Source organism: Tinamus guttatus, unplaced genomic scaffold (assembly GCF_059628265.1).
Source record: "Tinamus guttatus ecotype Peru unplaced genomic scaffold, ASM5962826v1 Tinamus_guttatus_pri_ptg000060l, whole genome shotgun sequence".
NCBI classification, from domain to species: domain Eukaryota; kingdom Metazoa; phylum Chordata; class Aves; order Tinamiformes; family Tinamidae; genus Tinamus; species Tinamus guttatus.
The window spans coordinates 194-72,282 of NW_028288594.1; the positions used below are offsets into that span (position 1 = coordinate 194).

Below are 72,089 nucleotides of genomic sequence, written 5' to 3' on the forward strand. Positions count from 1 at the left end.
CTTAGGAGTGACGTATTTTAATAGCTGAATTCAAAAATCCATAGTGTAAAAGTATTACAGAGAATCTGACTGAACCTTAATGTTACTCTTTTGACTTTCCAGTAAACAAATAGTATTTTAGCTGTAAAATGCAATTGTTAATTCATGATGTTTTCAATTCAGGACACCAGGAGACATTGCTATTTAAATTTTCATAAGGACTTTCAAAAATATTTAGGAAAAAATGATGTCTTAAGCCATCTATTCTTGAAAATTTGAACATTCTGACAAGTTTGCCCACTGTCAGAATGACTCACATCACTGCTGCTCTTAGAGGCTACCCTTTCTGATCACAGAGTATTCCCCTGTCTTTACAAAAGAAATGGCATACCTGAATATTAAACAAGAAATACATGCCACTGAAACAGCAGAAACATTTGAATAGCAGGAAAACTCCAGGTAAAGTCCTGTTCTCTGTTTATTAGTAGGATTCATTTTAAATAAACATTACTTATAGCAAGCTAAGGTAAGCATGAAAGGAAGCAAGAGAAAAAAAAAAAAAAAGAGAAAGATAAACCTGACTTTCATGAAACCAAAACAACAAAGGATTATTTCTGTTCTAATGTGAAAGCCTTTAAACAATAACAGCAATTCAAGATGTGGCAGTATCTATTTCAAGGTATATTCTGGAATTTTCATGTACATGTATTTACACCTACCACAGAAGCACAGAAAATAGCAAAGAACTATCCGCATCCATTAACAAGAAATATTACAAAGGCATTTTTAGATCTAGATCTTGAACTTCACATCACTTCCCTAAGCCTCTCCCAGTTTTCCTCCTCTATGGGTATTGTTGGAAGTTAAATGGGCAACCATGGAATGGCATCCAGGACCCAGGGTAAGCGTATCTGGAGGAAAGATACCCAAAAAGAGTTTCAAAGCACTCCCAGTGCTGAGCTGCCAGGATCTGACCATCCCAGCCTTCATGTGGCAGCTCCCTGGGAATCCCAAGTAAGCATTTAATGAGTCTGAGTTTGGGAAGTCTCCCTGGATGACAGATGCCCAACACCACTCACTCCTGGAACTGAGGCCGACTTTTCAGAGAGAGCTGGAGGTGAGGAAGGGAGGCAGGGAGCCTCCTCTGCCTTTGTGGGAATCCTCCCCAGCACTAGATTCAGAGTGGAACACCTGGCTAATAAGAAACCAATCCTCAACTCTCATAACTCAGGACATTGTCCTAAAGAAATACCTCTGTCTTGCATTGACCAGTCCAGTCCCAACCATCCTCTGGTAAAATGTGCCACAACACTAAAAAAAGAATTAAAAAATCCCTGCATCAGGGAGAAGACAGCATAGTACTGACCTTCCCAAACAGACACCATCACCAAAAAGGAGCGACTTGGATATGTCAGACAAAAGCAATAGCACTGCTCCAAATATGAGGGCAGTATGAATTGCATTGCCACTTTTTCACTATGAAATGAAACAAAATCTGGACCCTATGGTTTCATGTAGATCTTGGCAGTACTAGGGAAAAGTACTAGGGTTAATCAGAATATTGAAATCTGGAAACAGAGGTCTGGAGCTACTATTTTAGGTACATACAGAAAATGAGCCTAAAAAGGTAGTCATCTCCACTTTAAGCATACCAGGATTTTGCCTCCAGACTCCTAGGAGAAAGTTGCTTTTGATCCTCATTGCTCTAATGGCTAGAAAGCAACTTTTAAATTACAGCCAAACTGCATTAGAGCCCATCTATTCCCGAGCAGCACTGCCCTTTAACTGTTTTCTTTTCCTCCTTGAATGGTCTTACATATGCAAACACAGCAGATGTAATTCCTATCAGCTTTCACATCAGCACACTGAACAAGATAGACTCTTGCAGTCCCTTGCTTTCTGTCTACCTTTCCCAGTTCCCTAGACACAGCTGACCACGACTACACATATTGTAGGCCTTGCCACAGAGTTTTAATAGAGCAAAGCAGTTGTGGCTTTAATACGCAGTTGCCATAAAATTTAAGCCTCCTACTACCTCATGTCACACTGCTACAAACTGCAGCAGCTTTGTCGGTGTTGGAATTCTGACATACACCAACTGAAATGTGTTAATACAGTTTTTTTCTGCTGCATTATTTGAGACCATGAAGTAGGAAACAACATTAATCTGCATTGACCAACGTCAAGCAAAAATATATATGCAACACTGCCAGCCAGCCATTTCCTTAATTCCCGATTATTTACTGAAACAACCTTTACAGCAAATCTTTGGTTTGATAACAAATTCTTACTGTCTTGACAAAGTTGGTTGCATAGCTATTCAGCAAGCTGCAGAATGAGCAGGCACCGTTGTCACCATTTACCACTAAAAAGCCTCATCTGTCCTTCCCAAGTCCCACCTTAAGTGTTACACACCAGCGAGGCAAATTACCTACTAATACTTCAAACATGCAAGAGGATTATATGTATTTCTACAGGACATTATGCTCCCAATTGCCTTGAGTAAAGTCAAACAAGTTATCATCCATAATTGAAACATGCAAGTAACTTTTAATTAAACATGATTTCTCTACTGAAGAAAAGAACACATTAAAAACTCACTAAAATGAAAAATTCTTAATTGGGGAAAAATTGAACAAAACAGTGCCAACAAGTAAAGATTGTTTTGCTGGGGAAAAGCATTTATTTAAAATATGCATGCTTTTAAATTTATTGCTGATTTATTCTTCATTCAAAGTACACTTCAATTACAGGCAAATAAGTATTTCCAGGTAAAATTGTAGGTTCTCAAAATCAAAGATAAGATAGCAGGGTGCTTATTTATGCAAATGAGACTTAAAATGTCAAATATTAGACTGAGACAGATAGGCAAGGAAGAAATGGGGGGTTAAGTGATGATTAAAACAATTCCTGGGGGAGACACCTAAACTAAACTATGTAAAACTACTCAGAGTCCGGCCGCAGCTGCACGGAGGGTCTGGCCAAGGGCCTCTCTCCACAGACAGTGTGGCAGGTGGTTAAGGTGACCAGGGCTAAGATACTTTATGCTACTGAAAGTTCCTTTTAAACACCTCCTTACACTAATCCTTCATTAGGCTAACTATACCATGCACACGCACGTACAAAACACACTGTTTTCCCAGCCTAAGATTATGACATTTTTCACATCTCTGCCAGCAAAACTTGATTAGACACCACACTTTAGTGACTACAAAGACCATATAATCCATGATGTTTAGGAAAAATCAGTAGTGACATTTTAACCTCAAGGATCATCAAGGAAATATTTCAAGGTTTTCTTCACAACTTCTTAAAAAAAAAAAGTGATGGTATTTGAAATACAGAGCTCCCTGAAAAAAACAGGGAGTCTAGTGACAGCCAACTGCAAAGGCCACAGTATGAGCTACATGAGCAGAAAGGATTAAGAACAAAATAGAAGACGTTGCACACACAGACTACAGCACCCCCTGAATGCTGCACAACACTGTGCTGAAAATCCCTGGAAAAAAGTTTCAACAGTAGCAAGCAGAGGCCTACACTTTACCTTTCTGAATATCACGTAGCCTCCATTTTTAGCTTAGAACAACAGTGGTCTAACCAATTTGGGCTTCTCCCTTTTCTCAGAATGGCCCTATATGTCTGCTTGCATTTTAATGGCAGTTTTATCAAATGTCCTCTTCCATTTCCTCTATCAGAGCAGACCACAAGTTGGAGACAAAATGAAATACAAGGTGACAGTTGTCTTTCTGCATGGCAACACCACTTTATAAGTGTGCTATTCTATGCTTCTCTTAAGAATCGTTGACATGCTGAATCTGTTAAATATATATTTAATAACCAGAGACACAAGCTAGCTTTAAAGGCTTCCAACCCAGCCAGAAAAAATTGCTTCCTTAATTGAGGTGCATCAGAGACCTGTTTAATGGACAGATAGGATTCTCAGGAGAGGATGTCAAACTTCTGAAAACCCATGATTAAAAGGCATTGTACATTCAACAAGCCACATTTTAGACCACATCTACACAAAATATTAGAGGAGGTCAAAAACATGAATTTTGGTGAAGGGAACTAAGAAAAATTGCTTGGGCAAGGGTAAGGAGCTACACTAGGCAAAGGAATACACCACAGCATGCACCAGAATTGAAATGGGTTTCTTACCCAGAGATCAATGCCATGAGTTGTTCATTAGATATTACATATTGAAATGGGACTATACAACATATATGTGTACATTACATATCAAAATATCATATATTCCCACATCATCATATGTTAGTGACCTGGAATAAGCTGAAGTATGCAATTTTTCCTTTTTTTAAAAAAAAATCTTCATTTTTAACAAGTCTGGATTTCATTAAGAAATTGTGATACTCACTGTATTTCTTTCACTTTCATGTGTGGAAAGAGATCTTTCCTAAATTTCTGGTTCCTATGCCTATCCTATAATTTCAATCCATAGGGTCTAGACAGAGCAGTTTCCTCAGAGAGAAGTATATTGTAAAATGTGAAGGCGATCAAACACTCGTAAAGAGCTAAGAGCCCAAAGAAGAGATAGATCTTGTAATAAAAAATAAATAATTTTTAAAAAGACTGAAAAATGAGCTAAGGCAACACCTTATGGTTGCTTAACATTATTGCAATTTGGAAATCAAAGCTATTGTGAGAACAGAAGTGAGTATTCATCAAGAAGCCCAGAACAAGCATTAGGTTTGCTGAATAGGCAAAGAAACAAGAGCTACTTGTTTCAGACATGGCACAGCAATGAGCACAACACTTATAACCAAGCTTCTGACAAACATATTCCCCTTTAGGAGCTGAAAATATTTTCACCTGAATAGAGGAGAGAAATGCTGCAAAGGAGGAGGCAGAATTCAAAATAAACTTTTGTGACTATTCTGTGAGTATTCTTATAAATAATTTCTACTAGTCACTGAAATCAAGTTTGTGTGCTCTGAATATTGCAGCTTCTCAAAGGTATACCATATATTTCTGCTATGTTTTCCTGATCTTGAATAGCTCTCTATCTGCAGTAGCCAAACACTAAAGCAGAGAACAAAACCTGTCATGAAACAAAGTGGGAAATGAGTTTCATTCCTTCCTCTTAGTCCTTTCTTGCAACATGGGCAAAAGTAGGTATTCCATGATCACCAGAACACACCCGCAACACGAGGAGGTAAATACTTTATCATGTTAGAAGGAAACTAATGATATTGACTATGGCAAGAAGTTGCTCAGTATTTATGCTTTATTTCATGTTGTATCCATTGATAGGGGACAAATTTAGCAAAGAAATAATCACTGCATAAGACATGCATGGCAGTGCCAATAAAAAGCTTAATTCACTTTCATGTGAAAATTAGCAGATGTGCCAAAAACAAAGCTGAATAGAAGCTGCACCAATTTACACTGAAGTGAATTTTCTCCTGGGACAGATACCAACAACTCAGGAGAGAAACCAAAGTCTCTGTGGGGGGCAGGGAAAAGGCAATGAAAAGTGAAAAAGAATTATTATTAGACATTCTTATCAATGGCTTCGTTCTAATACTTTTTCCTTCTTTCAGCTGAGAGTGAACTTCACCAATGATTACGGATACTCTTAGCATGCCAGAACAGTGCTGAGTTCCTTTATTTTTCATCCAAGTCACACGCATTGGACAATTTACAGTAGCACTAATGCCACTAGCTACTTCAGTTCAAAAAAGGCTGCATCTGGCCCCAGGTACTAAGCAACCTTACAATTCATATAAAAACAATATACTTGGAAAGTACTTCTCACGAATGAGTCAGTACTTACTGTACACTTGGATCAGAGTCCTTTTTGTTTGCTTGTTTTCTTTAAGTACTAAGTTAATTAAAAAAAGAAATGCAATAGTTTGTAGCATACTTGAATATTAGGATATTTAACAGCATCACGATAACTCATCTAAAAATAGCCAAGAATGACTTGGGAATAAGCACTGTCAAGTAAATTAAAAATTGGCTAAATGACTGCAAGCAAAAGGCAATAAAATGCGGTGATGCATAGAAAGAGCTACCTGAAGATGTACCAAGGCACTAGAAACTCTGTGTTGCCTTCTGTAAAGGCAGATTTGCTTAAAGATAATTACAAATGAAGTGAGCGACAGTAATAAAAATTGATTGAAAGTTTGGGAAACTTTTTATGAAAATGAAGAAAAACTTTTAAGTGATGACAAAACAGACATGACAACTGTGTGAAAGTATATCATAAATCTGAAAACTGACGACAGAGGAAAGTGTCTGAGGAGAATGAAAGCAGTCCAGACAAGTACTAAAGAATGAAGCCTGAAACCAAAGTTTGGATGAAAATATCAAAATAAATTTGTAAGCAGCACATGATGCACTTGGTGCAGACTGTTTCTCTTCATGCAGCGCCCATCCATAAACCATTCAGATAAGATATCTGCCTTGACTAGACAAACTATTAGAAGGTAATCACTTTAAAATAACCTCTCTGGAAGGGAGGTTGAGGGTGCACAGAATGACAGAAATTCCTTTCACCACTGCAAGAAAATGAGTGGAACTAGATAGGTTTGGGGTAAGAACAGGATGTTTTTCTACATACTGTCATCAACAAGCGCAAATGCAACTTGATGGGACTCCACCATCTTGGGAGACTCCAAGTATATAATCTATACTGCTGCTCTCTTACCATGCACAGCAAGTGACAATATCTGCCCCACTTCTCCTGTGGGGCAGCTTGTGATTAGCGCCTAGGGTGAAAAGATGAATGCAGCACTGATGCATTTACACTGATGCAGCAGTAAATCTGCAAAGAAATAGGTCCTACTACAGGAATTCAAAATGCAACATGGTAATAAATGTTAATGCAGCAGATGCTCTGCTAGCAACTTGGAAATTAATCTAGTAACACAGAAAGATTTGCTTCTCTATAGTACCAAAAGAATATTATATAAAAATACACATCAAAATATATTTGATAGTATAGTAGTGAAAGCCAATATGTCGATATGTATTTTCATCATACTGAACAGTCTATTTTGGGAAGTGTCACATGCTTGGCCTTTCTTACAGCAAATTCTGCTTCCACAAAGAAAGCCATTGAAGAGTGTTCACTTAAAAAGAACATATCTACTATAAAGATAGAATTCATTACTATTTTAACAGTTTTAAAAAATAAAAAGCGGTTGCTCTTTCCCTATGCAAAAACATTTCTAGAGCGTTAATAATTTTCACTTGTGCATGTGCTACAGCATTATCGGATAATAAGGTATACATATTTAGACTTAAGTGAAGCAGTTTTAGCAACAAAGATATATTTTCAAGAAAAAAAAATAATGAAAGTGTTAAGCAGCAAGGACAGAAGAACTGTAAGCTAAAATTTCATATTAGCTGGAAATGGGGATCAGTAGTCAAACATCGTTAACCATTTGTTTCACTCCAGACATTTGATACTACTTGTGCATACACATCATATCATAAAGCATGAGCTTTAGGCAGTTACATGTACCTCTTCATCGGTTGTTTTTGTTTTGTGTGTTTTCTTATGTATTAAAACACAGTGGCAGACTAGTAGTATTACAAATTATTTTGTTAAAGAATGAGAGAAAGTAACTCATGGTCTGCTTTTGGATATCGCCACCATGTATTACATTTCTTTCCAGATTGATTAAATGAGCCATCTGAAGACATCATCCAGTTAAAGGATACCAAGAAGGGTAATTCACCTAACATTCTGCAATGATACTTGGACTAGCAGTATGGAGACATGTGTACGCCAACTCCTTGCAGAAGTATCATAAAAAAAAAAAAAAAAAAGCTGTATTTCTGTCCTTGCTAGGGTTGGAAGCATTTCCAGAATTTTCTGCGCGTCCCAGCTATCAAATCACACTTCATTCTTCAGAGTACAGAGTTAGCAATTCAGGCAAAGTACCACTACTCATGGGCTGACCAGCTGCATGCACCATTTTCTGAAGTCACACCAAATCGTCCTTCAGAAAGGTTAATAGGCTGAAAAACCCTTGTTCTCATTTCTCTTGTTAGAGCACTCAAGTCTGTCCCTTAAAAAATAAGACTGAAAACATTTTGTATGGGGGATCAAATGGAATTAACAACCTATATAAAACAATTCCATGTAGGAAAAATACGCAAATACATCAGACAGGAAAACTCTGCAAAGACCAGAGTTTCAATGAAAACTTCCCCTGCCATCTCAAAGTATTTACTATACAAGACATAGCACAGCAACAGGGTAGACAAATACTCCAGCTATAACATGGCCAGATTGAAGCACAGCTCATCTTTGAAAAGGTATCATATAAAACAGTACCAATGGTCCCTTCTGAATAATCAGATATACTCCCTCAGTGTATTCATATCTGCTTAATTGCCTGCCCTTTTATCTTACTTTACTTTTATTAACTCTTCAGAGCCACTGTACTAAGAAATACTAAACGATAATACAAATCTTCTCTACTTCAAAGGTGCAAGAGCTGTGTCATAGCTGTCTGAAAGCCCCTGGTTACCCAACAGACTCTAAACACCACAAATTAAACCTGGGGAAAATTGCCTAAAAAACTCAGAACCAAAGATCAACAAAACTGGCATTAAATGTTAGCAGGATCAAAAGCAAAAAGCACAGAAACAGAAACCACATTTATAAGTCTGTGGAAGAGCAGTATGCTAGAAAATGTCACAAAAGTGATGGCAGAGAGAAAAAGGGCCTTTGAAAAGTGTTTCATGCTTTTAAAGAGGATACAGGATGGAAGGGTATTGGCAGAAAGAAAGAAGAGAGAAAATAAGCCTGTACTGAGCTTTTAATCTTCCCTTAATTGTACTGAGAGTCTCGAGCATTATCCCCAGAGAGAATTAAGCATAAAAGCCTAAGCAACTCAAACAAGTTCACTTATAATTCTGCTCTTTCACAACAGGGCCTTCTTCAGGACTCAACTTCCAAAAGGAGGTCACACCAGAAAAGAAACAAAATAAATAAAAATCACATGGAATGGCATGCTTTTATGAAGATAAAACAAAATGACGATCCTACCTAAATGTTTCCACTAACTTGTACTCAGGAAGATGTAAATAAGGTTTAGGAGAAATGAGCAGAAAATGGAAAACGAAGTGGTTAATACTCCAAGGAAGTTTAGCTTGGTAGCCAGAAAAGGTATTTTTCCAAGGTCAAAAGAGAAGTAGAATGCAAAATTAAACAGAAACTGCTGAGGAAATGGTCAGAGGTTAAGACTTAAGCGAGGTGAATTTATACCAGTAAGTATTAGACACAGGATTGCATTGGTTTAAATTTGAATGCTGATTACATATCACCCTCAAGCAAATGTTACATGAGCTTGGCTTAGAGTTAAGTACTGCATATCAAAGGACCACAGAATTTTATCACTGCAATTTCAAGTGAACAAAGGTAAAGTTACATTAGATATTTAGCATGCAGACTCTAATCACAGATAAGATGAAGGATAAAAAAATGAGACTTCAGCATCACCATTAAAACCCTGCCTTGGGCAACTGTCTGAGAGAGAAATATTAGGTATGTATGTGAACTCAGTGAACATCCACTCATCACAGTATATACGTACAGGGAGTACACGCCTTAGGAGGACATCCTCATATGTCCTGTTCCTGAATATGTGGCATAAACAACCTTTCATCACAGTTTAAAAAAAAAAAAAAGGGAAAGAAAAAAAAACACCACACACCCCCCACCCCAGGAACAGGTTGTTCCATAAAACTCCATGAGATCATGCAAAACGGTCTGCTGTCTCCTCGAGGCAATTCCAGGCTCGTACTTTCACATTCCCCATGAATAGATTTCTAGGAATTTGGTAGCTCACAGAGCTAATGGGATTACAGCAACATCCATTAACCCCCGAGAACTGTCGCAGTTCCACCGCTCAGCCAAACAAGGCTGACGCAAGAACAGACACTAGATTTTTTATTTTTTAAAATCTTGCCCTCCTTGACATCTGGGACTGGCCATAATCAACAGAGATGACAAGCTGGGCCCTCTCACTCTCATCATTCTCTGCCACTGAGGAGCCAGGCCATGTTCACCTCAGCCTCTCCTATCTTCGGGCAGTCAGTGCACCATGGGAGCCCGTAAGGCTTTAATACCATTTACCTGAGCACCACCACTGGGTTGACCAATTTGTTCTGCACTCCTGAATAATCATGTGAGTGATCCCAGCCTCATGCTCTCATGTCACACCAGCTCTCTAAGTAGATAAAAACTGTCACAGAAGGGTAAGGGGGTCAAGAGGATTTAAACTCAGTGCCAACAGCCTATGCTGCTGTTGTATTATATAGGGAAAAGGAAGCAATTAGTAACCACCTGCGCTGAAATCCCATAACATTCATTGACTTCAGTGAGGCACCGTTTCACCATGGATGAAAAGAGGGGAGGCACCAGCCGAAGGTAAAGGGCAAATGTTGGACCTTGCAGATCTATGCCCAGGAAAAGAAAAAGCACCTATCAGAACTGTTCTGAGGCAAGCAAAGGGCATCATCTCTTTGAGCTTATTTATTAGTCCATAGTGCTAAGAATTTGATTTTGTCTGCTTTTTAGTTACTTGGCAATTTGAGTGCTCCTTCCTTAAGGAAGGAGAAATTCTCATGGTGCTAAGTAGGTTCTATAGGTTAAATTGTTCTTTCTAGATGAAAGTGAACACTTTAACAATATTTTTACAACTTTTTTAAATAAATCAGACAGTCAAAAAAGGTATTATCTAATGCAATCGCCTTGCTTTCTGTGTTTGTTAACATGCAAGATCTTCCATTGCCTCAGATATCGTCAAAGATCTAATTTTTTTTTTTTAATGCCAGCAGGTTTAAACTAATGGATTTTTAAGATGTCAGTGTTAAAATATATCTATTGATCCAATAAATGGATCACATTATTTGCCTTACACTTTCTGTAGTATAAACAGAAAGCCTCTTTTCCAGTGTAGCAGGCAAGCATTTTGGAGAAATGCCTTGGAGGAATCCACAGCTATACCTGCCACCAAAGCAACAAGAACAAACTCAGGCTAAATAAAAGCTTCTAAGAGATGACTATTTTTTTCAAGAAACTGAATAGTCTCAGGACACAGAGTTGTCATCTCTTCTGTGAGAAATAAGACAAGGATGTACGGGTGGTTTTGGAGAGGAAGAGGGAAGGAGTGAAAAAAACCCACCACCCCCTCCAGAGAGGGACAGTAACACTGACCAATCCCCCTAAAAAACTATGTGGTGAGGTTGGAGGAAGAAATAGGCAATCTGGGTCAAAACCAGAAGCATAAACAATGCCATATGCACTTGATTTGCTGCCCACTAAGACAAAAAGCTACAAATGTTAAAACCATTTTTTTCTGACATTTTTACCTAACAAAAAGGAACCAATGAAAGCCCAGAACTGTCCATCCTGAAATACAATTTTTAGGCTTCCAGCTGTGCTTAGGATTTTTTTTTTCTCCTCGCCACCATTTAGCATATCATAGAGATACCACAACTAGTAATACCATCTGTGGAGGATGAAAAGTACTTTCTTGGCTAATAAAAATGCCAGTTATAGAAAAGACAACTTTGGCAGCACGGCTTCCAAGAAAAACAGCAGCCCTAAAAAAACATCTGCAGAACTTAAAGGTGTACATTTGTCAGATGTTATTTTGTAATTAAGATATTTCAGGAATTAATCAAAATAATTTCCTTTCTTGAAAATCAGGAAATAAAAATCATACTTTACCTCTAAAGTATGAGAAAGCCAATAAAGGCATTCTCTTAATGGGGAAATCAATGTGCTTCCTGGATGTTTCTATTTGCTTTCATCCAAGAATGAGTCTCAAAGAAGTCAAGCTTTCTACAATATAATTTAAGACTCTTTGATATGCTAATAAACATGAAAACACTTACAAGGGCTGTAAATAGAAGTAATAACGTGTGTTCGCTCAGTTTGACGGGCATCGCTGCTAGAGTGACACAGAACCGCATCCAAGAGAAACGTTATGCTAGTTCATGCTAAAAATCAGTTTCTGTAATTTCTATAAAGCCTTGGTCTCCACATGGTGAGATGTGACAGATGTGAAATGTTGCTGTTGAAACAGATACCAGATCACATCATGCCTGTGGGTTGCAAACTGACTGTAGGGCTGACATGCAGGAACAATGACCAAGCTTTGCCAATCCTTCAGAAGAGGTGCCTCAAAAGCCTGTATCTGTCACCTTCAACCAAGGATAACTCTAGTTCTGCAGTATTTTTATGGAGTTGAAAGTGGATCTCTCTTTTGCATTAATCCTGCCTGCCTGACAATATTCAATATCACACATGACACAGCAAATCATCCAAAACAAAGTAGATAGTCATTGATTCTGAGATTATCAATCCTGATGCTTTTATAGAACCTTGCTATGATGAGTTCTTTTCTAAAGAATGGCAATTGTACAATTCCATCAGTATGGATCACCCTAAGAAATAAAATGGGTTAGTAAAGTGAAAAAATGTAGACAAATTCTTACATTTCTCCATTACCAAGGACCAACAAGGCTGCTTTTGGTAATACATTGCCATAAAAACACTTATGAAATCTACAGACACTTCTTTAAAAGTATGAAGTGATTGCTACACCTAAATAAAAGTAGTAGGTGCTGTGATGGCATGCTGACAAATACAGCTTTTTGATGCAGGTTCTCAGTCCACCTCCTGAGACTGGACTGCCATCCCCTCTTCATTTAGAACTGCTCTACAAGACAGAGCATCACTTCTTACATGTTTTTGACAAAAAAGAAAAAAGATTAGAAGTATATCAAAGATGAGCATGACCAATATAACAGCAGCACTAAAGGCCATGCCCTTCTGTCAGTTACCCCTGTGTATATTAAGGCACTTGCACCATATTCAGTTTGCACCAGCAGAACTGGGAGAGCAATCGGGCAACGACTTCAGAATCTCTCCCTGCTACTTGCTTGCTTTAACGGTATTAACACAGAAGGCAGTGGGTGGGGTGGGATGCTAGTTACTTGCAAAGCTTCCCTCACATCTTACCAAATCAGTGTTTACTGTCTTATTCTAAAGCACGAGGGTGGAAAGGGGAAAGAGGCTAAGTTTCTCCTCCTTCCATGCGTTAGTTGGAGGTGTGCGTGTGTGGGAATCTCCTGCTTGCCAGTCATCATTTTTCAGTCTCTCATACTCTGTTTCTTGGCATACAAATTCAAATTTGTCATCAGCTGCAGATTTCTAACAGCAAAAGGCAGCAGATTTTAGACACCTGGACCCTTTCACATATTCCTTCTATGCTCCATTTTAGATCTTACAATATGGAATATTTCTTCCTTATTCTAATAATTTATATATTTGACAGGTTAGCAAACAGAGTATCCTAGCTAGGTTCCAAAGGCAGGCTACGATAATTTGATCAACTTCACATTTATCAAGTAAAATCCCATTAAAGAGATGAATTGTCAAGAAAGAGGTGGAGTAGTCATGGAGAGCGTGACGTTAAGCAAGCACAGACAGCTTCCATGTTCCATGACCACAGTTTTATATTTTTGGGGGACTCCAAGCACTTCACTAATTTAAAGTCACAGGATCATCCATGCTATAAAGCTAAATATTCTTCACACTGTTAACTGCAGTTTTATACCTCTACCAGGCTCAGCTACAAGAAATCAGTAAATTACAGCAAAGTCTTCTGCAACTGATTACTGGCAGAGTTATATACCATAAATCAACCTTATTTAGGTGGCCTGATCTGACTTGGATTCATTGTTTAATTTCATTTCAGATCAAATTTGCTCTTACTTAAATGAACTGAACAGAGTTTCTGGTATGCAGTGCTCATTGGTGAAAGGATGCATGAGAAATTGCTGACATTCCAGATATCCTCAGTACCCATTACACACATTACACGTGAAAATGCTTTCCAATATCAGTATGCAACATTTTTCAGTAGTTTGAAGAGAGGAAAATGCTGCCTACTGTTACATTCCAAAACATCTATAGGTAATTTAGTGATATACTTCTGCTTTAATAAATAAGCTATGTACAGCATGGTCAAGTAGGCAAAATAAAAGAAAAACCTAATATGCAAATTTTCATTCCTTTATTTCTGAAGTACTTTTGTAATTCCTAATGCCATAATCATAGCATATATGCTGAGATAAGGCATAAGATTCAGAAAAACCTTAAAAGAGCAAACTGATATGTGCACATGCCCCAGAATCTGTGGCCTCAACTCTGATGGACAAAAGCCTTAACCAAAAGTCTTGCAGAACCCTACTACAACATTTAAGTCAGTGTAGCATTTTATATGTGTATTTCCCAAATAACATTCCATTGAAACATAAGATTTCTATACTGACAATTTGCTTAAACTAGCTCAAAAGCTAGCATTTGTGTTGTTCAGAAAATAAAGACAGTAAGAAAAAGCGCTTTTCCCAAAGCTAAAATTTTCAAGCAATGAAGTCTGTTTAAAGCTAGGGAATATCAGAGAGGCATAAGCAGGAAGCAAGTTTGCTATTGTTTGCCAGGCTACCACATGTGTAACTGCTGCTGAATGTGAATAGAAAGAAATAAAATATTCATTCTGACCTTATGGGGTCCAAGTCTTGCTCTCTCCAAAGTTACTGCATACCAAACTAATAGCTGTTCTTCACTTAGTCAAGATCAAGTGTTTCTCGAGACATGTTCAGAAACTTCTAACAATCTTACTCCACACAAAAGGAAATTGGTTATTTGTATGTTATCCAAGGAAGGCTGAGTAATTCACTGTGGTAGGAAAACACTCTAAAAATAAGTCACCTCTCAGCAGATTCACTCCCTTCCTGTCTGGGTTGTAATCAGTTTGCAACTGCAATGAAAGGACAAAGCCTGAGGATGAACTACTGAGAACTTCTGTAGGGACAACACTGCTCGGTTACACTCATTTCACTCCTACATTGCTTTAAAGAATCCAACTACCTGGCAAGCAGAGCAAGACAATAACCCAATAGGAACGGTGGACCAGAGCTCCTGATGTTTAGTCTCTGCTTTCATGTTTATTTTTGTATGTATTTCCTTCTGTTCTTTGAAACAGTTTTTCAAGGACAGTAGCTAGCACTGCATTAACTTAGTGATGCTAAAGGAAAGCAAGTTCATATGAGCATAAAGAATATCTTTTTCTAGCTGTTCATAAAGCAGCATGGAAGACCACAGTATCACAGGAGTGATGAGTAACGTTTCCTGCACAGCTGTTGGCATCCCCAGCGCTGCCCCGAGAGGCAGCCAGGGCCCAGAGCAGGACACTGCGATGCCCAGAGCCCCTTCCAGCTTCTTCAGCACGGAACAGCGTTCAGCCACGTGTGGACCTGGTCAGACTTCATCTTCCCCAAAGCCCACAAGATCAGAGTTTCCAGACTTGCCTTCATTTCTACTATCACCGTATGTCAAAAATCTGAAGTTGGCTAAATGATTGGTTTTTGTTTGTTCTTTCTCCACTCAAAATTAAACTTTGTGGAACAAAAAGTATGCTTAATCAAATATTTAATGCACTTTCCTGAATTCTTAATCATAAAGATCACACTTGCATAAAAGCAGTAACCACTTTAAGATTCCCAAGTCTATAGTTACATTTATGATGTCCTTAAACTGAAGCAGTACATCATTTTCAAGCTACTCAACATTTCTCTTATGGAGAGACTACTTTTACAGAATTAAATTCCCGTTATCTGGAAGGTTAAAAATTGTATACACTACATTTGGTATTAGTTTCCACTGTATCTGGCCTATAACGCCGCCAACTTCGCTGCCTTCTCTTCTTTTTCCCCACAGTACCACCGACAAACCCCTGTGCTCTTTTCTTGAGTCTGAATTTTTATTCAAAATAAAGTTAAAAACAGATCAGTACTTCACTATATCAATATGCATTTGCCTGAAAGGTCTTTGTGAAAGCAATAATAAATGAATAAAGAGGAGACAGATTGAATGCAGATCTTGTAACATAGAAAAAACTCCATAAAAGATGTATTTGTTTATGAAGTAATAAATATATACTACAGTACTACTAATATATTTCTAAGAATTGTCATAAATAAGATTCCATCTTTGAGAACTTTATCATATCTTAGTTGCACTTTGTTGGCTTTGAAATAAGATTGCAACAAGACAAATATTGGCTTGAAAAGAAATAAAAACTTCATTCCAGCTATGACAACCCAGCAAAAACACGTAAGGTGCTAAATCGAGCATTCCTCCTAAAAGCATAAGCATTGCCTCTCTGAAAGAAATCACAATAAAATTAACAATAAACCACCGAATGTGAAACAGTACAAAAAGCAAATAGATACCACAAAGCTCAGTGGAGGTCTCTGCCTGACACCTGCAGCAGCTCCAGTATTATCTACTATAAAATGTCATCGTTTGAAGCACACAAGATGTGCACTGAAGCTCTCCATGACAGCTCCCAGTACATAACAGCAGAGTCTTTCTTAACAGCATGTAACAAAAAACTCAAACAATATTATAAACATTATTATAGCCATTAGAAAGGGCTTCAACACTGTTTTAAAACAACTTTTATATATATTTAAAAAAAATAATCTTATGGAAGGGCATTTACATCCCTTTTCTCTAGATACTCCTCACAGGATAAACAGACAGCAATTTAGCAGTTATAATATGAGATGACCCAGATCTTAACAATTAAAAGGGTATTTAAAAGGCAAAGACTTTTAATTGAGAAATCCTGGACTAATTCTCCTACAATGAGCTTGTAAATCATCCTCTCCTTTACAAGCTTCTGGCAAACCTAGCATACCTTAAAAACACACCAGAGCACTAGAATGTTTAATCTGGGAATGTCAGGAAGAAAAACTATAACGCAGCATCTAGAGAGAAAAAACAAGTATGACTGCAGAAAAAAATGTATTATGAATTGCTTCACACTTGCTACAAGGCTTTATTAGCTAAAGACATCAAGATGTGGTACAAATTCTAGCTTTGTCAGAATAATATATGATACATAATATGAGATACATATATATATACATATACACAAATGTATGTGATAATACATGATAGAGCGTTCAGTCTTTTATCTTGATCATCCTATAAGACTAACTATGCTCAGGGCACCATATTTGCAGAGAAGTGGTAGGAGTGGATTCCAGTCAGCATAACTAGCTGCAGGTTTGATTTTCCTTCTGGAAAGCCAAGCCTTGCTTTACTAGTGCTTTGGGACCATTATCCAGGTACAACACTGCTTTTTCTCAGAAAGCTGAAAATAAGAACTTCCCTGGCTATGCTTGGGAAAAGCAAAATCCAAATGTTACTTTTTTTTTTTTTTTAAAGTATAGTTAGTGTCACCAGACACTTGCATATGACACCTAAATTTGTAGTCTCCATTTAGACCAACCTGCCAGTAGAAGTTGACACTGGTGCAGCCCAGGCCTTCCAGTTCCCAGGAGGCTTTTTACACTGTGTGACACTTACAAAAACACTTGCTGCTTAAAGACCAAGAGCATAGCACAGTAAGATGTTAATGAAGCCTTTTCAGCATGGACACCGAAGTGCACTCAGATGTTGATCAAGAAACTCAGCAGTATTTTCTCCACAAAGAAGGGTTACATCAGACAACTTTTTGTTTGTTTGTTTTTAAATGGATCTTGATCCATCTTCCAATTCTATAATTTCTGCAGCTGGGGATGATAGGAGTGAAGAAGAGTAATTTAGAAGACCAGAGCGTTGTAGGGATAGACTCTCCTTGTAATTACAGGCAACAGAAGCAACTTTGAGGCAGATAAAGCAATGTCTGCAAGTATACAAATAAATTCCATCATAAAAAAGCTTCACTTATTTAATTTTAGCAAGTGAGTAGAAAGCAAGCAGTTTCCAAAAAAACCAAGCACATGAAGGTCTGTCCATTTTGTTTTACTATAGAATATTTGTATGTTGAATTAAGTTGGGAAAATTAAAATCAGCAATGCCTGCAAGAAAGAAATATAGGAGTATGTAATCATAGAAAGAAATCTCAATTTACCTCCCAAAGTGCTTTAAAATCCTTCTGCTCAATTCGAAGGAGCTCACTATATTCTCTAGTAACGATGGTAGCATGGCGAGGAGTGTTATCCAGAATGGACTCTCCAAAAGCAGTTCCTATTCCCAAAGTGCATATTGTCACAGCATCCTTTGAATTAAAAGTAAAAGGACAAATTAAATATTTCAGGGGACTGGGATCTGAGATTCATGGAGTTAAGAGTGTTCATATCACAGTTGTTCACAGCATTGCCTTCAGTTTCTTCAGCCATTCTCTAAATTAAAGAAAACAAAATTAAAGACAAAATGATCTAACCACTGGGATGATATAGGTCAGAAGTCTCACAAACGATAAGAGAACTAGCAACAGAAAGGCAATCCTGGAATATTAATTTCTGCCCTATACATGCTGCCCTCATCAGAGAGGGAATTTGACTGCTGTTTCTTTGGCAAACACTTTTCATATGCAATATCCTCTTGTATTTGTAACATATTTGTCTATGGTACAAGGCCTGAACACAGTGCACACACAAATACTGACTCATGGCCTTTCTGTTGAAAGTGCCAGTAAACTTTTCAATTGTTAATGAAGGCCTGCCCATTAAGTACCAGATTAAAAATACATATGTATACACACACACACACACACATCATTTCATATAAGTTTTATATTATAAACTAAAGTCCAGAACAACCTGGAATAGATTCAGACTGATCAGAATGGTTCTAAATCTGTAGTAAATTCCACCCCAAAAGTGTGGGTGAAGGTGACAGAACGATATCCAATTCAACCCCCCTTGGCAAACAACTCTCCTGGAATAGTTCTGAAACCAATTCAAGCTAGTGCTGAGACAGAAAAAAAAAAGGAGGGGGAGGAGTACTAATAACTAAGTAACTTGCTGCAGTAAGATCTTTACATACATGCTTAAATCTAGGTTTGGCCTAAACTGTCTTTTGAGTAATTAAAAAAAAATAGCAACAGCAGTAAAGATTTAAATAGATACAAACTGTGGTTTACTAAGAAATTGATAGATGGGTAGAGTATGCCCATATATGCACAAAGACACTATCCATTTTTACCTGCACATTAAAAAAATGGAGTTGAATTTAACTCTAGCATGTAAGACTCCTGAAATGGCTACAAAAACATACGTAGAAAATTATCATCCCATCCATTCCCTGCTCATGGCTAATAAACAAGGAGATGCATGAGCATAGTTCAGCATCATTTTCTCTGCTTAAAATTGCATTGTTTTCCTTTCATGCATCTAATAAGCAGTAATAGGCAAATGTTATTAAGATCAAGTTAGTAGCTCTATAACTGCATTACAAAGACAAATGTCCATAATAGTTAAATTCCTTGAACCATAGCAAATTGCTTTTGCATGGATATTACCATATAAAATCATCTGTTCAGGAAAATAAAATCAATTACATCTTAGAAAAGATCTAGAAGAATTTACCAGTTGTCAGAAATAAATTTTCAAGGAACACTGAATGAATGGGCACTATCTGAAAGAAAAAAATTGCAAATGAGCACCAAAGAAACAGATGTCTCTACAAACAGGCTACTATCCTGGCTATGCACTAAGGCTTCCACCAAAACAAGCATAGCTTCTGGAGTTGAAATACTATGTGTGTCACTATTCACAACCGCACTCAGAGGCGCTACAAAGGAAATAGGTCTATTGCTCATTCAAGTTGTGATCACCAAACCTCCAATATTTTATCCTCGATTTTGATACATTCAGATAAGAGTCCTCTATGTGGGGCTGAACAAACAAATTCACAGCCTGGCATAAAAAGAAGTGTTCCCATTAAGTGAAACACAAGCTATATTTACATCTTTATATTTCTTTCCCACTTCCTTTCACCATCACCTTATTTGATCTCTTGCAACTCCTCAAAAGCATATTTTTAAAAACATAATAGAGAAGAGAAAGGTGTTAGCTAAGGAACCACTTTCTAAGAGAGCTTTTGATGGGGCGGCTGTTCAACCTCAGAAATAAATTAACCTTGTGGGATGTCAGGTTGCACGTTCATTAAAGACAAGTCCAGGCTTCTATTGAGGGAAGGCTCTTTCAGTTTTCCCCTCAGCCATCATTTCTTTACACAGAGATGTGGCTTCCTCACAGCCAGCCAGGGAGCAACCCATCCGGCTTCCTCAAGACTTCAGAGACCCCTTTTCTGCCTGCCCCCTGTTTATACATCGCGGGTCGCCTGGGAATCAGGTGTGTGTTTCTATCAGGCCCGTTAACCTTCCCCTGCGGGGCCTCCCGCTGCTCGGCGCCAGCAGGACTGCTGCCGGCTCCCGGCTCCCCTCGGCAATCCCAGCAGCAGCAGGGGGTTCTAGCTGCTGCTAACCAGCTAGAAGGGGCAGTGCTATTTGAAAAGCTGCATTAAAGACTTTTAAAAATAATAATAAAAGGACGCGATTATTTTCATTGCTATCAGTCCTCTGAGCACACTGTTAAATGGTAGGCAGTGTTCAAATCACAGGCTGTTTGCGGATTTGGCTTCACCGGCTGGTGAGCCACGTGCAGTGAGAGCTGCTGAACGCCCGTCCCTCTGCAGCACCCCTGGGTTTGCGAGAGCGCCAGGGGAGGGAGGCGAAGCAAACGCCAGGCTCTGCCCTGGGCCCTCCCCCGCCATCTTGGGACAGTCACGGACGCTCCTCCGCGGACACTTCCCGTTTTCCAGCATGGCGTACAGGGTTTGCACACTGTGGGTGAACCGCGGGCACAGGGACACACGCTCTTAACCGGAGAGGAGGTGAAAAAAGGAGATATTTTTCCCTTGTCCAATTTCTGCCAGCCTTATTAGCATAAGGAATACCTTCTCCTGTGAGAAACTTCATTAAGCAAAAACAAGAAACAAATGCAATGGGGATAAGTTGGGGGAAGACCATGGTGTCTATGAGGAAAGCAAAGAAAATAGGAAATGGGAACTGGTCTGAGGAGGAAAGTACTTGGACATTTCTTTGAAACTCACGTGTATTCCATATTTTGAATTTATAAGGAAGTTGATGCTTTTTGTTTCATCATTTTTGCAGTTTTTGTACCTTTATCTCACCTGTGGTCCTCCCCAACACAAGAGCCCCAAACAATCCCAGTCTTTAGCTGGAGATGTGCAAAAGACAGGATTCTTAAGAGTAGATTGTGTAGCTTGTTACTACGTTGACAATACTTAGTTCATCCTCAACCAAAATTTCCTTTTATCACAGAAACAAAGATAAACGAATGCTAGTCATCCGCACTGAGGTGACTTCCCCATTCCAGCACTGCCACTGGAGCATGTTCCGGCCATTCAGAAATACAATCCTTACCAGACTGCTGTAAAAGGCAATATGGCAATGGTTTTCCACACTGGAACTGCACTTTCCTAGCAACTGACCCTATAAAAGGGCAATATCTTGATTTTTTTCTCAGCTTATCTGGTAGACCGAAGTGAAGCGATTTTTCTACACGTGAAAAAGCTAACTTCAAAATCAGAACCCCTGTTCCTCTGCAGGGCTCCTGCTTCTCAGCTGAGCACATTAGTCCCCGCTAGTCTCCGTTACAGCCGAAAGACCAGTTCAGGTTCAAACAAGCTCATTTAAAGCCAGCTTCAGTATATTTACGCTACACCACAAAGCCTATCCTTTGGTTTCATACAGATTATCCCAGAAATACATGATGGCAATTGCACATTTGCATGCAGAAAACAGTATTGCAGTGATTGGCCTCCTTAAACCCCTTCCCTTACACCATTTCATCTTATCACATACCTCTTTTGGCCTCAGTTTCAGAAAGCCATGACACATCTCAAACATCCAAATCTCTCTGCATGGCCATTCTCATCAGGACCATTAACTAGTTTGGCTACTGGGTCACAGCCCTCTGCATGACACTGCAATACCACTAAGCAACCCTCTTTCTTATCCTCCTTCCTTCCCATTGCATCAGACGACCATATCAACCAGTGGGGGTAAAAGGCACAAATACAGTGAAACAATGCTGCAGAATCTGGCCAAAGGGCATCTCGTGGCTTGAATCTACAGGTTCTTTGGACTATTAAAAAAAACATAGCAGTGACTATGCCACACAAACTTTTGCCAGTTGGATTTATCTCCAACTTTATATTAGGGATTTTTCACAATCGACCCTTGAGAATTTGTTCATTTTCCAGGCAGAGCTAAAAACTTAAAATAAAACAAGGCAGTTGACAATATTTTGAAGTCATTACCACTCTAAGCTATCTTAGAAAGGAACTTATACTACTACACACAATTATAACAATGAGTAGATAACAGTGCCAAATAAAAAGTAAACTTGAGTCTGTTTATAAGTAAGAATAAGGACATTCTCCTAGTACATTCAAAACAGGCTGCAGTTCCTGTTTATTTTGAAAGGTACTTTCTAAATCTGTGTGCAACTTAAGTACAATAGTTATCAGGGTATTCATTACAAATAAGTTGAGGCAAGATCAAAAAACTTCAAACTTATCCCCACAGTTTCTAGTATGACATTTTTACCATTAAAATAAGCCTTTTTCTGTCTTCTTGATTGCTGAGCAGCCAGCCAACTTTACAGAGATGCTCAGGAGAGGTTATCTTATCACATCTCTATGGAAATTGCATTGTCCCATTTAGATGCCAAGTTTAATTACTGGCACAGTCAGGAGCAGCAAGCATATTTCACTGCCTCGGTGCAACAGAACTAACAAAAATAGAGAGGCCTGCTCTAGTCAAGCTCTTCAAAGCAACTATATTATATAGCTCCCTTTGAAACCAACCACTTTAGTACCAAACACGGCAAGCAATAAGATTGTTCTGTATTCTAACACTGCCCTCTTGTGATACACACTACAGCTTCCTACACTTCAGCTATCAGATCCCAAACAGGATCCTCCTTAAGGGAGCATTTAATCAGTACACGGAATATTTCCTCTTATTAAAATAGATAAAAATGTAAATATTAATTATTATTTGCTGTCACCTTCCTCAGCTTGCTCCTGATTGATGATACTAACACTTTCTGTGAGAAATCACAGCCCAGGTGTCCACATAAGGAAGCTGAAGCACAGCAACCATCGCATGAACTCACTACACGCTAGATGCGTGGACTTAAGTCCAGGTCCTTCAGCACATTTGGATCAGGTTTCTAGGCCACCTGCCTGCGCAGAGGTCCTGGAAGCTCTTTGTAAGATGGAATGAAAGATCCTTACTCCTCTTCCCAGGGGAGACAGCCACCCAACTCTAGGAGTGACTACAGAAAGAATGAGCACATACTAACTGCTATACAATAGGCATATTTCCAGGCTCACTGAAGTTTAGCTTCCTAGGCAGGCAGATAAAAGCCTAATAAAAGGGAGGTTCATATTATATTTTTAATCAACATAGTTATAGCAATATTGATATCAATACCATACTCATGATAAAATCATTTGAGTGGGAACAAATCTCAAACAGTCATTTGCTGCAACCTCCTGCTCATCTTAATATTAAAAGATTATTAGTTTATTAGTTGTTTCTAAACAGTTTTTAGCCAGTAGGAATCCAAGTACAATAGTAAGCTTATCTCTTCCTGAAGATACGGCATAGTTTGTATTTTTTTCCATGAGATTGTAAACTTACAAACTTATAAACTTTTGCATCTGACATATTTAGAGCAGAAAACCAAAGTAAGGTGGGTCCAGGAAGCTGAAGATGATGCAAGGGAAATTTAGTAGCAAACAACCAAGGTAGAGGGAAGGCAGAAGATGAAGTAAGAGATATATTAGAATTAGAACAGGAAGGCTGGAACAACGATGGCTTGGGGAACATGGCCAAACAGAGAAAAACACCTGATTTGTGGAACTTCAGCAAAGGCTTATTTCCTGGCAAAAGTGCTGTTAAATGGAAGGTGTCAGCTTCCCAAGAAAGGGGCAAAAATGGAGCTTGATTTTTTTCCAGGCTCAGGAAGACAACATTTCCCCGTATTGGGGAAACAACAACAACAAAGCTTTTAAGTCCCAGGGATTTCTGGAACATGGGTTATCAAGACTGTAATCCCTGAAGCAGCAAGATTGGAAGGATTTTCTGCTGAAAGGACGAGGCTGATTTCTTGGCTTCCGACAGTATGATGCTGCTCTTGGTTCTGTACGTAAGGGTATTCTTAGAGGGCCTCCCTTCCCTCTGTTTGTTGGTCACTGTGATGAACAGACATAACAAATGAACAGCTGTTGTTGAAACACTGGTAACAGTCTCCAGCTTTAATGAAAGATCATGACCAGCCTGGTGAAACAATTATGGAAATTAAACAGATTAAGTTTATTTAAAAAAGTGTGATTTTGTGCAGAGAGCTACTTGTTCTCTAGCATAATGGGAAAGCAAGATGCCTGAACCAGTCCAAAGCAGAGTGCTTCTTAGCAGCTCTGGACTCCCCTTGGAATACGGTGTTATCTTCAAGACAAGGTAACTTGGGACCCAACCCATAAGCAGGATAGAGATCTTATTTCTTGATTAAGCACCATCCATAAAACAACTATGGCTCTGATTAAGGAGCTGATATTGCTTACTACTCATGAATGAGATGAAATATGATTTCTTGTAATGATAGACATTTGGAGTTGGCCAGTCTCTAGTAGACAGCAACTAGAATATGGTTCCTGGTAATGGAGTTGATTCTTGTTTCTGCCTTAGCTTCCCAAAGCTGTTGCAAGTTGGTAGTTTTATAGTTTAGTAAACTGCTTGTTTCCTGATCACACAAAAAGGCAAAGTGCCTTCTTCAGCACAAGCAGTTAATGCTCAACACCATCCTTCTTTTAAGGGGACAATATTGTCAGGTTAAAGGATTACAGGTTAAAGGAACAAGAATGAGTAATGATGCTGTTAGCAGATGAATTCCCATCAAATATTTGAAACTCAAGAAAACATTCATGTAAGCGCAGAAATATATTCATTATATACTGGGCATACTGCAACCATGCAGGAGTCCACCTTATCACTCAGATTCTGCCAAAAATGCCAGCACTGGGGACTCTATTCAGTTACATAACTAGAAAAAAAAAAAAATCAGGCCACTTATATCCATCCCATCTCCAATTCTTAAGCATAGCATCCAGAAACCACACTTTTGGGTATCCCCCAGTCCTACCTCAAGTGTCCTTCAAAGTTTTGCAGATAGGACCTTCATAGCATGGAATACATGACAGGCTATAAGTTAATAATTAGCCTTACTTTAGTGCTATTCATCATATAATAAATTAACTGCAGATCAGTTAATCATTACCATGGCTTGGCAGGAGGAAAAAAAAAAAAAAAAAAAAAAAAAAAACAAACACACTTTGGCTCCCAGAAGCTGTTGATGGGAAACATGCCCCAGGGGAGGTTACCAGCATTGCATGTGGAGCATTGGTCATCTGTTCTTAGCTGGAGCACAGCACTCACCACTGCCAGGGCTGCCTGCCTGGGGGGCCACACTATTCTCTCCCATTACCCAGGCTTGCAAGGAATGCTGAAGTACTGCGCCCACCAGAGCAAGTATTTCAAGCTCAAGAAGGATGAACATTGTGCTAAGAAGAAAGCTCAGGCAAGACTGGAACTAGGCTAAAGGAAGGACAAGGAACAAGAAATCAAGGAAGGATACTGTACAAACACCAAAATGGAGCAAAAAATAGAAAATACCAGGCTCAAACACTATTTACGAGTTCCCACCCACCGTCTGCAACACTAGTGCAGTAAATGCAGAAACTGTTCTTCTTCCATCAGTGAAGTTGTATCTTAGGCAATGGTAAGACTTCAGGTTGTTGTTCTTGTGAGAAGGAAACTGATTTAGAAATCATGCAGCAGGATGGACTGCGTGAATCAGTAGAGCCACCTGCCTCTTGCAACAACTCCAAACAAGCAGGAAAAAAAAGTATGTATATACACATACAAGATTTTTTAAACACCTGAACCCTTCTATCCTCCATATAATGAATCAACACTTCAAATAGTGTGGTCATTTAGCCTCACCATCCTGAAATCTTATGTGGATATATTCAGCAGAGGCTTTTCTCAGCAAAGGTGTAGTGCCATCTTTTGGCAAATAGCAGAAAAGATACCCAGTTTCTTTAAGCCTGGACAAAAAAGGACTCTCAAGAGTACTGTTCTAAATCATGACAATACTACTGGCAGTCAGACCATTCTGAGAATTGCTCAGATTAGACCAATTATACTCTCTACCAGTCTCTACTTTAGTGAAGAGGTTGCTTAAAATGACATGAAAGAAGTTCCTTTTATATCCTCTCATTTTATTGTAAAAATTAGAAAGACCCATCACACACACACTGCACTGACTTGCACTCTGACTCAGTTTCACTGGAGATTGTGGCATTGTGGCAGAAACTATGGATTTTTTTTTTTTTTACAAGCAAGTAAAAAAAAACCCACACTTGCCTGAGCAGCTGAACTTTAGGTAAAGAATTAAGACTTACCACTGCACATATACATGTTATATTCAAAGAAGGGGGGTGTTGAAAAGCACTAATATGCTTCAAGTTCTAGCCTGACAGCCCAAGATCTCGGATGAGGGAGTGGGTACAGAACATGGTACAAAGGATTGCCTAACCAGGAGGCACAGCTGCCCTGCTTACACAGCAGGGAGCCTGCCACTTACATTAAGGAAACATCACCTAGAAATAAAGTGGGTGGGGTCTAAAGTCTTCTTGTTACACTGGCAATTCCTCAACTGCTTCCAATAGATTTGTGAGCAAAAGCGGCATAAGCAAAGTTTTGTGCCACAACACCTTGTAAGTCTCAAAGTAGACCTATGTAAGTCAGGAAAGCTACTCTTAGCTTGCAGAAGTGTTTCCCGAGGCTTCTGAGCCCCTGCTGAGCTCTGAAGTCACTAGGAGTCAGTTTGGTGCCAGTGCTGGCCAAGAGCTCAGCAAACACCTGAGAGACTATGGGGAAAAGCAACGGTCCCTAGACCAGCCTGATCCATGGTGCTTACGAAAGCACCAGAGCTCCTGAAAGCACTCCTAGCACTTCCCTAGTTCTCAAAAACACTACTGATACCACCTCATTCAAGCCTAAAAAGCACTGAGGTGGCTTGTCAGGCTATTTAGAAGTAATCATGTGCTCACTCTTATTCTGCAACTACACAGATGAAACCTTCTCCAAGCAAAACAGGGCTAAACCCCATAAGTAACTTTTCACAACACATTAAGGAATAGACTAATACAGTTCAATTGTTTAATTGATGATCAATTGATTACAAGGATGATTAGGGGCCTGAAACATCTGCCCTATGAGGAGAGGCTGAGGGAGCTGGGCCTGTTCAGCCTGGAGAAGAGAAGGCTGAGAGGGGACCTGATCAGTGTCTATAAGTACCTCAAGGGAGGCAGTGAGGAGGATGGTGCTGGCCTCCTTTCAGTGGTGGCCACCAACAGAACTAGAAGAAACGTCCGGAAACTGAAGCATCAAAGGTTCCACAGGAACTTAAGGAAAAATTTCTTAACAGTGAGGGTGACAGAGCCCTGGAACAGGCTGCCCAGAGAGGTTGTGGAGTCTCCTTCTCTGGAGATCTTCAAAATCCATTTGGACGCAGTCCTGTGCCACGTGCTCTAGGTGACCCTGCGTGTGCAGGGAGGTTGGACTAGATGATCTCTAGACATGCCCTCCAACCTTAAGCATTCTATGATTCTATGAATTATTCTCCAGGAGAATAATCTGTTTAGTTTTTCCTGAACAGTGACTTTTTTTTTTTTTTTTTAAAGTGCCAAATACTGAGAAATAACTTGTAAGTTTAGGGACTTTTTCTTGTTTTTCAATATATTTGGGATAATACTTCTAGTTTTGTAGTGTAACATAACAGCCATTTGTCTTTTTGCAGTGGGGACTGTAGTCTGCTGCTAGACTGCACTGTGGGTTTAATTTTTTAGAACAGTGACTAATATTTCCAGAGAAATAATTTAAAAACTCAGATATTTAGCTGCACTTCAGAAAAATCTATGAGCAAAGACTATGATGAATCCTATTTTATATTCAGATGTAGACTCCTTTTCATTGCATTACATTTCAGTTTCCTTAAAAATCAGTGGCATGGTTTGTCTCTGTGGACAAAGGACAAGCTAGTCTGAAGGAAAGTTGGAGAAAAACATGCTTGTCATAAGAAAATATTGGTACAATATATGCCATTATTATCTACCCAGATATAAGCTACAACCTTTGTTTGTACTACAAAACTGATTTTTTTTTTAAAAGCTGTATTTTACCTGATGGTTGCTTGTATCAGAAACTTTAACATCCAGCGATCCTGTCAGGACAGCATACCAGCTTGTTCCAATATCACCCTGACGAAACACTGGAAAGACAAATACTGTAAATAAAAATTTGACTCAAATTTATCAACTTTAACAAACATGTTAAATTCAGATTATTGTATTTCTGTAACCACTGCTGGCCTTACAAAGCTTGCCACATCAGATTTAGTTGTTTGATAACATTGGCAATGCACTGCAAAGCACCCAGTATAGTATATTGATCCAGAGACCAGCAGTGGTGTGGGAAAGCACACAGCATTGCTTCACCCATCTCCCCCGTTTGCTCCTTCATCCCTACTTTTGCTAATAAATACTTTCTGAACATTTTTGCTTTGATATTCTGACTCTTCCAATGCTCATACAGATCCCATTGATTTTAGTAAGAGCTCTGGCTGAGAAACTGCTGCAGGACTTAGATACTGAGACATTTCAGCTGTGTGATTACTAACCATCAGAACTCCTACTGCTCAAAACAGGCTTCAATCCTGGGTGCCTAAAGCATGCCAAATTTATCAGGAAAAGTTCAGAGACTTTATCAAACAAAACACTTACATCAGGTCTCCATCAGCTATTCCCCTGGTACAGCACTGAGAACTCAGATTCCCATTCCCACTTCTTCCCAAATGTGTTGTGAAGAACCACAGCTGTGCAGCTTCACCTGGCACAGGGGCTGTTAGGGCAGGCACAGAGCTGTTATACCCCACAAGAGGATGCAGCTCCGTAGGTTGTATCCAGAGTGACTGCAAGCCATGTATTACCAGGGATCTACCCAGGCAACAGATTTCACTTTTGCCCTGACATCACAGGGCACCCAAAACAAACGAGAAAAAGGAGATAACACATTTATAGGGGAAGAATGAAGCTTAAGTGCAGTGTCTGGCTTCTAATCTTTCAGTAAAAGAGTGGCAGAGTCCTATATCCAGTAACATATGCCTTGTTGCCATAGAGTCACCACAGACTGTAGAGCAAGGAGCACTTTAGGCCTGCCTTCGCCCATGACTAAGACTGTAAACATTTTTATGAGTGTTCCACTAGCTCGGCTCTCTCATCAATCTCCTAGAGACAATCCCAACTCCAACTTCATCTATGCAAAACAGATCTTCACATGAAGCTCTCTTACATGTGATTCCCTTTTCCAGATTTTCATAATATCCACAGAGACATATCTGCTGGAGAAGGTTTGGATGAAACTTCTCAAAGGCTTTCACATCCTTCAGCCGAGTGAATATTATATCCACATCTTCACTGGACCGCTCCAAAGGCCTGCAAGAAGACAAAGGAGAGTTCTCAAGGGCTTTACCAGAAGTATCTCCCTACCTGCATTCACCAATCCCACAAGTGCTGGCATATCCCCCCCAGCAGTAATGCACAAACCAGTTAAAATGCATTTTGTAAGTACACAATGAAACAAAACATCACGCTATCTGTTGTCAGGATAAGCAAAGTTGTTATCATTTTAGTACAGGCAGCATTCAGAAATCCCCTTCAGCACCAAAGCCCTCCTGTAGCAATAACTATGCAAGTAGATATGATGTTGCAGGCCCCATTCTAAGGGCTTAGAATTATAAACATGAAGTTATACATTAATATGTGTATAAAGTTTTGCCTTCAGACAGCATACGAAAAGCCTGCAGAACTACTGCTCAAAATAGGAGCTTTCTATGTGCCTAAAAGAAAAGCTTCCACCCCCTTCTAACCACCTCTTTGAGATGTTACTGGGCACAAACTTGAGTGCTCAGTTCTCTTTTCTCACTCCGAACAAGAATGACGGTATTAATGAGCACATTCTCTTTCAGCCTCTTACACGCTCTCTTAACATTGGAAAAGTTATGTATACAAACAAGACAAGAGTCTTAAAAACTGTTCATCAGCAAGGGTAAAGAATCTTAACCCACCTTCTAAAAACTGACAACAGACAGATGAATCCTGAAAACAAGTGGAGATAGGAGAACATATCTATGTCAAGGTGCAGTTAAAAAATATTAGGAGAGTTGATGCACTACCATGAATGAAATAAAAGCCTACAGAACTCAATCAGCAAGTAGTATATGTAAAGTTTGTAACCTATTTTCCTTCTTTTAGAGAAAAAAAGGCATTCCTAGATAAAAAATAAAGCAAAACATTTAAAATTTAAAAAGGAATTACATTATTGCTTTCAGCAACAATAACAAAAAATGAAGTTTTAGAATTTCTTCCAATAAGGTAGCACATAGACCAGGAGTTCATAAAATTATAGTATATTTACAAAACTAATGCAAATTAGTTTAGTAAAATATATTTTAAATATGATTATCAAACATTGTGAATCAGCACATAAATAACCATTAACTGACACTATTAAAAACTTTCATAATACACCAAACACCAACTATCAGCTAAAGAAACAGCTTTCTTAAGAGATTATGTTGGAATTTCAGGTGCAAGAGTCACCAAATGACAAACAAGTGATCCTATCATCCAATAAAGCACTAGTAGCTTACATGACAGAAACATTTATTCAGGGGATAAGGCCTTAAAACATATATGTATAACTAACAAACAGCAATGGTTAAGGCAACATATACTTATCATTAATATCCTTAACATTGTTGTTAATATAAAAGCTTCTAACAGGATTTAAAAAAAAAAAAAAAAAAAAAAAAAAAAAAAAAAAAAAACACTAATTCTGCCTCAGACTCAAAGACTTTAGCTACTTAAGCCTTTATCCCTAAGGAAAGGCCGCAGGTCCCACTTATATTGCATCTCTGACTCTCAATTTTCTTACTAAATGAAGTCCAGGTGGGATTAAATCTCTATTCTTGCTTATAAGCCAATTCTCCCCCTATTAACTACAGCTGGTGATTCTTTGGTGTTTATGGTTGTTTCTAGATCCCAGGGATACCCTTTTACCACTTCAAATCACAATCAACTACAATAGCTCTCTTTTGAAATCCTTCAAGTAAGATTTTTCACCTATATTTTTTTTTTTGCTATGCTCTAATATGCTCTAACTGACAGATACTAATAAGCATTAATGCTCTTGTCAAACTCTTTTAAGAAGATTAGGAGATTCCTACCCAAACTACACCACCACTTATAATACTAACTCCTTCAATTTATGAACTCTCAAAATTAACAGCATAACTTGACAAGTAAAGAAAAGGGTAGGGTAGTAATTCTCAGTATATCCCATTTTCCTGGAAAAGTTCCGGCTCTGAGACTGCTTCATTCACGCAGCTCCCTATGCCAAATACTGTAGAAGTCCATCAGTTCATTTGCATGGCATCTACTGCAGGATTTGAGTGCTTCTGATTTTAAACTGTTTGATGCAGGGGAACAGGGAAAAAGCAGGCAGGATTAGCAAATTATACACCACATATTTTGCAAATTTCATCAACATTCTGTTCTCTCAGTGTGTTTCCTGAAATGTAAGTACAGAAATCTCTCTTCCTTCAGGTTCAGCTAAAGGACACGCTTAAGTATTTGGCAGGGACTTTGGTGATATAAGGTATAGGTACGTACTTTTTTTTTTTTTTTTTAATAAGAGCTGCTGAAGGCTACAAAGAGGGAATTTCCATGTCGTTCATGACAAGGTAAGAGCAGGGCCTCATTCCATTTGATGTGGGGACACCTCGTGGGGCAGATTAATTGCAGTGAAAGCTCCTCTGACAAAACTGCCTTGCAACCCCAGGAAAGAGTCATCATGGAAAGAGAGGCTTCCCTATGGGAGGCTGAGCCATCGATCAGAAACCCAAATCCATATTTATTGGTAAAGATCAATCAAAGTGATGTTTTCCTCACGTTGGCGAGCAGTAGTAGGAGTGGGTGAAGAGGCCCTGAAAAGGGGGATGTGCAGCAACAAGCTCTGTGCAAAAAGAGGAATCCAAGCTTGGATCACAGTAGCTACCTATAAAATGATTTATTACAATATTCAATAATTAATTATTGCAAGCCAATCGTTTCAGTAGCCTTTTCTCAAAATACACCAGGTTTTGCATTAATATGTGTATCTATTGTTTCACAAATATTTTTATTAGAAAGACATATATTTTGACCTAGAGTATTTGGAAACTGGCCTAGAACATGGAAGTGGCTTTCAATGAACGATTTAACTTTTAAACTATCTTAGAAAAGGTGTGTCCTCCTCTAGATGTGTTTCCCCCAAAAAGCAGCTGCCAGCTGCAACTCATCAGCACTAGCTGTCTCAGCCAGGTGGCCCTTTACTTGGATCTCGAATTTTGCATCTGCATAAGAGTAATAGCAGTAGTACTCAAATTCATTTCTATTAGGTGTTTCTAATCTGCAGCAATCACAGTTTTCAAAATAATAGTTTTACTTAGCGAGAAAATGTAATGAGAATAATGAAGCACCACGGTGTCACTTAATTGTTTTTCCCCATGTCTTTGGGGAGACACCTTTTAATGAAATTATCAACATTATAGCTGTTGTCATCATCACTAAATCACTAAACTTTAACAAATCTGTTTATGATGCCTGTTTTGGGTTCCCACCTAAGTATAAGCTGCCTGGCAAGGAACAACATCAGTACAGGATAATATAAATTAACTTTCTTCCTATTGCAACTATCTTACTGTCTTGTTGAAACTTGACTTTTGGTAAACCCGGGTTGGGGGTAATATTTAAGCAAATAATAAAGGAAAACACTCTTTAGAACATTAATAATTGAACATATAACTAGAGAAGAACAACTACTGTCCAACAGTGACTTCCTCAGGATTCACTGTCACTGCAGTCGCCCGGTGGGTGCCGTGGCATTAATGCAGCCGGGAGCTCCTCTCCAGCCGGGAGCCTGGTGCAGAGGTGCCCCCAGAGAGGAGCGTCTCCCCGCGCGGCCCTCGGGAAGGCTTTGCTGCCGGATCAGAGCCCCCGAGGTCCCTCCTCCGTGATCAGCGCTCCTGCTCACTACAGAGGACGCCCACGGGGACTGGCCCCCCTGCTCACTGTCTCCTTCTCTTCTCTTCCGCGGCGCTGCTGCTGCTGCACTACTGAAGTGTCCCCCCACTGCTGGTGCCGCAGAGTTAGAACTTGATAACTACGGGCATCAGAAGTTCAAAAATCCATTTCAGAGAGGTTTCAAATACGTTATTTAAAGAAATCCACTGGGATCTCTACTGAAGCTTCCATCCTTTCCTAAATGTACTCTATTCTTGAAAGCCTCAGCTTCATTTATGGAATATGACCACAGTTGAATCTGAAAGTGTGGATAACTCTCTTTAAAATCAGTTAAAATCCTTCAGCTCTCACCAATTTAGGAGAGAGTTCGGCTAGAACAGAAGCAGGTTAAGGCAAGACCATCCTTCTGGCAGAAAAATCTGACTCCATTCAGTGAAGCTCCCACCTTCTCTCTAAGCTGCCCCCAGGCTCACTCGAATGTATTTAAATAAATTTTTAAGTAAAACAAACTGTGAAGTTTTACATCTGTCTTCACCTTGCTTGTCAAAAATAGCTTTAATTCATTTTCCCAAATATACAGCATCTTTGCGGGGCAGCTGCCCCTCTACCCTGCCTTCTCCCAAGCCTGCAGGGTGCAAGACCAGGAGGAGACTCAGCAGCCGCTGGGAACCGGCCACCACCAGCAGGCCCAGCCACTACCACTGGGCAAAGGTCACATCTCGGTCGTGGCAATTGCAAGGACAAAAAAACACATGGGAGGTATGGCACTGATTTAGGAACAAGGGGTTCACTCTTAGTATCTCTTACCCTTAAGGACACTACACACACGGGTGACTCCCACAATCTTGGGTTTAAAGCGTTCTCCTCTACACTGATTTCCTGGCCAGGCGCTGCGCTACCGCTGCCACACGAGGTAAGCATTTCCCGTGTTACAAGGCAGGAATGCAAACTGATCATGAAATGAGAAAATACAAAGCAGGAGCATTGCATTCCTTTTCACTAGCCTGCAACCCTTTCTGTTTTGTTTGACCACTGAATGTTTTATCCAGGTCGTTATTTATATCACCGGCTTGCCTCTTCAGAGCACTGCACAATATTTGGCATTAACGTTTTCACAAACGACACATCATTTATTATCTGTCTCCTTCTTTGCAGCCTATATACAGGAATACAACATCACTGCTACGCATGTGGGTGACAGCATCAATACTTGTTAAACATCTGTGTTCAGTAAGTCTGCTTTAAAAGATATTTTACCCCTGATTTATCTGTTTGTCAAGAATTCTGGCATGTACTTCTATAGAGAAGAAAGAATTCTTCGACAATGTTTCCGCCTGACTATTTGCAACTGGAGATTATTAACAAGAATATCTTCAGAAAGCCACTGCATGTTTTTAAGTGCAAACTATTCAAGTCCAAATTTCAGAACACATAAGGAGGAGAACTGAAGTTATTCTTCACCTGTACAGAATCTAGGCAAGCATTACTCTTCATATGTAGCTTCATAAAAAGCTTCATAATAGTCTCATAAAAGAAGGTATTTTGGTGGTGTTAAGATTAAATATTTGAATGCTTGTAAGTGCCGTGAAAGACAGAAATCACAAGAACCACGGCCAGCACCAGTTTATAATCAGTTAAACTTGTTAACTTGTTAGGAGAAAGGAGTTGGGGATTTTTGTTTCTCTTTTACTGAGGTTTATCAGATATTTTTGAATTTGTTTAAAAATTTTGTTTTAATTTTTAAATTTTTAATTTTTAAAAAAACCTGTTTTGAAATTTTCTAAATTTTCTTAAAATTTTAATTTAACCTTTTCTAGAATTCTTATATATACAAATCAGTTACAGCTTGAAGAAAAGTTGTTATACAAACAGCAAAACTGGTGATGCACAAGTTAAAAACACATTATTTGAACATCAGGAATAAAACATACAGATTTTTTTTTTCACTATATGCTTTTTAAAGGACAAAACACTCCAAGGGAAAAGAATCAAATTACAAGGATTTTTTTTCCTTTTATTTATGAAAATTTGTGTGTATGGCACATGCTTTGTAACCAAAATCTGACTAAAGCTTATTGAATAAAATACCCTCCAACCTCCACAACCATGAGCTGGGGCTCAGCCAGTTAACATTCCCTCTGGTAGAAGTAGATCTGGATAAAATTACATTATCCAGCACTGCAACTTCATAATAGACATTAAAAGCACTTTAATATGAAGACAAACTCTAAGATACATTGCAAATGAAATTCGTAATTGAACAATATGCACAAGTGCTGATACACTTAGACTTAAACTCTGGCCGCTGCCATCCGCAAATCTACTATGCTAAATGCACTTTTACCATTTAGGATCCTCATTTTTTTACAGCATATAATGAATTTTTACAGCAACCATGAAACAACATCTGCAGTTTAACACCGGTCATTGGCATGTATAAATTTTGACAGCTGCTGAAATCGAAGATGGAGTGCAAAGTCACCTCAGGAAACATTCCTTGAAGACTTTGATTAAGCAGCAGGATAGTGAGAGTTGCAATCATGCCAAATACAGTGCAGAAAATAACAACAGGAAAAAAAAAAAAAGTGTATGTAAGTACCTCAAGGGAGGGAGTGAGGAGGATGGTGCTGGCCGACAGAACTAGAGGAAACGGCCAGAAGCTGAAGCACCAAAAGTTCCACAGGAACTTAAGGAAAAATTTCTTAACAGTGAGGGTGACAGAGCCCTGGAACAGGCTGCCCAGAGAGGTTGTGGAGTCTCCTTCTCTGGAGATCTTCAAAACCCGCTTGGACGCAGTTCTGTGCCACGTGCTCTAGGTGACCCTGCGTGTGCAGGGGGGTTGGACTAGATGACCTCTAGAGGTCCCTTCCAACCTTAAGCATTCTATGATTCTATGATAAGAATGATGAGCTAGTTAAATGCAGCAAAATAATAACATGCAGGCGGAAAATAGATGTCACACTGGATAATGAAAACAAAAAAAAAATGTATTTGATACACATCCAATGACAACCTGACTTTCAATTTATGATTTTCAATTAGTTGGTTTGTTGAGGCTTTTTATTCTCTCTGCTACAATATAGGATTCTTTTAAACAGAATTTTAATTTGCAAAAATAATTCTTTATGAGGCTCTGAGTAATGATAGTTTCAAAGTCATAAATCTCTTTCCCTGCTACGAGTACAGGAATCTTCACACAACTGTATGCTTTTTCCATTCACATCACACCCCACCTTTACATTAGTCTGGCAATGCAAATGTGAGTAGCAGGACAGCATGAGGAGCCTTAATGGTGGTCCACAAGAATTAGGCCCTAGTCAAAAGGACAGAAGGAAAACGGAGGGCAATACTATAAAACATGCAACATTATTGACTACTATGCAAAACTCTGCCCAGAATACAGAATTCTGGGGATTAAATTCTAACTGCATTCCAGAAGCAACTCAGACAAGGACATTTTAGATAAATTTGCAGCTTTGTCTCTGGTAAAAGGGAAACTCTCTCGCTACAAGACTGCACGCTGATTGTCCAGCCACTTCACAAGGCTTCCACGTAAGCTCGAGGACGCTACGTCCTAACGCGCCCTGCGCTCACAGTCTGCGCTGCGGGACCATGGTGATATTCATAGACATCAGGTACAGGGAAATCACTTTGTCTTCCTCAATACATTTCTATAAAACTTATGACGTACTATAAAATCAAATGTAACAAATGGAAACTGAAGCTACAAAAAAGTCTAAACTTATGATGACATAGAATAAAACATTTTGAATTTGCTCAAAATATAACTGCTGATCTTGCTATGAGTTATTTTGCATTCATATATGCAATAAAATGCAGAGAGTTACAAACTTATGGCAGGCTGTATTAATAAGCATTTTGGTCTCTCTAAGGAGAGGGAGAAAGAAAAAGGGCTCTTTTTTATTATTCATCAAAGACTGCACCCTTGCACTGGACTAGAAAAGGAGTTGCATGATGCGGAAAGAAAAATTCATTATTATTCCTCACTCTCAGAAAACTGCACCTCTGCACGAGTGCTAGAAAGTACCCAGACTACCTCTATACTGCTCTGTCTCTGAGTTTTCACATCCTGGTGCCTGCTGCAAATACATCCCCACGCAGACTCAACCTAAGCACACACCAGCTGGCCATGGATTGCCGGGAGGAAGCCCCAGGCACGCGGGCCGACAGGAGCTGCAGCGTGTTTCCAAGATTTTGTTCAGATCCCACCTACACAAAAAATGATTAAGTTATTTATATATATTTGTTATAAATAAAAAGCAAGTCTAGATATTTAAAAATATAGAGAGATGACTGTACCCTTTTCAATTTCTTAAAAATATTTTAGAAGTAAATAAAACAATACAACAAAGCGATTATAAAAGATAAATATTAATAAAATCATTATCCCCGTATCCTTGAGATAATTACACATTGGAGAGGAGGACAACCTAAGCAAAATATTCTTCTTTATTTCTGTCACCAAAAATTCTCCATTTAGAAAAACAGTTGTTCTTCTAGCCTATCTTTATAATCACAACAGTCATGTTGACTACTATGCATGTAAGAATAACTTACTTCTCATATGTTACAATGAACTAAAAGACAAATCCTTATTCAAGTATGCTATTGTTATCTAGTTTTAGTTTGAACTCATATGCAAATCTACGGGAGCTTTTTTTGTGGAACAGATCTGAGATATTATCCAGTAGGTATTAGTTTGGTTTTGCTAGATGTAAATAATGCAGGTCTAAAGTCTACCAGAATGACAAGGATATAAAAGCTCACTATGTGCAATATGTCCTCAAAACACCCTTTCATACTTAAATAATTTATAAACAGCTTAGCAAAGATCAGAACACACTTAGCACAACAGGCTAGCAAAAGCTACACGCTTTGCTGTGATCTGCTCCTGCAGTCAGCTAAGGCATTGAGGACTATACTTAACACAAAAGAAAACACTGGATACCAAAAGCAGATATAAAATTCTAGGATCACCTGATCATTGTGAACACTATACATCATTTAAAAGTTTGCATTTGAAATAATTAAAACCCTTCTTTGAATTGGAAACCGTGATCAGGTTTGGAGAAATCACAGTCATGTATAAAATACTCAGTCTACCATGCAGTAATTATGTCTCCATGGAAGTCTATGTGGAAATCTCCTTGTTAAATAGTTAATGATATAAAATAAACCATGAGAGGAGGGAAGGTGTCATTCCTAGGCAGAGTGTACACATGCGCATAAATCAGCAACCTCCTCCTAGTTGTGCCTGGAGAGGGCATACAGAAAAATGCTTCTGTTCTTTAGGAAAGACAAATACAAGTATTTATTTCAAAGACAGAAGGATTGGTTTCCTTAACAGATAAATGATTTACATCTCCCTGCACAACTAGAATATACATTTGCTAACTGCTGATCATCCCTCTTTTCTGTAAAAATAAAATATTCTTGACAGAGCATAGTTTGCTGACCTTTTCTGTTCCGGTCTTTTGCTACCTTTGCACTTATGACTTTACATATAAATCCTGTCCTGTGTATTTGATTTTTAAGTGCTGATCTTTGGCTTTGGTTAGTAACCACATCCAGAGGTTGCACGGTTGAAGCATCAGTAGCCCTGGCCCACAGTACCCTACACAATAATAACATTTCTCATAAAACATTTTGATAGTTCGTTATTTGCTATACTTGTGTTTGCGTTTTTTGATGTTAGTAGCTGTAGTCTGGCACTGATTTGGGGAGAAACACGAGCTTAACATCATTACCATATATGATGTCCTATTTCTATGTAAAAATTCCACTTTTTTAAGGTAAATTAATATTTAATTTTAAAAATGTGGTTTCTACAGTGAGTCGACTCACTGAATAGTCCTAATATTATCCACACCTCATTTAGAAAGTGCTTTAAGATAAAGCCAAACACTTAAAATGTGCAGAAATCACATGATAACTCAAATGAGTTAAGCAAGTTGATTCAAAAAAAAAAAGAATTACATTCTAGCAATACAAGCAGATAAATTATTCAAAAATACTTTACCTAGTACTACTTAGATTCTTACAGTAGTTTTCCAACATGGCTTTAAGTGTAATTTCTTTAAATGGAAAAACACAAGAACACAACATGTAAATGTATTTCCTAAGGTGACAAAGTAAATGGCAGAGACAAGAGAAAAAGTATGATTTCTCGCATGCTGAGTTTGTCCCACATCCCAGTTGTCTTCTGGAAAGCGTGCTGCTTAAAAGATCCTTCAGGGCAACTGTCACTGATACTTTCCACTCAACAAACAGGTGCTACTAGCTTATTCTAGGTGAGAAAAAAGGAAAAAAAGTTTCATCTTAACAGCTCTAACAAAATTCTTATTGTAAAAATGGCCTCTATATTAGTAACAGTAGATAGATAAATAGATAGACAGAAAATGGCAGAGAAACTTCTATATTAAATGCTTTGATGTGTTTCCTAAAAATAGCATTCACAACCCACAACTTTTTTCTCATTAATCATGAAACCTCGAATTTTGCTTCACGATTTAAATGTCATAATCTGTTATGTTTAAATACCCTGAGAAATGACAGGCTCACCTATTCAGAAGTACTAGGGTTCATTCCCTGCTTCTTTGCACTCATCCATGTCAGTCTACAGAGTGACAAATCAGGCCTTCGGCTTCATTTTCACTTCTTTCTGTATGACTAGATTGCCATCATCTATATTTATGTCTAGAATACCTTCAACATTTATACACATTATGTAAGTTCTAAAAGTTTATTTTCTATCCTTTCAAAATTGCAAAAAGAGATGAGGGAGGCCAACTGACGTTCTTAGTGATAGGTGTCTCCACCAGTGATGCTTGGATCACTGTGGAAAGCACATTCAGAGCTGCAGTCCTACCCATGGTTACCTGAAAATGGTAGAAATGATGAGTGCAGGCAATTTTTTACATGTAAGCAAAGGCTTCTCTTCATAACGTAGCCCCAAATGATGTCACCTGTCAAAACCTGGCTAATGATGCTCAGTAAATAACTGTACGTCAAGATAAGTGATATGTGCTGTCTTTGCTTAAACTGTGCAGTGTGTACCATTAATCATGGTCTGTTTTTTAAAATATTTTCCTAGACTACAAGAGATACAGTGAGCATTCAGAACAGAATAATACCACTTTTGAATGCAGTTAGTGCTAAGGTAATGATATAGCAGGAAATGTACAAGCCATCCACTATGGTTTCACTAGGCACTGCTGATTCATTTTTCTCACTCACTCTCCCCACTTTCCCTGGGGAAATCAGTCCAAATAATTTTATATATATATATATACACATATATATATATATATAATATCTGTGTTTCCGTAAGAGAGCATCTCACCTCTGAACATAACCGCAACAACCAACGCGTCACGCTCACCACCAGTCCCACCACACGAGGTGCACGGCCCCGGGGGGCTGTGGATGCTGGAAGGGGGCTGTGAGCTGCCCACTGCGATGCCACACCAAGCTCAGCGACTGTCCCCAGGCCCAAGGCCTGTTCACAGACCCAGGGACCTTCACCTGCCTGCATGATGGCGAGAGATGATGGTCCTTCCTTTCCTGTGGCACCAGTGAGGGTGGGCAAGATGAGGCAAGGTGAGCTGAGGTGTGGCGGGCCACCACGTGCTGTTGAGGTGAGATGCAGCGTCCTGGGGTGTGCTGCAGTACGGTGAGGGGGGACGCAGCAAGGCGCAATGCAGAGAGTTGTGATACAGTGAGGTGGGATGCAGGGAGGTGGGGTGCAGCGAGGTGCACGTGGGGAGGTGCGGTGCAGTGAGGTGCAGTGCCACGAGGCGAGGGGCGATGGACAGCAGAGAGGGGCAGTGCGGCGAGGCGAGGTGCGATGGCGCAAGGTGCGCTGAGGTGAGGTGCCATGAGGCGCTGCGCGCGGCGCTGTGAGGTGCAGCGCGCCGCGGGGCTGAGGCGCTGTACGTGCACGGCGCGCTGAGGCGCGGCAAGGAGAGGCGGGTGCGCAGAGGAGCGCCGAGGCGGCGAGCGCAGCGCCGAGGCGCGGGGCCGCCAGGCGAGGTGCGCCGAGCCGAGCCGAGCCGAGCCGCGCCGCGCGAGGGGGCGGGAGGCGGCGGTGCCGCCATGGCGGTGCCCGCCCGCAGCGCCGGCCGCCGCCGCAGCCCCGCGGCCGCCGCCTCCCGCCCGGCGCCGCCGCCCGCCACGTGCGGAGCCGCCGCAGCCGGCAGCGCTCTCCCCCCGCCGCCCCCCGCGCTGGCTCCTGCGGGCGCCTCGCCCCCCGCCTGCCCGCTCCGGGTGCAGCGCGGGCGCCGCGGGAAGATGCCGGTACCTTTTATCGAGGCAAGCGATCCACTCGCCGGAGGACGCGGAGTGCGAGGCGTGCGCAGCCACCATGTTGCGCAGCGAGCGGAGCGCGGCCGGGCTGGCGGCGGCGGCTCCCCCGCCCGCTCGCTCCGTCCTCCCTCGCTCCCGCCTCCCGCCCGCCCTCCCCGCGCGGCGCGATGGGCTCGCCCGGGCCCCGCCGCCCGCCCCGCCGCACGCAGCGTGTCCCTCCGCGCGTGGCCGCGGGGCTGCGCGAGGCCCCGCCGCCCGCCCCGCGCTCCCGGCGGGGAGCGGTGTCTGCCGCCCCACGCCGAGCCCTTGTCCCGCCGCGGGGGCCCAGGGCCCGGCGCGCACCTGAAAGCACCTCAGCTGCAGGAAGGGTCTTGGGGTGTGTGAGGAGCTCTGCAGAGCCCAGTGCACCCATGCCCTTGTCCTGCCACACTAGGGGATGGCAGGATCCACCCTGTCACTTGCAGGACCATGGGACCAACCTCCATGACACCTCTGGTGTGTTGCAGGTGTGGACGGAGCCAAGGCTCTGCGATGGACTGGACAGAGCAGTCAGAAGGAGCTGGATGTGCGGCGAGAGAGGGGTGAGTCCGGGGTGCCACAACCTGCATCCCCAGGGCCCTGCGGTGTGAGCCCAGCCTGCAGGGCACAGCTGCCTTCAGGGTGCCCCTGACCACAGGAGTGCGGAGGGGTGAGCAGAGGAGCCGCAGGGCTCCCCAAGGGCCAGGCCTTGCAAAGCTCAGTGTGAAACATTTTCTACATCATATCTGAGGAGATGGATTGCATCTTCTCAAGTAATTTGTGTATAATCGTAAGTTTTAGAGTCAACACAACCTGCCTTCAATAGTCTGGGAGAAGGGTAGGGAGCTACACAAAACGCAGCAGGATGCTTGAACTTGCATGCAGATGACGGAACAGCAAAACTCACAGCGTTGCTTCCTTCAGGCTTCTTTAATTCAGACGGTGATAATCTTTCATCCAGTGTGGACATAAACAATTCAGATGGTGATAATCTGCTATCAACACAATTCTCTGTGAGCTGTCTTCATTGTTCTTTCTGCTAACCTCTTTTGCTACACCAAGTGTCTTCACTGCTCTCTCTTCTAATCTCTTTTGCTGCACCGAGTATCACTTTCTTACATAGATGCACTACTTCACATTTCACATCTACCTTCAATGGCTTCATTTCTGCCACAGTTCCTTCAATATTTTAACAGCAATAAATGTTAACATTAAGGTTCTGATCCACAGGATCAAAAATCTAAGGAAATGTATCTGAAATCACTTGTGCTAAAAGGACATGGCTAAGAAATGAGCAGACGAGGGATAGCAGAGGCGAATGGCACAAAAGCCAATTCTTCTACTTTGCCTTAAAAAAATTAAAGTACATGCTGATGGAATGGAGGAGGCTGCCAGTCACTGAGATCAAAGCTGCAGCTCTTCCTTTGCTAAAGTCCCTGGCGAGAAAAATGAGAAATTCTTGCATCTAAGCAATCAATCTCCTTGAGAAAAATCAATGCATTTAATTCTTCAATATATGAGAGTTTCGGAGCAAACGACAGAGCAAGAGGTTCAATTGTGAAAAACAAAAAAAAACCCACCACCAACGACAAAAACAAAAAAGAAAAATACTCCAAAAACCCAAACTCTAAATTATCTTATTAATTATTTATAATATGGTATGTCCATTACAGGTGAATCAATGGTGTTCACTAATTTTGTACTTTCATTATAAAAGATTAATCACATTATTCTGCATAATTACAGTTTTCCTTCTGGAACAATCAGACAAGGCAGCCGTTACTGCCCTTGCTCTCCAGAACCCACTCAAGGCCGCAGTAGATGCTCTTCTAACTGGCATCAAGCTTGTGAAGCAGCCCAGAAGTCCCTCCCAGCAAAAGCCTTTACGTTTTCTTACAAACTATTTCACCACACAAGCAGCATCTCACATACCAGTAGCAATGATCTTGCGCACAGCATCGTAGATCAGTCAGCAAAACCATGGTGCTGCAAGTGCTCAGTGTTTGCTGGACTGCCACGTCTTTTCACATCTGTATAATGTTCAGTGACCCAACCACTAGAGGACAGAGTAGGCCTCCATAAGCAGCAGTAAGCAGGAGCATTTCCTTGGTAAGCAGAGAACTAGGCGAAAGTAGTATCAGCTTGAAAAGGCAAAGCCTTTAGCGTGCTCTCCTGCCATGCAATTGGTGGTAAAACTTGTGTCCATACTTATGATCTTACCCCTGACCAAGCAGACCCCTGCAATTCCCAGGACTTTCGGTCCCAACACAGTGCCTGTAGATGAGAGGGGATATTCCTCAATTGCCTGCCTGTAGGCAAACGCTGCTCAGAGATGTACCTTTTTGTGGAGAGATTGCTCTGTAACATATTGTGAATTATGCAAGCTAAACAGGACCGGATTAGGCAAGCAATAATGGCATCAGTAACCTGGGGTATGCTCGCCTCACAAGTGTCTTATACAACCTTTAAAATAGGAGAGCCAAAATATACCTATAGCAGTTTGATTATGAATAGTTGTGTAGATCTCTGCTTAGTAAGTGAAATTCCTCAGAGAAATGCAGTTATGAAGTAGGGAATAAAGCCTTTGATGATATTCACCTATGCTGACAAGAACCTCCAAATTGCACAGAAATGTGTTCCTGACTACTGAAATCAGACCCAGCTCAGAATGTGTTCTCCTGAGATAAAAGCTACTAAATAAGCAGTATATATTGCACACCACGGATAAACTGAGTCAGAGAGAATGCAGAATATCCTGGGACTCTTGAGCATTCAGGCCATAACAAGACTATGAAACGTTATTTAAGAGCAGTGGCCTTATGTTAATGGAGTCAAGTGCCCACTCACCTACTAGTAAGAACATATGCTGGAAGCAAAATACTGAAGGGCACTTCATTGGTATCAGGGCCCTATCTCCTCTTGGTGTCTCGTAGTGCCTTGTAGTTTACTTTTCTAAGGTACACACTCATTTGAAAGTGAGGTGACCCAAAGGATGTTTGAGACTCAGTTTTGTTAGTAGCCAAAAACACACTAGGGCCCAATCTCACTCATATATATGCATGCCTTCTACTACACCTTTTGTGAAGTTTTGCCTGAGAAAACATGAAGGATTAGGCATCATTAAAATGACTGGCAATGAAAATATGCTTCTCAGAAAAGGATACTTCTTTCTTGGCATCTGTGGAACTCCAAAATGATGTTGCAAATTTAATTCCTTTCTCTAGAACAGAAAGCAAGTGGGACATCTTGCAGTCTGGTTTAATGAGACTTTCCAAAGCAGAGAACTGCTGGAGAATGGAAACATGCCATTAAGGTATCTATTAAGATAAGCCGGCGTTTTAGTTTTCCATAGTTTGCAAAGGACATGCAGAAGCCCTTAAGACAGAGAAAAACAGAAATCAACCAGCATCTAAGTTCTCCTGTCACTGTAAGATGACTGATGTCAGAAAGTCCAGGGTCCAGACTTGTTTGCGTTGTGGGGCATAAAGCAGATGAGGCAAACCTTAATTATTTATTTACTTTTTGTTCCCCAATACTTTTAGGTATTTACTTATTGCTCTACTTTTTTTCACTCAAATGCGGCCAAAGATGCACACAATAGTAGGGCACAAAAGAGGTCTACTGTGAAAGCATCTTCACACCCTTAATTATATCATGAGCTTTCAAACAAAATGCGAATGTGTAAAACAGTGTGATAATACTGTTAAAACAAAGAACAGTAAGGCTTGCCATGTTTTTACAGCACACTTCTCTGTACTATTGAATTTGCCATTATGATATAGGGAGGAATTAATGGGTGCAGAGTCTGTAATCCGTCCATTGGCGTCACAATGGTCAGCTCACTAAAGCAAATTTATTTTAGAGCAAACTCACTCCAAACCCCAAAAGCTTTGTCCTCAGTTTTGGCCATCTGTGTTCAAGAGAGAACCTAGGCACAGCTGGCTTGCGGCCACCAACATACTCCCCTGATTCCTATGTCTGCTGAAGTACTGCCTAGCCTCGACCGTTCTAATTCAGACTAACTGAACTGAATCTAATTCACAGAACAAGACACTGGCTACAATCCTTTGTCCCTAAAACGCAATTTAGAGGCAGGGTAAGATAAGGCCAGCTTCACAAGCTTTAAAGCATTACATTCTCATGAGGAATCTAGAGCTGGTCATTTAAGGTACTTTTAAGCATGTTTTTTGTTGCTATACTAAAATCAAGTAAATTAGCATAAGCCCAGAGTAAGCACACAGATTCTAGTTCAAACAATAGTTTAAGCTGATGTATCACTTGAGGGGTTGTAGGAACTGTATTACCAGTTGTACAGCTCCCCTTGACTTCAAAGGAGTAATCAGGATATAGCAAGATAAAGACAGAGAAAACGGTGTATGAATTCTTTAGGGATTTGTAAGCTGCAAGGGCAGCAGCAGATTTGGCACTGTGTCATGTATGAAACCAAAACTGATACATATATGAATAACACTGAGCTGTAGAGCCTACAAGAAATATTGTTCTGTCCTCCATCACAGTTCCTTCAGCCCACCATGCAATGACATAGTAATGACTATTTTAGCACAAACTAGGACCTCACAGTTCCTGGACCACTGTTATTCCTCTCTCTTCTCTTGTCCTCCCGGCTGGATCGGGAACCCTCCATAATTTGCTTCACGGCACCTTCTTCCATGAATGCCATCGCGCTATAAGCCTTGCCCCCTCAGCAAGTGACCCCAATCCCACCCATCGGTCAGGAAACCCTTCCACCAGGCCTCACAGCAGCTCAACTGTGATGTGCCAGAAAAGGAGTCAGTATTGCCAGAGCAAAATGGGTATAAGTCCAATACAGATACACTGGTTAGATATATTGGGAAGAAAACATACAGTGTCCTGTGTAGTAGGCATAGCAAGAATGCAGATGCAAGATGGAAGAAAAATAGTACAGCTGAGGCAGTTTGTGGCACAATAGAATTCATATTCTGGGTTCTTTCAAATTATTTGGCAGTTTTTTGTTGTCTTGAGCTAGGCCAGAACTGTTTCCCAAGTTCCTGAAACTGAGAGAGGCAACTGGACTTAAAATATAGGTACAATTATATATGCCATACCTGCATATGCACATTTTCTGAACAGTAAGGGATTGCTTACCCAAGCATCATGTATGGTGCTGTATTTTGCATTGTTTTACTTACCCTAATTTAACACTAACCTTCTTAATGCATGTGAAATAAAAGCATCATTTCTATCACAGCTGGGGCCGGCACAGGGAGCATTGTATTAGTTTTATATTCCTTGAAATTTGAGAAATAAATTTTCTCAAATTCATAGCATTAATTACAATAAATTTGTGATAACATTTCACACTAACAAAAATCATGCAGCAATCATATTACAACTTGGCACATGTTTAGCAGCATATTGCACTGAAATGCTATGATTTTCTTTTCTGTTTGATGACCAGTATCAAAGCCTTTCTGTGGAGCAGCATTTTGAACAGATGGTCACTTGATTTGCACACCTGAAATCTGAGCCCATATCCTGAGATGAACTCCAAAAAGACTCAGAGAAACCACACAACATGAAATAAGCTTCTGATCTGATTCTTAGTGTTGACAACATTATGGAAAATATTTCGTATTTTCACTTAAACTATTTTCTTTTTAATAGGTGTTTTCTCCACAGAATTTTTGTTACATTCTTCCAGATTTATGAAACTAGATATCTGGACTAGGGAGAGATATGGATGGGGCTATTCACCTTAATCTGCTTCCTCAGTTAATTCAAGGCCAAAATTGCTGGGCTGGATATTTAAAAAACAAAGGCCTTTGATTCAATGTTAGGATTCAGTTTTATCTATATTTCTGCCTGTTTTTATAGAAGTAGGGGAGATGGTTGAACTTTTGTTTTTTTAGAGAGAGGTGAATGGTCTTAACTGTCCCACAGATCCCTTGTTTATCAAATTGACATATATAAAGAATTGTTCTCATCATGAAGTAAACACTTATAGCTAGCCTTGTCAGTGAATCTCAATTCAGTTGTATAATGCAAGACCTTATATGCAGTAATGACTTCTGGTCTCCAGGTTAATAGCATAATAAAGAAATAAGGCTTCTAATTACTTTCAGCAAAATCTATTTTTTTAATCAAGAATATAGACAAGTATAGGTCCAACTCCGTAAAGTGGAGTCCTGGCGTAGCCACCCGGACTAACCCTGCAAGTGACTGAGTGTGAGCAATAGTTTCATAAATTCTTTCAGTGAAGGTCCGAGACATTCAACAGACTAATCAGGTAGCCATTGCCTGAGCCTTTCTGTTTGCATAGGTGTGCTTCACTTCTCTGGAAAGGACAGGGTGCTAGTTAACATTATGAGTTCTCCAGTGAAAACATACAGAGCTTTCTATTTATTTATATAGGGCAGTATGGCCTTGTTGTAGCTGAAGAATAAATCCACTTCAAATGTCAGAACACATTTATATAACCCTTCATTATGCAGCTTCATATATATTCAATGAGCTATTCCGTGCATTTCTATACAGTAAACAAATTCTTTCTGCAAAGGTTGGTTCACATTTAGAGGTGAGAGATTGAGTTTTTCCGAGAACCTGCTGAGGGCACCAACACACACCCTTAAAAACAAACACTTACACGAGGCAAATAAGACAAATTCAATCATCTATGTGGTAAAATAATTTCATACTTCAATTTTCATAGGCTTCTTTTCAGTTGCAAGCTTATACATGCAAACAGTCCAGACCAGCTGGACTGGCTGGCGAGTGAGTGGAGTACAGCATAGGCTGCCCTAATGACTTATTCTGGCTGAGAAATAAATGTGAACCAATCGGTAAGAGGGAGAAAAATCTGCCATGGTTGTGGCTGGGGCAGACAGGTGGCGTTTATTGCTTACAAACCAGCCTGCTTAACAGGAACCCCAGCTCCAGCAGCCCTGCAGTCTCATGGAAATCCTGGGGTGTGTAAAAGCAAGAGGAGGAGACCTAGCTGGAATAAAAACAGGTCAGCGTCAAGACAGTAACATAAAAGCAAGCAGTAAATATTCATTTTGAAGTACAGGGTTCTCCACAAGGAAGTTCCGCAGGTTTGAAAGCTCAGGTGCCCTGTGCAATGCAGGACCAACCTTCCAGAGCTCTTCAGTTGCCTTCAGTGTCCTCTGATTTTCCTGGAGGAATAAAGACTGTCCATTTCAGAGTCTCCCTTGTCCCCTGAAGTTACCAAGGTTCATGCTTGACAGCAGCTTTTTAAATTATCCCGAAATTCCCCTTTTTACTAAATGCTTCTTTCATAGTGGAAAGGAGGAGAATGGAGGAAAGATGGGAAGGGCAAACAAACAAAAGTGAAGAGAGAAGGCAAATGAGAGGCTGACACAAAAGAGGGTAAGAGGTGAGCACCAGACTGGAAAGAAAAGAGCTTTCTGGGTCAGAAGTTCACTGACTCCCTATTTGTACAGGATCTGAATTTCTCAAAGACAAGAGAGAAACGCTCATTTAGAAAATTCAATGCAGATAAATAAAAAATTTAATTACCATTGAGGAAGTAACATGAAACAAACACGTCTCGCACACTAAACAGATGCAGAAATCAGGCTGCCAGGCGTAGCCAAGAAATGCAGGGAGGAAGCGCGTCCTCGTCGCTGTGATGGCTCATCAGCTATATGGTAGTTGAAGTATAACTGAAAAGTGGCAACAGATTTACTGACAGCCTGTAGTATCCTCCAATAGCTCCACTTACTGCTGTCTGGGCAAGGATTAATTCCAAGTTAACATTTTCTATCACTTTGATTGTATGTTCTTCTTACATATCAATAGATATGTAAGGCCCACACCTTGTTCTCCCTGGGGAGCAGGGCTCTCGGAGAAGTTCCTAGATATACCAGTGTTTGCTGTCCTTTGTAATTTCAGTCCACGAAGTATCAGTAGTTCGTTAGGGAAGCTTTGCGAAAGCAATGTTCTGAACAATGTAATTGAAGGCTTTCCTGGGTTTTGTTGTGTTTGTGCCATGTACGCAACGTAATAAATTTTCTGGGGCAAGATCAGTGTGCATAGGGATACAGATACATTTCTTTCTGTTGTGGCACAATCCCAGGGTACTACTAAAGCAAACTAAAAAGCAAACTACCCCTTTGCTGGTATTACTGTTCTTTTGCAAGGTTTCTTAAGGTTTTTGAGGGTTGAGAGATGTACGCGTTACGAGCGCACATTGCCTCCAACTCCCCCATCACCTTTCACGTTGCCAGATGAACTGATTTTTGCTAGGCTCTCTCTTCTCTGGAAGAGCATCCACAAAAAAAGGGCTTTGGTTGATATTTGCTAGCAGACAGATCAGGGAAAATGTACAAATTGTACAGCTTTCACTTTTAAAGGCATTTTGGGCTTTGCTCTCAATAAGCCAAGAAATATTATGTCATCTTATTAAAATGTTGTAAAAGATTTAAATATTTGAAACTAAAGTAGGACTGAAGCCTCTGGGAAAGAAGGCCGTGAGGACAGTATGGCACTGTCCTATTGCAGCAATGTATGCATTGATTCTAAGTGAAAATATTTAAACAGATGTTACAAAATCATAAAAGACTTCATTTCTGTTGAACAGCAGAAGCACATCTGCTATACTTTAAATACTTCTTATCCATGCCAAAGGAGTACTGTGAAGAGAATATGCATTTTTATGTGCTTTTCTTTTGAGTTTACCCTATGAGAATATGCAAAGAGTCTTTTCAGTAGGAAGAAAGGCACTGATTGTGAGCACTTGACATTTTGTGTTTGCTCCACAGCTGCCAGTTGTAAGTAGTATGGAAATCAAGTCTAGGCTTCAGATTCCCGGCCTAATCTTCTCAAATCCCTGAATATCTCTAGAATGTTTTGGGGCAAGAAGCAGAGGGTACACAGCAAGGTGCGAATCAGATCCATGTAAAAATGTTGCAGCGCTCTACTCATTTCCCACCAATAAATTTTCAGGCATTGTCTTATTGGTATTGTTCTGTAAACAGAAAATACTTCATATCACAGTCCTTTGTGAAGGGATGCACCACCACCGCTTGTTCTGGGGACATGTGAGGGTCCTAGTGATAATGCTCCGAGCACGTGAGACTTCCAGAGACTCACGCAGCAGCAGGGTGGTAGCTCTGGAGCAGTGTCAGGTTTGCTCATCGTGAGGCTACAATACTTAACACAGTTAAACCTGGCAGAGATACTAAGGGAGAAATGTCCACCTTTGACATTCACTTTATTTATGCAATGGACTAAGTATTTAAAAAGCACTCCAGGAGCCTTCTTTCCAAGAGTTACTGGTTTACACAAGTCCCAGTCTCTTATTTTGACACATTAATTTATGCATAAGATATTATTTGGAAATAATCATTGGACAATGCACAGGAGAAAACAAGTCTTGAGAGCTTTTGTTTTACACAGATTCTTCTGGGAAGCAAGTGTGCAGGGGTCTGCATCAAGCCAGCTGCACTGCTTCAGCACGGTGCCATGAGCAAAGCTCTCCCCAAGGCCCCGCAGGTTCTGCTGTTTGACTGAGCGAGGCCGGGGCGCCAGGGCCATGCACGAGGAGGAAGGGCTTCCTGCCGCCCCGGCGCGGCTGGCCACGGTGCTCCTCAGGCTTTGCTGGGGCTTTGGAGAAAGGAGGCTGTAATCCTTCACCCCAAGGCTGCTAGGTACAAGATACACCAACACATTCACATTGTGGGTACAAAAATTGCCAGCATTTCTGTGGTGTCAGCCAGCACTCCGGGAGGATTATTGTGCTTGGTATAAATTGCACAGTTGCATGAAGCTTTTGCACTTGCAATTGCTAAAACAGATTAACTAATATTATGCTCTAACGTACTCTACATTTTCAGTTATTTCAGAAGCATAGTTTATTAAAATGATGCTTATTTTCTGGCAGGGGAATGTTTTATGCCATTGCAAACATCTCAGTTAGAAGACACGGTACAAGAGGGATTTGAAAGCAATGTTTTTGTGCTTCATTTGTCTTCATTTGTAGTGCAGGGAGCTAATGAGATTTGTATCTCCTCATAATACTTTCCTTCTGCTTTATTTAAATCTCTGCTATGATTCAGTTCATACACTTAATCTATGGCCTTTTGTTTTAGGCATTTTTATTGTTCTAATTTTAGTTTTAAGGAAAACTGCCCATCTCCTTGAGGTTCACGAAAAAGGAATTTGTATGCCATCTTAAAAAAATGTAATTTTTCATAAATCAAAAAGGAACTGAATACGAATTAGTTCAGAAGTGTAACCTTATATCCCAAGTGCTGCTTTGTAGAAGCATGGTTATTAGTTCTCTCGAGGTTTTTGCTATTTAAAATTCCAATGCAAGGAAGAGAACTGTTCTCCTTGTCCCTACCACTGCACAGTATCTGCTCCTTCTCCAACATATTATCATAAAAACAATTTGCCAAGTGAATTGAATACACCAATATGCATGGTCCATGCGCATTCTTCACTCTACAAATGTAATTAAATTTAGTTTTCCAGACACTAGACAGAGGAATAAATACTTTTAAATGAATGTCACAGCTATGTGTCAAACCAGAAATGAAAAGACCATCTGACTGAGAAATGTGTTGAAAAGCTTGTGTTGAGAATTCCAGAAACCTCTTCAAAACAAAGTATCTGAAAATAACTTTCTTCATTTATGAAACAGAGCTCTTTCAATTTCCAATAAAAATAGCAAATCTTCTTAAACTGGAAAAGTTAGATAAAAGTAAAAACAGGCTGGAAGATTAGTAATACTATTCGGCTACCATCAGAAATGTTAGGATGCATTATTGCTGGAGGAAAACCCAACCTTTCCACACACGCACCTCTGAAAAGCAGGAATAGGAAATCTTTCAATTTGAGACTATGCTTTTGCAAATGACATGGAAACAAGAAAAAAAATGTGGAAAAGTTTGTATCTGGGAAAGAATTGTTGAGTTTAAATATAGGGGGCAATGAAAGCATATTCCTGTATAGATTATTTTAAGCCAAATAATACAGTTACTTGTCAGTCTAGGCACTGTCAAGGAGTCTATATTATTCTACAAGTCATTTTTAAAAAGACAGAAAGCAATTAACATGTTTACACACTCATAGTATTACAGTGCTTGAGAAGTCCTTGGATTTCAGTGGAATAGGGAGTCAAGTATGCATATGCTGAAGTCTTTGTGTGATCAGGGATTTCATTCCTATTCTTTTTGTAATTTCAGGTTTTTACTGTAATATCACTATCAAGCTGATGGTTTAAAAATAGCAGTGAGAGGTCACTATCCATTTTACTAAGGCCAGAGCTAAAAGATCCTTCACACAATAAACTTACTTTTGGTCAGTGACTGTAAGCATATTTGTAGAAATTAGTTACTTAATTTCCTAAATAGATCATAGAATCATAGAATCATAGGATGCTTAGGGTTGGAAGGGACCTCTAGAGGTCATCTAGTCCAACCCCCCTGCATACGCAGGGTCACCTAGAGCACGTGGCACAGGACTGCATCCAAGTGGTTTTGAAGATCTCCAGATCTCAGTCATACATTCCTCAAGTATATTTATTTAAGCAGTTCTCACTTTTTCTGTTTGCCCGTAAAAAGTGTAATCATATGATCCTTTCAACATGGACCATCATTGATTTAAATCATTATGATCAGTTCCTTTGTACTTTTCAAGCTGAACACTCATAGAATTCTGCCATGTTGATTGCAGCTCTCTGAGGTGTGACTTGGTCACTGAGAAGTGTTAAAATTCCAGAGATATTTTCATCCTGACAGCCTGAGCTGCCTGCTGCCTCATTCCACCGCTCACGGTAACGCAACTTTTCTGCCAGCGTGTTGTAAATGAATCCATTTGCTCCATTTATGTCTCATGTTCTGACAACTACGCTGAATTCGGAAGTTCCTTCAGCTGACAATATAACCAAGTCTCTTATCTGCCAGTTATCTTATGATTCCCAACTGAATGTAAATCTGACACATCATGTGTACTTCAGAACTTAGGTTTATCTTGGTCTCTTTAAGAGTAATCCTTGCAAGTAAAAGAATTATATATTTTTTTCAATGATTATCATAAATGTTTTGCATCTTAAGATCAACAAGACTGAAACCTTTACCCCTGAGTACTCTACCTCCAAACATGTCCTCAGTGAAAGTGTGGGGGCGTTCTTACCATTTCAAGCTCAAATGTGGATGGAATTTGGCTATTTTGAGTAGGGGTCACAAGGTTTCATATTTCCCTCAATTTGAGCCTCGTAACAGTTTGTTAGCATGAGTCATGTACTCCTCTTCTGCATGTTGCCCTTATCAGTGTGGCTGGAAGGAAAAGTAGCCAAAGCTTTAGGTAAATCGGGGAGCTGAGCAGAGATTTAAAATTGGCACAGATGGAGCGGCAGCCTCCTGAGGCCCTTAGTGCCGCCTGGCTTCTGCCAAGCAGACTAGCAAATTGTTCATGTCTGCTCTTGAACTTTGTTTGCGTGTGGCAGACAGAGCCCTAACAGCTGAAGGAAAGGGCCAAGCAGCAGAAAGCTCTCTTAATTAACTGCACACAACTGGCTGGCTCGCTGCTGACCCTGCGGCTTGGCAGTGCTCCCCTTTGCTTGCATTTGCAGAGGTATCTTGGGCACGCTCTCAGCAGTATTTGAGTTTATAAAATTACGTGTGAATACACGTTCATAGCTGTCAGGAACAGAAGCTGAAATATTTTCAGTGGTCTCCATTGCCGGCTAAACAGAAACGGTAACTAAGCGACACAAAAACACCACTTCGGTTATTCATGACTCGGAAACACGATTTGCCCAGTGTCTGCCTCCTCCCCCCACCTAAAATGCCTAGGTTTGCGTGGCCTGCTCTATCTCACTGATCTGCAGTGTGTTATATATCAAAGTCAAAGGAGACGATATGAAACTGGATAATCCGTAACACAAAAATTAAGAGAACTGTTTGATAAAGCTGAGTCTGAACATTAGTTTTTCATCAACTTTAAACAGTTTAAAGAATTTTTTTTTAATTACATATCTTCTTTATAAAACTGAAAGCAATTGTTTATTTAAAAGGTTAGAAAAACAGCAATGCAGGCAACTGCGGTGCTACTGTCTCAGTCACAGGTTTATATCTGTGCCTGACTCAGTAATCAATCACTTGAATCAGGTCAAAAATATTCTTCTCATAGATATGTTAATACCAGCAGGGTGAACCTCCCTGAGCATGTGCTTTGACTTTCAGGTAGCATGTTAATGCAAAATGCTATTTCTCCTTCCCTACTAACCTTATTTCTTCTTCCCTCTTGGTCTTAGTGGATGAAGGAAAGTAGCAGACCTTCAGCTCACACGTGAGCTTGCAATTCTTATAGAGCATTTAACATTATACATTAAGCAAACTTTTTTTGAACACAGGATGGTTTATGAGCGGGCTCATAAAACTAAGATGTATAGGAATTTATCAAGAAGTTATTTTTTCTTTAACTCTCCAATATAAAGAGATCTATTTGATCAATAACGCCTGTTCTGTAAGAATGACCTACTAATTATGCTCTGAGTCCTTCCATATAAAGTTCGGCATTTTTACAATTTGCATCAGCAATTCAACCGGTGCCTTTAGACAAATAATAATGTACTGTGAAACATACTTTTCAAACTATTTGTAATTAGTAGGTTTACATGGGGTATTACAAGTCCACAGCTACACTGAAAAAAAATGAGGCTGCAACTGAAAATGAATTACAAGTTCAAAAATCTAAGCAGAAATAGAGTCACTAATGCTGTGAATTGCTGCCTTGGTAGATGTGTGAAGTCCAAGCTTCATAATGCTAATGCAATGGAAATTCTGCAGGGTTGCACCATTTAGGGAGTTTGTGTGATAGCACCATACATCCAAAAAGAGCAAAAGGTCATTAAAAGCACAGCTGCGCTGTGTGGCTTTTCCCTGGTTCCATATCGAATGAGCTCTAATATGGAAAAAGGTCTTTCAATCTTCATATTGAGAATGTGCAATATGCAGCTCCTGCTTAATTATTAAGGGGATAGGTAGATACTTTTCATCTTTTTTCAAGTGGAAACATAAGATTTTCAACTGAAAAAGTATGCCTGTGCATATGACTATATTTCACAATCTTTCAAAAGAATGTAGAACGGTTTGAAAACCAAGACATGAAGAATACTGTGTCTCTTTTCCCAGATTATCACAGGTACAGAATGAGTATTCAGAAAATACTCGAGTGAATCTCTTGTTTCTTCTCATGTTTCTTCTTGAACAAGTTGTGGAGTTCATTTTTTCTACCAACTTTTATCAGTTTCAGAGTTCAAAGGAAAAAGGTCCATTGTGGCCATCTAATAACTCGTTTTATGTTTTCAAATGCGACATAACTATTAAAATATAGCATTCTGAGTTTTAGTCAAAAGAAAGGAAATACATTTTAAATCTCTTCTTAACCAATGCTAGTAACTACTAAGTATTTAAAATAGCTCTTTAGGAAACTGGACAGCAGAATGAGCTAGTTTAGATCCTGGAAGCAATCTCACAACGTTAATGCTGACCTATATGTATCTTGATGAGCTCACTGAGAACCCCAGTGGTGTCCTTTGTCTTTTGGAATAATGCATGTTCTTGAGCATAACAATTCTTGGGCATGAATGAGCACTGCAAAACAGGTCATTCAAAGTAAAGCTTGAATCTTAACGAACACACAAGGGTGCCATGATGTAGAGAGAGAAAATGCCGTTCCACATCCAAACAAATGTTAATCTTGACAAGGATTCAAAACAAAACAAAATGAAAATGTGTCTTCAGATAATAACTTAACCTTACTTAGGGCCTCCCATTATTATTTATAAATAAACACTTGATATCACTCTGAGATTTCCTGATTATGGATTTTTTTACATTTAAGAGTGGGCACTTCCTTTCCTTTTATCCACCCCATTGTCACTCCGTATGACAGGTATATAACCTGACTGCTACTAAAGGGTTCAAATCTACCCTTATGTGTTATTGTCCCCCTCACATGTATAGGCAGAGAGTGCTTCAACAAAAGCAGATAGGAAATAGGCTGCCTCTTGGCTGAGCTCGGACAGGGACCAGTGCAAATAAACGGGGCAAATAAAACGATTGCAAGTCTAGGGTTCTCCTCAAGCTGTCATTCCTCTCCTGGCTGCAGTCCAGCTGCTTTTCAGAGACTTGTTTTCAGGCCAGTAAAAGTTCTCTTCCTCCTACTTTAACCAAGAGCTGTATTTGGGTAGAAATAATCGCATCAGCCAGAATATGCCCTGTGCCCCTGCAGCCTGTACCTGTGCCGTGGGCTTGAGAAGAACAGGTGAGAGCTGGCAGCTTTCCTGAACTGCCCAGAATGTCGATACTTGATGTCCTGAGCCCACTCAGGACAGAGAGTCCTGAGCAAGGGAAGTAAGATTTTTTTTTTTCAACTTGTCTATCAGACCAATCAATAACAAGTTTCAGAAGTTGCCATTTCTTTTCAAAATCTAAGGCTTAAAGCCAAATGTCTTAAAAGTCTTATGTACCAAAGAGGTTTTGTTTGTTTGTTTTTCTTTTGTTTTGTTTTTCCAGAGCTCTTATCTTACCATGTTGAGATGCAATTCCATCCCCTAAATGGTTTCTGAAAGCATACTTACAGCCTGTGGCAGCTATATACTGCAACATTTCCCATTGCCTCAATCCCCATCATCCAGATTTGAGAACTGGTTGGAACGCTTAGTGCAACTTTCTGGCCCACATGTGAGAGACTTTCTGCTCATGAAAGTTCAGTTGTTATGGAGAAAAGGCCCTACTTGGGTCTCACCATCAACCTGACAGGAGGATGTAGCTACAGAGCACACCTTGAGAATTCATCTGAGACCGCAGCAGTGGCACACACTGATTGCCATGCAAATCTGGGTGCAAATCTGAATGGACTTTTGCCCATTTGTACGATAGGAGCTTGTCATAAAACCTATCCTGTGTTCTTGAAGGATCTTTATAAAATAGAGTTCCTTTGCAAATATGTTTTTATTTTCTGCAGAATTTGTTTTAGAAATGCCCTAATATTGTACATACCTATTTAAACACATTTATGCTTCCTTGCAAGTGTGACATATGGGAGGCCTCTTTGGCTTACAGCACCAGAGCAAAGCCAGCTACATTTTTAATGGCTCCCCAAAGATACAGAGAACTCCTTTGATTCCATTCTAGTTATAAAAACTGTATTTATCTCATGTGGAGTTTCCTTCCTTCAGAGTATTTGCCATACCCCTGGCACCATCGCTTGATCCTTATTGTCCGGTATTTCCAGTGGCTGTGTTGCAGGCTCGAGCACAAAACTGCCCTTTTGCCCATTTTCTCTCCTTCAGGCAGTTGGGGCACCTGCATTCGTAGGAGCGTGGCTGAACTCTTAGACCCTTTAGGACTTTGTGACCTTGCAACACCGGCTGAATGTCCTGAAATGGCTCTGCCTGTTCCATTTACCTCCCAGCACAGCTCTAACATCCTGCAAATCAGAAGGTATCGGCTGTCAGAACAGTATTCAGTCCTGAGTGCACTCACAGGTGACTGTGTGAAGGATGCTGTTAAACATTTTTAGGGTTTTTTCTTGCATTACTGTTCTTTGAAATACCCTCAGAGAAGCAGGATATTGCTTCTGTGTCAGAAGCACTTTGCTTTTCATCTCGGTCTACTGCCCCAAAAGAGATGAGTCACTGTGTTATAAGTCTCCTCTCCTGTTGCTTTGGTTAGGTTTGCGCCGACGTCCTCCTGACTGGAAGAAAAGCTGAATCACACCAACGTGCTGGTGCCCAGATGACACAACGAGAAGGCCGGGCAGTGCTGTGAGTCGCTGTGTCCCGCTGCCTGCGGTGCTGTGGGTGAGGACTGGGTCCCTGGGACCCCTTGCCCGAAAGCAGGGAGGCCTGGCGGGACGCGACGGCGCCGAACTGCGCAGGGCGCCCTGGGTCGCACCGGCAGCCTGGCGAAGGCGAGCGCGCCCTCGCCGAGGAGCTAACGCCGCCTGGGAAAGCACGCTGGAAACTTAGTCATTCACTGAGCCCCGGGAGCTGGGAAGAGTCAGTATCCGCAGAAAGACTCGAAATCTTGTGTCCTTCCCTCGCGTTCAGCCTTTTAGTATAAGAGAACAGTATGATGCGAAGTGTGTTCTGCATTATTTTCCAGAAAAAAAAAAAAAAAAGTAGAATTGCAACAGGGCCCTTTCAGTTCTTTTGGGCAGGGAATCAAGATGAGAAGCAAAAGATTCCAGGAGCTTCGTGCCAACATCCTGCTTCCATAAGAATATTTCAAAATTATGACAGCTACTCTCTAGTAAGCATCTATCTGCCTTATCATCCTCTTTGAATAAATGTATGAGCCAGACACTGTCGAAAAAGGCCATCTTTGATGCACAGTTTATCATTGCTGTACAGTACAATGTGGAATCCAACTATTTTTCTTTTCAGTTGGTCTATAAAAGCAAAACATATGTCCCTTTTTATTCTATGGCTCTGCTTACACTGCACAGCAATGCAGTTGGAAGGCTGTGATCCAGGGAGTGGCTGTCAGTAACTCTTCCTACATAGATGGTGTTTTCTGTATCAAAATGCTACTTCTTACAGCACTTACAAAGTCTCCAGCAAAGCCGTTAACCAGTCAGAGCCGTTGGGCCCCCGAGCAGCCCCGGTGCCTCCATCCCCTCCGGCTGGCCTTGCCACCGCCGCCTCGAGCGCTCCCCTCCTGCTGCGGCCTGCGCGGCAAAGCAGCAGCTGTGGGAACAGCGCGTGCAGATGCCAGACTGAAATTCATGGTTCAGGAATGTCTCCTAGGGGGGTTGAGCAATTCAGCCAGATTCGTAGTTAAAAGCCTTTCGCTGTAACACAATTACCCTGCAGTGGAGAAGAGGAATGGCCGGCACTTGTTTGCTTCAAATGTGCCACTATTACGAAATCCTTCCTCGGGTGAAAATCCCAGGGACAATGGGATACACCTGTGCGTGAATTACAGGCTCCAGGACTGCGGATATAAGGAAGAAAGAAGAGCAATTGGCAACGCTTTACATGAGTTTCAACCTCCTTTTGCTCAAAAGTATTCCTTTTGTTGACATCTGAGAAGTACTAACTAACTAGCACCATCCAGAAAGTCTCCAACTATGCCAGGAAGTTAAGCTTCTCTCATTATCACACAAACCACAGAAAGCCATTGCAAAGAATCTGTTATCCACCTGCGGCAGGTGTGGGCGTTCTCACCGATGAAGACAGCAGACTTTGCTGGCCCTTCACCATCCACTTCGTAATTTCCATCCCACATCCTGCTGCTATGGCTCAGACCGAATCCTGGCCTGAGACGAGAGAGCGAACTGCCGCTGTCTGGCCAAACTGTGCTGGGCTGTGAGCTCTGCGACCCTGTGCTTCCCACAGGCCAGCCCTCGCCTCCCAGCCCAGCACGGAGCAATGGCTGCAAACAGCCCAAACTTGGCCCTCCTTACAGCGCCTTCCTGCCTCCCACAGTAGTTGGATGTTTATAGACTATTATTTAATAATAGAGCCCCACAAAGTGACAGTAATTAAAGCTTAGAAGAAGGCTTGGTGAGGAGATAAGGGCAGACCACAGCCAGAGTTACTTAAGGCTTTTGTTTCTCACTCAGCTGAGATGTAAGCCAGGGGGAAGAGAGAAGGAGAAGAGGGGGAAGAGGTTAGTGGTGGTCTAAGGAGAGAACCGGGAGGGGAAAACTATGATAGGGGCTGTGGGATGTGTGTGGTCAGAGCTGGCTGCTAGCAGGGGAAGGCTGCCTGGAGGTTGTCTCTGGCGGGTGTCTCTCAAGACTTCCAGATGTTCACTCCAATGACCTACCCAGCACACACAAAATGGTTCCTTATCTAGAGCTATCACACAAAGCTGACATTTTACCACCTCTTGCATGTACTTGTCAGCAAGCAGGGTGAAAGTGAAACAGCTCGCTCAATGCACAGGTCATCTGGTTGATTCTGCCAGGCATTGTGGCACTAAATATAAAGGGGAGAGTTGACCAGGCAGTTCTGCACCATTTTACTGCTCTTTCAGGGGTTAATATCTGATTTTTGACCTAACATGAACTCCCCGGTCACTTAAATGTTACTTAAATGATGTGAAATACAAAGATCCATAACCCATCCAGAGGGTGGCATGCACCAGGTTGTCTGAAGAATTAGTCTCATGGCAGCATAGTTTATACACCATTACTTTCTTTTGGAGTCCAGAACTAGCATGTCGTCAAAAACATTTTTTGTAAGGATTATACATACCAGGTGCTCAGTGCAGAGAAAAGGGAAAATTCGTAACTGGTTAGACATTTTTATATCCTGGGTATAGGTCAGAAAGAGAATCTGACAGGATAACAGGGTTGATAGTCTGGACAAAGACAGAGGGTAGAAATTTTAAAACACAAGGGAAAAAGACCGAGGTTTCCTAATGTTAAGTTTGAGCAGGTGAGTCAGAAGATATTTACAGGCACCATGCTGCTACAAAATAGTAATAATTGTATGGGTTAAGTTAAATCAGGCTAGCAAAACAAATGGTTTGTGGATAAATTCAACAAACAAGGGAGGCCTCAAATCACAATGCGGGCCTGTGTAATTACTCTAGACAAAGGTGTATGTGAGGGTGCTGCTTTTAAGCTTACTGAGAAGGGAGAAGCAAGAGAAACATAATAAGAACCAGGAAAAAGAATAGGAAGTGTGAAATACAGACTGAAATAGCCCTGGGAAAATGTTGTTAAAAAAAAAAATATAAAGACTCTGTGTTGAAACCTGGTAATGCTACAGGCAGAAGAATTTACTTGCTATTGTTTAGGTCCTATATGCAGAAAATCACCTCTTCATACCTTCTTCCACACAGTTCTCTACAGAAATCCCCAGCTCTTATCATTGTCTTCTTTTCCAACAGAAACAGTCTGCAGGGTCTTTAGTTCTGGATAACCACTTAAGCCAAAAAGCAGTATCAATAATGAATATGTTTCCTATCCTTATAAAACGAGTCATGTTGTTCAAAAGGTAAGAGGGATTTACTCATAATGAACAGGCAGTGGTGATTCAGCAGTTACATTCTCAACAGACTGTCAAGCAAACTTCACTGAACTATAAAAAGGCATCTGTACTGGTCTCATGGAAATATACCATGGGAGGTTTTTTTACATGACTAGAGGTGAACGCATTATTCAGAAGCAGAAGTATAAAAGAGAGATTGATGAGCCGCCAAGTCTCCCAGTAGACAAACCTAATAGATTTCTAAGCCTTCTTGAAGTCTTCTTTCCTTTCCTTTCTGGAAGAATGTTTTCACAGGCAGTTATTTGGGTTTCTTTGAAAGTAATGCATTCTCATTGTATAGCTCTAGGTCCTCACCAAATGCCAAAACACACTAATATTCCACTCAGTGCTTCCAGAAATAGTTGTTCATGTATCAGACATTAAAAAGGTCTGACACCACAAAGTACCACATAGATAATTTCTGTCACTAATCACAGGTGAGCAAATTTGCATATAGAGATTTTCAGGAAATGCTTAGACAACCAGCATTCGCCTTTAGAGAGCCTGTGGAAAGTTTGGGGTTTTTATGCTGCATGTGGATATAGCCCTGCTCCTCCGATCTGTTTTCAGGCAAATGCCGTCTCTGTTTTCTGGAGTCCTGTTGATTACAGAAGGCCCACACAGATATTAGTGTCTATCTGTGTAGGATGGAATTTTTTAAGTCTCCATGTGAACACAGAGAACTTTTTCCATCTGCTTGAGGAAGAGCTGGGGAGACCTCAGCTGCCAGGGATGCAGTTCTGCTTTGTATTCAAACTACACATGATACATTTAAGTCTATTGAGAGTGCTCACAGGATTTAACAGCTTTAACTCTAATCACCACTTTATAATTTTTTAATTAATAACAACTTATGATCTTTTTTAATGAAGCAATACTTGCTTCTTCTGAGCCATGGGACAAGTAAAAATTTAAAGGGAACATAGTATAGAATATTCTGAAAAACTCTGCTTCAATTATAAAAGAAAATGTGAATCCATAAGCAAATGGCTCTAAGTCAAGAATTTTTTAGAACCATCCAACTAAAGAGTCAAAGTTCAAAGGCTTTAAAATCAGATTTATTTCTAGCTGAACAAAATATCCAGTGTCAACTTCCTGTTGCTTGAAGTAGAAGACACTGAGCAGATTCCACCAAAAGGGATGGAAAATGGAACCCAAGCACCCTAAGCAATGGATCCTAAATGGAACAGCACAAGACAGAGCAACCAAGCCCCAGCTCTGCTGTGTCTGCTCTGCCTCTCCTGTGCTTCTAAAATCTTCTCCTTTCCAGTAGGATGGAAGCCGGCATGATGCTTGAGTGCACATGGCCTACAGGAACGTACAGAAGTGTATATCTGCACAGAATTATTTTTTAAAATAAATACATCTAATACACTATGTTCTGCATATTAGGATTTAGGCTCTCACTGCCAAATGCTCTCATTTTGTATGACTATGAGGCTTGGAAAATGACAAAAAAAAAGGCAGCTGGAATCCTTGGCAAGTCATGTGTAGGGCTGCTCACAATCAGTATCTGGCAGGTTAAAATTAGAGTCAGAATTTGTTTTTGGTGTATTTTAAAAATAACATGACATTTGTCCTGGGAATGTAACGTGCATCAGAAAAAGTCTTTCTACATCTTAGCCTGCTGTAGCAAAACAGGAAAGTAGAGCTATCAACGAGGAAGAAAAAAAAAACAGTAACATAATTTGGGGATTTATAAACAGGAGAATAACCTTCAGGGAATAAGAATCCCTCCAGGGCACCCTTTGGTTCTGTTCTATATTGCTTAGCCACAGCTAAAGTACCATGAGCAAACCTGGGTACGGTGCTTCAGAAAGCTTTGATATGGAAGTGCTTGGGCAGTATGATAACAGATTGCAAAGATAGAAAAGACCATTGCAAAGAAGAGAATAATAACATGTTTTCCCTGTTTGCTTTGCACGGGGCAAGAAGTGCTAGACTGGAAAAACGTTTAAAATTAGAGATTAGAAAAAAAATCCTAACAGTAAGACTGGAACAGGCTGCCTGGTAGGGCTGGGCACTGCCTGCAGTCACAGTTCTCTCGGAGGAAGCCAGGTGAGCCGCTGTCAGCACGGGTGTAAACACGGCCCATCCCACCGTGGGCAAGGAGCAGAGGCTAAGGGACCTCTGCGGGTTTCTTCCAGGTCTGTAGTTGCATGATTCATTGGAGGAGTCATGTCGTGCCAAGCCCTAAGCCTTCCTGGTGCCTTCGGAAGCCTCCTAAGCAAACAGTGCCTGAATGGACAATTCCTGGGGCTGTTCTGATTCAACTCATATTGTTTGCCTTTCAACAGGATTTTGTACACAGTGCAGGCATCAGTCCCTGATGGTCTTCTTCTGGTTCAACACCTGCATACAAAATTGATCTTTTTGATTTAGAGGGGCAGGAAGTCACACTCTACTGAAATTTTCATCTCTCAGGTTATAAGAAGCAAGCAAAAAATATTTTATTGTGAAATAAATATCTTAGTGCATGAAAACAGGATTGTCTCTCATGTTTATAGTTTAATGTCTTAATTGCAATTGCCTTACATAGAATTATTTTTACTGCTTGTGTTACTGCTTCACTTATCTACACTATTTGACCGAAATAAGAACCACTAGTAGCTTAATACTATTAGCATGGCCCATAGCTACTTCCTTTTTCTTCCCCTATTCATTTTGTTATGTTCTCATTAGGCGTTTTCCATTACCTCCAAACTTAATGGGGTCAATCCACAAAGTGAACAAAATAAAAAAAAAAAAAGGCAGGTCTTCTTCTCTACAAAAGTAAATTTTAAAGCAACCAGCAAACAAAATACAGAACTTTAGGAAGCCGATTGCAACAATGGTAAAAGTGACTTTTTCTTGAACTGAGATTTACTTTTGAAGTTATGGAATGTTTCCAGTTATGTGAGTGTATAAAACAAAGCAGGAACTCCAAATACTAATTAACCAGCTTTAACTTGTCTTCCTACTGACAAAAACACCACTTCCCTACAAACAGATAGAACGAATCAGAGTGCTAATAATGTTCTAATCTTCACTACTCATGTAATAATACTGAGGCTAAGACAATTATGAACAAAACAAGTGGTTAAATTGCTTTAAAAGTACAATTCCAAAGCCCAAAGTGCTTTTCTGTATACAAAGCATAGGCCTCCTGATGGATAGTTATTGTTCCTCTAGGCCTGTGCAACCCTCAGCTAAATACAGTGCTAATGGCTATTTTTCCAATTGCTATTTTTAACATATCCTTTTACTATACTCATGCTCAACAAAGCCATTTTTTCCCAAGGGAAAGGCAATTTCTGTAATTTCTAATCACATTTTAAAATGTGTTAGATACTTTGGATAATCCATCTCAGATGATATGTGCACAACTAGGAGGAGGAGAAGGAAAGGAAGGGAAGGAGGAGAAGAAAGAAGGCGGGAGAATTCCTGTCTGAGCATGACAGTGAGAAAATACTCCACACAATTAACACCCTGGGTGGTTTTGAAAGCCAGATACTTCATCTTGTTCTTTACAAGAAAAAGCAGAAAAAGCAAAATATTTCTACATTTAATACAGATTAGTTTCCAATTCCCTCATTTAAACCAGGAGCAACATCTCAGCAACATACCAGGAACTCGTATGTTCCAGGCATGCTTGACCTGCCTTTGTTTACATATGTGATGCAGTACATTTGGCTGGATCATCAGCAAAGAGAACAGGACTTCCAGCCCTCCAGAACTGTGAGGACCTAAAATTTTAAGCAGAGTTGATATTCCCATTAGTTCAGCTCATTCATAGGTCGTACAGACTCATATTAATTCATAGTCTGACAATTAGAGAATGCACAAGCATCATGGCTATAAAAAGAAATGCTGTTTTATGTATAATATAATACCATCCACTGTAGGCTTCATGCAAAACAAACGAACAAACCAATAAAAAACACAGTAAATCTAAAGCACAACTCCAGGCTTTATAATTACCCAATATTGACTTGCATAACAACTCCTCAAGAAAGATTTAAGAAAGGGAACAATAATAATAGATCATATTTACTTTTCCACTGTTTTTTTTTAAACTCATGCCATTGCTGAATATTTCACAAACCTTGCATAGATCCCCCATAAAAATGATAACTTTCTATGTGTAAGTAGGTAGGTAAAATGAATTTATTACAAGTGTCTGTGGGAATCCTTGCAAATTATATGTTCATAAAATAGTAATATTCAGCTAAAACTGAAAATCCAAATTAGTTGTAAAATTCTGTCATTATAGGAAGTAAATCAGAGGCTTAACTGAACCTACATTTCAAAAGAAATACTTCTGAATTTATTTAAAAGTCTGTGACCAGCCTCCTTTACAGCAAGCACCTAGCACTAAAATGCAGCTACAGTAGCCTGTCACCCTCAGCCAGCAGCCTTTTCCTTCACTGGAATCTAGAATACTTTTGTCTTTATGGTGGATGTACAGTCACAGCAACCCCACACACTTCACAGCCGTACTGAAGCTGCACTTGAAAGCATAATTCAAAACGCAGATTTTCAAAGCCGCAGCAAACTGGACCTTAGTTACGTGTTTGGACGCTTAACACTGAAACTAAGGTGAAGAAAATTTAAAAAATCACCCTCAGAAAAGTCTGGCTATGTTTTCCTCAACTACAAAAGGAGCTGAGGCACCATGCTTGACTTCGGCAGCTCAACTATTTGTGCAATTTGGCCTGATTCATCTCTTCCCCTGCCCTCCATGTGAATTAAACAACCCCTCTCAGACAGCCATTTTCCACAGGAATTACTGGAATGATATGTAGCGGATCAGCATGTCACTGAGCCCAAAGCAGTCAGGGTATTAACCATTTGCTTCTGCAGTTGATGAGACTGACCATTCGAGAGAGAAATACCCACAGTCAATTAATTCCTTGAAAGTTCTTGGAAGGTAAATAGTACGTTAACAGAAATGTGCCAGAAGGAATAAAAGTCACAGAGGGACAAGCTAAACTAACATGCAGGAGCTGTGCTCCCTAGGGACTCTGTGGAACAGAAACATTGAATTTGTCAGTCTTCAGCAAACATTACTTTGTCAAGGCCAGCACTCAGCTTCTGACACTGGCAAATAAGATATTTCAGAGAAAATGCAAGGAAACCCTATGCCAAAATACCTTTTTCTGGGTGTTTTTTTTTTCTTGCCCTAAATATTTGTGACTGTCCTAATTATTATTTATGGATCAGTCCTGGTAATCCACAGGTCTTGCAGATATCTTGTACTAATGAATGAATAAATTTATTTTTGCAGTGCATCTAAAATGTATTCTTCTTCATCAGTTTTAAATGTAGGTTTTAAATATATGATCTGTATCTGTTTCACCTCTGCTCTCATCTTGAATTGTCAGAAACTGTAATTGAAAGTAGCAGACCTACATCTTTACTTTTTATATCCCTACATTACCTGTTCGCTATCTTCCTGAAGTTGTGCATTGCTGACTTTCCAGCCCTTGTCTTTTGGAAACTGGCTTTACTTTGTGCTTGGTCCCTTTTCTCATCTTTCCTGTCTTTCTGAGAATGGGTGTTCAGAACCTAAATGCAGCGTTTCAGAGGAAGGTGACATCTGAAAGCGCCTCGGGGTGTCCGCGCGCCCGGAGGCAGCTGGGCCGGGCGGGTTTGCCGTGCAGGCCGGGCGCGCAGGCCGGCCCGGCCTCGGGCACGCTAGCTGTGCTCACCTGATGCTGATGCCCTTAAGAAGCTCTTGCTTTTGGGGAGGTTGGGTAATAATCTGCATAAGTGAAGTGCAAGCTGTTGCTGCAGCTTCCCTGGGTCTGTTTAGCCGTATTCTGGATTGCTGTTCCTGTTTAAGGGTTGGCTGTGGTACTGCCACTTAGGCTAGAACCAGTGCAGTCAGTTGTAGGCATTAAAGACACAGGAAAGCTTTACATTTTATTATCTACCCAAGTTAAAGCATAGAAAATCTGCACATGCTGTGTTTAATTAAGGAGATAAATTTCCTCTAGTAAGTAACTGGATGTGCATGTGATTACAAAGGTGTGCAGGACAGAAATGCCTTGGTGACTAATGCTGTAAAAGATCCCATCCTGTTTTATCTCGTGTTGCAACGGGTGTGGCGAGGCTCAACCTTTTGTAGTGAGCGAGTCGCATATTCCCAGAAGCAGAAGCATTTATCTAAGCAGAAGGAATGTGCCCATATGCTTTCTTTTCAGGCAGCTCACCTTCTGAATATTCAGTGCACCCGTCATAGGTCTTGTTTAGACTAGTAAGAAATATGTGGGGGCTTTTTTATTGTGTCAGAAGAGCCTACTCTGAGGAGCAAAAGGCAGATGGATATGAGGCAGGCCATAGAAATCAGTATTCGTCAACCATACTGACCTAATGGCCCAGGCCTGAACAGCTGAACTTCATTTGAACTGATGGAGTTAATGCTTTTAAAAGTATATGAACAGTTATAATGCAAAACATATTGACATGTACTACAATTTTAGATGGGTTAGGCCTATTTCATGAGGATGACGAAGCCATGATGTTCTTCATGTTCTTTGTGGTGTGTGGATATTCTGATGGTTGCAATACTGAACTCAAAGTTTCAAATTCATTTTTGTACTGAGGAATTCCTACTGATTGGCCAGAAAGGATTAATAAATACAGTAAAGCTGAGTAACTTCTAATCTAATTGAATCCTCAAAAAAGATACTTCCACATTTGGAGAAGTGATGAAAATTGCCTTTAAGGCTTTATCCTACCAAATGAAATATTAACAAACGTGATCAATACCTGCTTGGGCTGCAGCCAAGGAATGAGAACCCTGTGATAACACGGCTTCTGCACAGAGAATGTAAGATTTTGCTTTACCTTCCAGAAAAGCTCTTCATCAACACATCTCTCATCTCAGTGAGAGACTGATAAAACTTAAAAAAAAAATCTAAAAATATATATTTCTCTTTAAATGCCATGGGAAAGATCTTATCAATATAATAAAATGCTCTCAGGGGTTTTCACATAACCTGAAAAGCCTTATACCAAACAGCTCTTGTGTCAAAAAGTCTCTTCAACATAGTAATACACTTACTATGCTTATGAAACAGGAACAAAAATTTATGTGAGCAGGAACTGGCAGCCAAGTGTAAATCATTCACACACACTCTTCAGTTGTTTGTTCAAGGAAAATTCCTATAAAGGGCCAATATAAAGACTACATGACTTTCTTTTGAATATGTCTCCATTTGAATCAGTTTATATGCCAAACTGACTTGTGCTTCACAGAATCACAAAATCATTGCAGTTGGAAGGGGCCTTTGAAGATCATCTAGTTCAACTCCCCCTGCTCAAAGCAGGTGCTAGGTGACTCATATCAAAATAGCCCTTGCTGATTCACACTAAACTATGTCCATTTTTTCACCTGTTGCAACACAGGCCTTTGGTCACCTTTCCATGATGTTTCTATGCAAAGGTGGTAAGTGTCTTGTGCAGATAGTTTCTTTGGAATGCATTAGTTTTTGAACCAGATTGATCATATTTGTTTTCTGAAGTGATAATGACATGAGATGAAGTTGTGTTATTTCTGTGGCATTATTTCTATCCTTCAGCTTCTTAAGTCTACAGAATTCATACTTTCATACTCTAATTTTCCTCTTTAGTCTTTGCATAAAGACCATACCGTTTCAAGACCAGGATGATCTATTAGTAGCTTAGAGCACTGACGATGCTTGTGCTAAATAAGAACGCTCCTGGGCTCAATGTTCTGCTCCGAATAACACAACAATAGTGCTTCAGTGCTGACAGAGGACTGTGATGTAACAACGCTCTTTCTCTCTCTCTATGTATATATATACATACATATATACATGTTAATCTTTATCATAATATAGGAAGCAAATACCAGTAAACAAATGAATGTTCCAGTTTTTCCATGCAATACTTCCTGTTTCTTGGTTGTTATTTTTGATGTTCCTTCCTCAGAACTCAACACAGTGATGATGAGCTTCCTCCCCCTGCACCAGAATGCCAGTAGGGATAGTAGTTTTCATTTGTTCTATTGCCTATAGTGGATTTTTACAATCACAGGGCCATTTCTTTTTAGTGTAGTAGAATTCCTTAACTTGAGCAATATTAAAAATCAACTGTCTATATAACAAAGAGTACTGAAGCAGAAGGGGTGGGAAGAATACTAGAAAAAATAGGGAGCATAGAGGAGGAGCAGAGAAATATCAAAAAGGGTTGTGGAGCACATTGTAGGAGAGGGCGAGGGATCATCAAATAGTCCTCTACAAATCTACTATATTAAATAATTTCTAGGGCAGAGGGTTAAGTGGTATTTCTAGTTCTATTTTGGCACTCAAAGAAACTTCCTATATCATTAGCCTCCTTTAACTATACTGTAAAATCACCATAGCGAGGGTTTTGTTGTGTTTGTTTTTACAGAAATTAAAAAATGACTATGAGATATATGTGTGACTGGCTCCTAAGCAATGCAAGTAGCATTACTTATCTAAATATATGAAAAACTTTCATGGAAGCATCTAAACCACTAGACTTTGTATCTAGCCTTCTTTGGAAAGAAGGATGAACTGGCTTGGCTTTACCAGTCTGTTAGACATATTTAAAAGAAAGTCAAGAAAAAGAAAGAGTCCGAATAGACGTCATGAAAACTAAGAAGATAAGAAAAGTTGAAGTTCTGAAAAGAACCCTTTCACCGAGTGTGCTAATAAAGACAGTCCATCTCTTCATTACCATGCTACTCATCCACCTCTGTTACACTGCACAAAAGGGAAAAAAGCAGTCTTTATAGTTGTACCTGATTATATTTTCCTTTTGTATTGAGTTCAAAGTCTTTTTCTAAAAAAGCAAGAGTAGATTGCTCACAATGTAATGGGCCATTCCCAGGAAACGAAAAAATGGCCTTAACGTTTTATATTAATACAATAGGTTATGTATAAAACAGGTTTTAAAAAGTTAATGCATATTAGCTTAGAACAGCCATATTTTAACACTATGTGACTGAAAGTTCCAGTAGAGCAGATGAATGGAACTACAGAAGAAAAAACCTGCTATGACAAAGGGATAAAGGTTTAACTAAAAGGACTCAAATCTATGTTTCAGGTGCCTCTTTACCTTCCATCAGGAAACGAGTTATTAGGAGTAATGAAATCAGAGATAGAAAATACAAAAACTTTTTAGATCCTTCTGTGCAAGGCGGCGACACTGGCCTTTACTTCTTCACTTTATAATGATTCCTTTGAGTTGTGGCTCTGAAAAAGCTGTGAAACATCTTCCTGTTATTTCTTTTTCATCTTTCCAAACATTGGCCAGGAATAACCTCTTCCTATTCTTTTCTTGGGTTTTTGAAACACATATTGACTGTAATGACTGCAAATTATCTGGCTAATGTGCTGAATTTATGGAAGTGTTAGAGCTCCTCTATGCTGCTAGTAGGTGCCTATGAGAAGGTACAAGGCATGAGATCTTTTTTCAATGCTTGCTCCCACTTTAGACCACTGCAAGTACGGAACTTTTGAACGTTTTTTAAGTTTTAGGGGAATCACACTATGCCTGACAGGCCCATAGCTCCTTCACGTGCAGTTGCACGAGGACACTCACCAAGACCAGCTCTCCCTAGTGCCTCCCCATTGCCACCATCTTGATGTGAAACTTTTGAATTAAAATCTTCCCTGGCAAGAACTTTGGAGTCTCAGGTCCATATTTTTTTTTTTTTTTACCCAATTCCATTGCAATCTGGTATGAAAAAAAGAAAGTGTAACATAGGCATGGTCAGTCCTACTGCACTGTAGATACTCTACTAAAACCACCACAATACAAAACCAGTAGAGGTTTGCAGGATGGATTGTTGCAAAATACAGGTCGTCACTTAACAAACATTTCCATTCACTATCTGCATCCTCAGTACTCATCTTTGGCTCCTGGCCTAGGAATATGGTTGGATGCCTCAAAGTACTGTATGACTGAAACCAACTACGGAATTATACGTCTGCTTCATAACCCATTCTGTCTCCTAAACCAAGATTGTGACAAACTCAAGGTCTAGGTTTGAAATGTCATACGTTCCTCTAAAATTGCCTCTTCTTGCCTCAAAATCTTTCAGGTCATTTTGATCTGAGCAGAGCCATGAGCAGCAGAATCCAAGAGTAAACATCTCAATTGTCCAGTGAAATGTTCCACATGTGAAATTTCTCATGCCAAAGATTAGCAGCAATCATATGACATTTTTGTGGAGTACTCCTTTGGACAGCACAAAATCTGTTACATAGAGGAAAGCTCCAAAATTTGAGCAAGTGCTATCATCCAGAAGGTCTTGCAATTCTTCCAAAAAATATAATTAAAAAATAGAAACCATCTTAAAAAAATGGCAATACTCTGTTATCAGTTAGTGTCTGATTTCACCTCTTATGTTGCTTACTTCTTTGCTAATGACAGCATCTGAATAATTTAGACAAATAATACTATTTAACTGATAATTCCTGATAGAAAAGTGACAGACATACAGAATTGTACATCAGACATGAAAGCATACCACTGCATGTGGTACTGATGATCTTTAATAAAGAGCATTACAAAATCATAGCCTTAAATATAAATGTATCCACTGTAGATCTAGAAAATATCTATTTCCTTGCTCAAACTAAAAAATAAAGGTATTTT

At 40.1% G+C, this 72,089-nt stretch overlaps 1 protein-coding gene across 1 annotated transcript; it reads right to left on the minus strand.

Moving 5' to 3' along the window:
• Positions 1–17,957: 17,957 nt before the first annotated feature.
• On the minus strand, positions 17,958–41,543 carry LOC104570487 (rap guanine nucleotide exchange factor 4-like; the record flags this gene model as incomplete). The annotated part of the gene is made up of 4 exons (XM_088540354.1): positions 41,433–41,543; positions 29,340–29,482; positions 28,172–28,260; positions 17,958–18,104 (listed from the first exon to the last, which is right to left on the minus strand). Coding segments are annotated over exons 1-4 (444 nt in total), but the record flags the coding sequence as incomplete, so codon positions are not given.
• Between the last annotated feature and the right edge of the window lie 30,546 nt (positions 41,544–72,089).